The 72,089-nt window shown below is 46.4% G+C and overlaps 1 protein-coding gene and 1 pseudogene across 1 annotated transcript; both read right to left on the bottom strand.

Annotated features, from left to right (window-relative positions):
* Nucleotides 1-29,575: 29,575 nt before the first annotated feature.
* Nucleotides 29,576-31,775, bottom strand: LOC109765484 (uncharacterized; annotated as a pseudogene).
* LOC109765485 (uncharacterized) lies at nucleotides 31,557-34,371 on the bottom strand. The gene is made up of 6 exons (XM_020324268.4): nucleotides 34,002-34,371; nucleotides 33,677-33,775; nucleotides 33,546-33,587; nucleotides 33,279-33,408; nucleotides 32,549-32,653; nucleotides 31,557-31,988 (listed from the first exon to the last, which is right to left on the bottom strand). Exons 1-6 carry the CDS (start codon nucleotides 34,230-34,232, stop codon nucleotides 31,861-31,863), a joined length of 735 nt encoding a protein of 244 aa, XP_020179857.1. The 5' UTR covers nucleotides 34,233-34,371; the 3' UTR covers nucleotides 31,557-31,860.
* Nucleotides 34,372-72,089: the final 37,718 nt, after the last annotated feature.

The following is a 72,089-nucleotide window of genomic DNA, read 5'->3' as shown; positions in this document are numbered from 1 at the left end:
GCTTCTCTTCTCGCCCTCATTTGCGCAAGTTAGCCACCATATATGCTTTTGCCGCTGCAGCTCCACCTCTTTGCACCTCCTTGTCCTATAAGCTTAAATAGTCTTGATCTCGCGGGCGTGAGATTGCTGAGTCCCCGTGACTCACAGATACTTCCAAAACAGTTGCAGGTGCCGACGATGCCAGTGCAGATGATGGCGTCGATCTCAAGTGGGAGTTCGACGAGGAACGTGGTCGTTACTATGTGTCTTTTCCTGATGATCAGTAGTGGAGCCCAGTTGGAACGATCGGGGATCTAGCATTTGGGGTTGTCTTATTTTCATCTGGATTTTGACCGTAGTCGGTCTATATGATTGTATTTTGGATGATGTATGATGATATTTATGTATTGTGTGAAGTGGCGATTGTAAGCCAACTCTTTATCCCATTCTTGTTCATTACATGGGATTGTGTGAAGATGACCCTTCTTGCGACAAAACCACTATGCGGTTATGCCTCTAAGTCGTGCCTCGACACGTGGGAGATATAGCCGCATCATGGGCGTTACAGAGAGTAATCATCAACAATAACAAAGCCATATAGAGATGCATCATTTGTAAGTGCAGAATAATGATTAGGACCAAAGAGATCCATGTGAAGCAATTCAAATGGTTGAGTGGTAGTCATGATAGTCTTTTCTGGATGCTTGGCCTTGGTCATCTTTCCAGCTTCACAGGTGTCGGATCACGGGTTCCGGCAAAACCCTTAAGGTTCAAACTCTGGGGTGCGCGCGAAGTTCTTTCCCTACTGATCCACGCCCTAGCTTGCTAAGATCTCGCGGACGAACTCAACAAACTCACAACACAAGAGACATAAGATTTATACTGGTTCGGGCCACCGTTGTGGTGTAATACCCTACTCCAGTGTGGTGGTGGTGGATTGCCTCTTGGGCTGATGATGAACAGTACAAAGGGGGAGAACAACCTCCTGAGGTTGAGGTGTTCTTGTGCTTGGTGTGTGGCTAAGGATCAGCCAAAGATCAGATGCCCCCTATGGTGGTGGCTAGTTCTACTTATATAGGCCTTGGTCCTCTTCCCAAATATTGAGCGGGAAGGGAGCCAACAACGGCCAGTTTGAAAGGGGACAGCTAGTACAGCTTATCCTGACAAAAGCGGTCTTCGCCTGCAAAAGGCTCTGGTGGTGACGCCGCCTTGGGCTCCATGGTGACCTCCGTCTTGCCGTCCGGCTGGTCTTGGTCTCGTTGCACCGATATGGAAACCTTTGCTTGACGCCTCGGTACTCCGTGCCTGCGCTTGCTTCCTTAGCACCAAAGGGGAAATAAGGACACTGCGCGCGCTGGCGCCCGCCTGGTCTCGATCGTCATGGCTCACATCACGAGAAGCTCGCGAGGTTTGCCCTGCCTTGATCTCTCCGCTCCTCGCGAGCCTGCCTGGTGAGGCCGCTCCTGAGGAGGTCTTGTGTCGTCCGCCTCGCGAGGCTTGGCCCCTCGCGAGGGTCTTGAATGCCTTGTTGATGAAGATGGGTCGTACAGGCTGCTAGCACAGCCATGCCGTGGGCCGCAGGCAAGCAAGTTTGGGGACCCCCATTCCCAGAATGCCGACAGTAGGCCCCGGGCCCAAGGCGCGCTCGGGCTTGGCTTTGAGGTGAAGCCAAAGGTCAAGCACGGAGCCCCGCGAGCCCCAATAGCCTGCGGCCTTGGTCGACGCGTGGCGGTGATTGGACGGCTTCCCCACGCTGCCTTGGAATCCGCCTGGCTATGCAGCCCCCGCAACCTACATAGTTATTCTTCCATCGCCCGTGCCATACTTCCCCGATTCCTCTGCTTCCCCGAGACTCTGCTCCTCCTCCCAATCTGTCCTGCGCTCTGCCCGCTCCATCGCCATGGCGCCGAAACAAGCTGACAAGGGGAAGAAGCCTCTATCTTCTGCCGACGCGGCTTTGGCTATGGAGCCCGCGGTTGGCCGATCGCTGGTGCTCAATGATGAGGCCATGGGCAAGGTGCGCCCCATGCTCACCTCCAGTTTCAATGAGTGGGGAAAGACAGCGGCTTGGCCTGCGTCTCATGCTCGTATCGACCGGGCAGCCACCGAGGTCCCAATCTTCATCGATGCTCTTTGGGCTGGCCTGGTCCCCCCTTTCTCCGCCTTCTTCAACGCAGTGCTGGAACACTATTAGATCCACTTGTTGCATCTTGACCCCCAATCCGTGACCCTCCTTGCCGTCTTCGCCTTTGTGTGTGAGGCCATGGTGGGCATTGCCCCTTCCGTGGCCCTTCTTCGCCACTTCTTCTCGTTGCACCTGATTGATCCTCGGCAAAGCTCGGGGTGCGTGAGCTTCCAGGCTGTGGCTGCGACGGCAGGCACAGGGATCGACTTCGAGCTTCCTCCATCCACGACCGAGTTTCGGACACGGTGGGTGTTTGTCGATGCCGGGGTGCTCAACCCTCTGCTCCATTCTCCGTCAGCACCTGCCGTTCCCAACTCCGGTTGGAGCCACAAGAGGCTCGCGAGCTCCTGTCTTGTCCCCGTCTGGCTCAGGCTGAGGAGGTTGAAGGACCGTGGCGTGACTGTGCCTATGGTGGTGAAGGAGTTCATCAGGCACCGAGTTGCTCCGCTTCAGCGCCATTCTCACCCGATGTGAGCTTTGCTCAGCAGTCAGGACCACATGAGGCTTCAGGAGTCCGGGCTCCCTCTTGAGACGCAGCGAACAGTGCTCGAGGTCTTGACGGGTGTCTCTTCGCCGGACGACATGCCTGGGAAGAGTTGTCTGCTGTACCGCTGCACGAACAAGGTAGAATTTGCAGAGCACATGCCTTCCTTTGATGAGTGGGGGTTGCGCCCGGACGGCCTGGTGGGGCCCCACGAGAATCCCGTCAACGTGGTTCCCTTCTTCGTTGCTGGCGCCGAGCTCGCCCCGAATGTGGATGCAGGGGGGCGAGCACCGTCGGAGGCTGGCGGCCCGAGTGCTGAGGTGCAGATGTCGTCTGGGGCTCCTGGGGCGTCGTCCTCAGGAACTCATGATCCTTCCCCCAGGGTGTCGGTCGCTGAGACGATGCAGCACGCGGCTCCCGAGGCTGAAGCTCCGGAGGTCTCGGGAGGTCACGGTGAGGCGGCGCCCGACTGCTCTCCGCAGCCCGGCACCCCTGAAGCTGTCCCTTCGAGCGCTTTCCCAATCGCACCCCGTGTCGGCCGCCACGTCCAGCGCTTCGGCCGGCTTTACGTGGACTTCGAGGAGCTCCACAAAAGGAAATGATCCCCGAGCAGCAGCGGTATCTTCGGGCCGTTGAAGCGGAGGAAGTACATCATCGTCGACGAGTAAGTACTGTACCTTTGTGATTTCTTGAGTGCTGCTTTCCTTCCTGACGGTGGTCCTTCAGGGTCCCCTCCACCAAGGCCGTTGCATCTCCTGAGGAGCGGCCTCCTCTCTCCTCGACTCCCCCGCTGGCCTTGAGCACCCCGCACCCGCACGCCGCTCCCGGCGCGGGGTCGAATGAAGAGGCGCGCTCGCCTCCATGGCACCTTGAGCCCACGGCCTCGTCGCCCCTCCTTGGCGGCCTTGCTTGGAGCTTGGCGGGTGTGCCCAGAACCCCTCCTCTGGTTATGGACGGTGGCTGGTTGGCTTCGGCCTTTGGCTCCTCTTCAGGTAGCGGGCCCCTCGCGAGGCCCGGCTAGCACCTGAGGCAACGCCAGCCCCCAGCCCCCTGCTGAGAGGGGGTGCACTGCTCTAGGCCTCGCCCACAGCCCCCGTGGCAGAGGACGAGATGGGCCATGCGCTTGAGTTCGAGCACGGGCGGAGCGTTGTTCGTCATGAGCTCTTCCAGGAGGCGATGGGCGTGATGAACCGACTCGGTGAAGAACTTGCGGGTGTCGACGCGCGCCTTGAGGCCGAGGGTCTTCGGTGGGCGGAGGAGTCGCACAAGCTGAAGGTGGCTATCAACCTCGGTCGTCGTCAGCTTGATCTTGACAATGCGAAGGCCGAGGCGTCTCTTAAGGTCTCTCGTGAGGCTTGCTCTAGAGCTTTGGAGGAAGCTCGCGAGGCTGACCATCGTCGCGAGGCTGCGGAGAAGCGTGCGTGGAGCTCCAGGCCTGGAGCGCGTCTCTGGAGCAATAGGTGGAGGCGCGTCTCTGGAGCAATAGGTGGAGGCTGACCATCGTCGCGAGGCTCGCTTAGGGGGACGCCCGCCGAAGAAGAAGAGATCCGGAGGCGCGAGGAGGCGTTGGCACTGGAGGCCGTCGAGCGCAGCCTTGAGCTTGAGCGGCTGGAGACGAGGGAGCGTCAAGTCGCCCAAGCGAAAGATGCCGTTGGCGCGCACGAGGCCAAGGCTCAGGAGGAAGTCGATCGCCGGGTGGCCGAGGTTCGCGCGGGTCTTGAGGGTTGGCATGGTCTGAAGCTGCAGCTTGAGGAGACGGATGCTGCAAGTAGGGCCGTTGCCCTTAGGCCCAGGCTAGCTGAGGTAGAGAGACGCGAGGAGGCCACAGCGGCCGCCCTGGTCACGGCGCAGGCGGAGTTGGCCTTCGCCCGCGCTGAGCTGCTCTCTTTTCAGAAATGGGTTGACGACGCCGAGGCTGTTGCGCGGCAGAACAGGGAGGAAGTGCTTCAGTGGCGGACATTGGAGCGCGAGCATGCCCCCATGCTCCAGGTCCTCAGGAACAGGGCTAACACCGCGCTGGGCCACATCTGCAACGAGAATGCTCCTCATCCCCATACGGACAACTATGCGAGCCATTTTCGCTTCTTCTCCGACGTGGAGACGTGTCTAGAAGCTCAATCCGATAGAGCTCGCCAGCTCGTGGAAGAGAGGAGCCGGGGCCTACTCGGGAGCGCGTTCTCCCGCGTCTTCAGCCATCTTCGGAACACCTTCCCCGACTTCGACTTCGACGCTGCCATTGCCCCCATACCTATGGCCATCCGGAGAGACCTGGCGCGGTGGGTGGAGGACAACGTGGATGCGCTGGTGAGGGCCTTTGCTTCTGAGGACGACGCAGTGGTAGTCGCAGCAGACGAAGGAGACGTGGTTGATGGCGGTGATCCGGGGCTGATGAAGGTGGAGGGGACGCCAGCGATGGAGTCAGCGACACCAGCTGTGCATCTGAAGACGACCTGGAAGACGCAGCGAGCGACATATCTGGCTGATCCCACGTTTCCCTGTTGTTTACCCTGTAAAAACTTGGGCACGACCCCTAAAGATTGTAAGAGCATTTTGAGAGGGGAGCCCCTCATGTAAACAAATCGCAGTTTTTATTCTTCTATGTCAAGTTGGGTATGCGTCTTTGCGTGACCGTGAGTCCGATGGAGAGTCTTCGGTGTGGCAAGTTTTGCTGTTGCGGATTACCTTAGCTGAGGCGGGCCACGAACTGGATTGCAAGGCCGTGAGTTCCCGCGGAACTCCTGAAGAGTCTGTTGATCTGCCCAAGAGGGCCTCGCGAGGATCAAGTGCCGACTGGCGCGCGCGGTGTGTGTGCCGCGCCCAGCCCTGCTTGTGAGGGGCCCGCGAGGGGGAGGCAGCGAGCGTGAGCTTCAGAATAGGGCAAGAACCAGATAGCAAGAAATCGCTTGAACGAGAAAAGGCACCCCCCGCGCGCATCGATAAAAATTCAACTTCAGCTTAAATCCAAATCCAGAAGGCAAGGCTACAGAAAAGGGATCCAAAGCAAATCCCAGAATTGAATTTTTTTTTTAAGATTACTTCCGGATTTAGCCCGCGTCCGGCACCTAGTCTAGTCTTCTTGTCTTCGAGTCTTCTCACCAGCGCGGAGCTAAGTGCTGCCACTAGGACGTGGGAGGGAGCCCCCGAGGCCCGAGGGCGGCTCTCCGGAGACTCTGGGACGTGTACAGCCCCACTCATTATTACGTGAGGGTGTCACGGGCGGCGATCTTCATAGGCGTGAGCCTTATTTCATATCGCCAGACGAGGGCCCCGCCTTGCGCCTCCCTCGGCCACCGTTGGGGGTGACCGGAAATCAGGACGCCACCAAAGGGGCAAAGGGGACGCCAGCGGCGCCCTCGGCGACCACGGGTCCTCTGCCGGGGGTAGGCTTTTCAGCACCTCTCCAGCAAAGGGCCTACCTCCGGGGGGCGCCTTGCTCCGTGCGATGCGGGGAGGGATCTGGCTCCCGACCCCTCTCCTGCAGCCCCCAGCGCGATCCCCCTGGCGGAAGGGAGGCTACTACCCCTTGAGCACTGCGTTGGTTTTCCCTTGAAGAGGAATGGGTGATGCAGCAAAGTAGCGTAAGTATTTCCCTCAGTTTTTGAGAACCAAGGTATCAATCCAGTAGGAGGCCACGCACGAGTCCCTCGCACCTACACAAACAAATAAATCCTCGCAACCAACGTAATAAAGGGGTTGGCAATCCCTTCACGGTCACTTACGAGAGTGAGATCTGATAGATATGATAAGATAATATTTTTGGTATTTTTATGATAAAGATGCAAAGTAAAATAAAAGGCAATAAAATAGCTAAGTGTTGGAAGATTAATATGATGGAAGATAGACCCGGGGGCCATAGGTTTCACTAGTGGCTTCTCTCGAGAGCATAAGTATTACGGTGGGTGAACAAATTACTGTTGAGCAATTGACAGAATTGAGCATAGTTATGAGAATATCTAGGTATGATCATGTATATAGGCATCACGTCCGAGACAAGTAGACCGACTCCTGCCTGCATCTACTGCTATTACTCCACACATCGACCGCTATCCAGCATGCATCTAGAGTATTAAGTTCATAAGAACAGAGTAACGCTTTAAGTAAGATGACATGATGTAGAGGGATAAACTCACGCAATATGTTATAAACCCCATCTTGTTATCCTCGATGGCAACAATACAATACGTGCCTTGCTGCCCCTACTGTCACTGGGAAAGGACACCGCAAGATTGAACCCAAAGCTAAGCACTTCTCCCATTGCAAGAAAGATCAATCTAGGAGGCCAAACCAAACTGATAATTCGAAGATACTTGCAAAGATAACCAATCATACATAAAAGAATTCAGAGAAGATTCAAATATTGTTCATAGATAAACTTGATCATAAACCCACAATTCATCGGTCTCAACAAACACACCGCAAAAGAAGATTACATCGAATAGATCTCCACAAGAGAGGGGGAGAACATTGTGTTGAGATCCAAAAAGAGAGAAGAAGCCATCTAGCTAATAACTATGGACCCGAAGATCTGAGGTAAACTACTCACACATCATCGGAGAGGCTATGATGTTGATGTAGAAGCCCTCCGTGATCGATGCCCCCTCCGGCGGAGCTCCAAAAAAGGCCCCAAGATGGGATCTCACGGGTACAGAAGGTTGCGGCGGTGGAATTAGGTTTTTGGCTCCGTATCTGGTAGTTTGGGGGTACGTAGGTATATATAGGAGGAAGAAGTACGTCGGTGGAGCAACATGGGGCCCACGAGGGCGGAGGGCGCGCCCCCCTACCTCGTGCCCTCCTGGTTGATGTCTTGACGTAGGGTCCAAGTCCTCTGGATCACGTTCGTTCCGAAAATCACATTCCCGAAGGTTTCATTCCGTTTGGACTCCGTTTGATATTCTTTTTCTGCGAAACTCTGAAATAGGCAAAAAACAGCAATTCTGGGCTGGGCCTCCGGTTAATAGGTTAGTCCCAAAAATAATATAAAAGTGTATAATAAAGCCCATTAATGTCCAAAACAGAATATAATATTGCATGGAACAATAAAAAATTATAGATACGTTGGAGACGTATCAAGCACCCCCAAGCTTAATTCCTGCTCGTCCTCGAGTAGGTAAATGATAAAAATAGAATTTTTGATGTGGAATGCTACTTGGCATAATTTCAACGTAATTCTCCTAATTGTGGTATGAATATTCAGATCCGAAAGATTCAAGATAAAGGTTTAATATTGACATAAAAGTAATAATACTTCAAGCATACTAACTAAGCAATTATGTCCTCTCAAAATAACATGGCCAAAGAAAGTTCATCCCTACAAAATCATATAGTTTAGTCATGCTCCATTTTCGTCACACAAGAATGCTCTCATCATGCACAACCCCGATGACAAGCCAAGCAATTGTTTCATACTTTAGTCATCTCAATCTTTTTTCAACCTTCACGCAATACATGAGCGTGAGCCATGGATATAGCACTATGGGTGGAATAGAATATAATGATGGGGGTTATGTGGAGAAGACAAAAAAGGAGAAAGTCTCACATCAACGCGGCTAATCAATGAGCTATGGAGATGCCCATCGATTGATGTTAATGCAAGGAGTAGGGATTGCCATGCAACGGATGCACTAGAGCTATAAATGCATGAAAGCTCAACAAAAGAAACTAAGTGGGTGTGCATCCAACTTGCTTGCTCACGAAGACCTAGGGCATTTGAGGAAGCCCATTGTTGGAATATACAAGCCAAGTTCTATAATGAAAAATTCCCACTAGTATATGAAAGTGACAAAACAAGAGACTCTCTATCATGAAGATCATGGTGCTACTTTGAAGCACAAGTGTGGAAAAAGGGTAGTAGCATTGTCCCCCTTTTTTTGGGCCTTCTTTTTTTTATTTGGCCTTTCTCTCTTTTGGGGGGGGGGCAATGCTCTATGAATGATGATCATCACACTTCTATTTATTTACAACTCAATGATTACAACTCGATACTAGAACAAAGTATGACTCTATATGAATGCCTCCGGCGGTATACCGGGATAGCAATGAATCAAGAGTGACATGTATGAAAAATTATGAACGGTGGCTTTGCCACAAATATGATGTCAACTACATGATCATGCAAAGCAATATGACAATGATGAGCGTGTCATAATAAATGGAACGGTGGAAAGTTGCATGGCAATATATCTCGGAATGGCTATGGAAATGCCATAATAGGTAGGTATGGTGGATGTTTTGAGGAAGATATAAGGAGGTTTATGTGTGAAAGAGCGTATCATATCACGGGGTTTGGATGCACCGGCGAAGTTTGCACCAATTCTCAATGTGAGAAAGGGCAATGCACGGTACCGAAGAGGCTAGCAATGATGGAAGGGTAAGAGTGCGTATAATCGATGGACTCCACATTAGTCATAAAGAACTCACATACTTATTGCAAAAATCTACAAGTCATCAAAAACCAAGCACTACGCGCATGCTCCTAGGGGGATAGATTGGTAGGAAAAGACCATCGCTCGTCCCCGACCGCCACTCATAAGGAGGACAATCAAAGAACACCCCATGTTTCAAATTTGTTACATAACGTTTACCATACGTGCATGCTACGGGAATTGCAAACTTCAACACAAGTATTTCTCAAATTCACAACTACTCTACTAGCACAACTTTAATATCACTACCTCCATATCTCAAAACAATTATCAAGCATCAAACTTCTCTTAGCATTCAGCACACTCATAAGAAAGTTTTTTACTAGTCTTGAATACCTAACATATTAGGATTAATTTCCCAATTTAAGCAAATTACCATGATGTTTAAGACTCTCAAAATAATATAAGTGAAGCATGAGAGAATAATAGTTTCTATAAAACAAAACCATTGTCGTGCTCTAAAAGATATAAGTGAAGCACTAGAGCAAAAACTATATAGCTCAAAAGATATAAGTGAAGCGCATAGAGTTTTCTAATAAATTCTGAATCATGTGTGTCTCTCTCAAAAGGTGTGTACAGCAAAGATGATTGTGGTAAACTAAAAATCAAAGACTCAAATCATACATGACGCTCCAAGCAAAACACATATCATGTGGTGAATAAAAATATAGCTCCAAGTAAAGTTACCGATGGAAGTAGACGAAAGAGGGGATGCCTTCCGGGGCATCCCCAAGCTTTGGATTTTTGGTGTCCTTAGATTATCTTTGGGTGCCATGGGCATCCCCAAGCTTAGGCTCTTGCCACTCCTTGTTCCATAATCCATCAACTCTTTTACCCAAAACTTGAAAACTTCACAACACAAAACTTAACAGAAAATCTCGTGAGCTCCGTTAGCGAAAGAAAACAAAACACCACTTCAAGGTACTGTAATGAACTCATTATTTATTTATATTGGTGTTAAACCTACTGTATTCCAACTTCTCTATGGTTTATAAACTATTTTACTAGCCATAGATTCATCAAAATAAGCAAACAACACACGAAAAACAGAATCTGTCAAAAACAGAACAGTCTGTAGTAATCTGTAACTAACGCAAACTTCTGGAACTCCAAAAATTCAGCCAAAATAGGTCGACCTAGAAAATTTGTTTATTGATCAGCAGCAATTGGAATCAATATTTTATCACGTTCTGGTGATTTTTAACAATTATTTTTGTGAACAGAAAGTTTCTGAAATTTTCAGCAAGATGAAATAACTATCATCCAAGAAGATCCTATAGGTTTAACTTGGCACAAACACTAATTAAAACATAAAAACACATCTAACCAGAGGCTAGATCAAATATTTATTCCTAAACAGAAGCAAAAAAGCAAAAACTAAAAATAAAATTGGGTTGCCTCCCAACAAGCGCTATCGTTTAACCCCCCTAGCTAGGCATAAAAGCAAGGATAGATCTAGGTATTGCCGTCTTTGGTAGGCAATCCATAAGTGGCTCTCATAATAGATTCATAAGGTAATTTTATTTTCTTTCTAGGTAAGTGTTCCATGCCTTTCCTTAGCGGAAATTGGAATCTAATATTCCCTTCCTTCATATCAATAATTGCACCAATCGTTCTAAGGAAAGGTCTACCAAGAATAATAGGACATGAAGGATTGCAATCTATATCAAGAACAATAAAATCTACGGGCACATAATTCCTATTTGCAATAATAAGAACATCATTAATTCTTCCCATAGGTTTCTTAATGGTGGAATCCGCAAGGTGAAAGTTTAGAGAGCAATCATCAAAATCACGGAAACCTAGCAAATCATACAAAGTTTTTGGACTCGTGGAAACACTAGCGCCCAAATCACACAATGCATAGCATTCATGATCTTTAGTTTTAATTTTAATAGTAGGTTCCCACTCATCATAAAGTTTTCTAGGGATAGAAACTTCCAACTCAAGTTTTTCTTCATAAGATTACATCAAAGCATCAACGATATGTTTAGTAAAAGCTTTATGTTGACTATAAGCATGAGGAGAATTTAGCACGGATTGCAACAAGGAAATACAATCTATCAAAGAGAAATTATCATAAATAAATTCCTTGAAATCCAAAATAGTGGGTTCATTAATATCTAGAGTTTTGATCTCTTCAATCCCACTTTTACCAATTTTTGCATCAAGATCTAAAAACTCCGAATTTTTGGAACGCCTTCTAGGTAAAGGTGGATCATATTCAGTCCCATAATTATCAAGATTCATATTGCAAAACAAAGATTTAATAGGGGACACATCAATAACTTTTAGATCTTCATCTTTATTTTCATAGAAATTAGAAGAACACGCTTTCACAAAGCAATCTTTCTTAGCACGCATCCTAGCGGTTCTTTCTTTGCACTCATCAATGGAAATTCTCATGGCTTTGAGAGACTCATTGATATCATGCTTAGGGGGAATAGATCTAAGTTTCAAAGAATCAACATCAAGAGAAATTCTATCAACGTTCCTAGCCAATTCATCAACTTTAAGCAATTTTTCTTCAAGCAAAGCATTGAAATTTCTTTTGCGAATTCATAAACTCCTTAACACTAGTCTCAAATTCAGAAGGCATCTTATTAAAATTTCCATAAGAATTGTTGTAGGAATTACCATAATTATTAGAGGAATTACTAGGATACGGCCTAGGATTAAAGTTTCCTTTATATGCGTTGTTACCAAAATTATTCCTACCAACAAAATTCACATCCATAGATTCATTATTATTCTCAATCAAAGTAGACAAAGGCATATCATTAGGATCAGAAGAAACACTTTTATTAGCAAATAATTTCATAAGTTCATCCATCTTTCCACTCAAAACATTAATTTCTTCTATCGCATGCACTTTTTTATTAGTAGATCTTTCAGTGTGCCATTGAGAATAATTAACAGTAATATTATCTAGGAGTTTAGTAGCTTCTCCTAAAGTGATTTCCATAAAAGTGCCTCCCGCGGCCGAATCTAAAAGATTTCTAGAAGCAAAATTCAATCCGGCATAAAAAATTTGTATAATCATCCATAAATTCAAACCATGAGTAGGGCAATTATGTATCATTAATTTCATCCTCTCCCAAGCTTGTGCAACATGTTCATGATCAAGTTGCTTAAAATTCATAATATCGTTTCTAAGAGAGATGATCTTAGCGGGAGGAAAATACTTAGAGATAAAAGCATCTTTGCACTTATTCCAAGAATTAATACTATTTTTAGGCAAAGATGAAAACCAAGCTTTGGCATGATCTCTAAGCGAAAAAGGAAATAGCTTCAATTTAACAATATCATTATCCACATCTTTCTTCTTTTGCATATCACACAAATCAACAAAGCTATTTAGATGGGTAGCGGCATCTTCACTAGGAAGGCCGGCGAATTGATCTTTCATGACAAGATTCAGCAAAGCAGCATTGATTTCACAAGATTCAGTATCGGTAAGAGGAGCAATCGGAGTGCTAAGGAAATCATTGTTGTTGGTATTGGTAAAGTCACACAATTTGGTATTATCTTGAGCCATCATGACAAGCAAGCAATCCAACACACGAGCAAAGAAGAAGCAAGCGAAAAAAAAAGGCGAACGAAAAAGAGAGGGCAAATAAAACGGCAAGGGTGAAGTGGGGGAGAGGAAAACGAGAGGCAAATGGCAAGTAATGTAATGCGGGAGATAAGGGTTTGTGATGGGTACTTGGTATGTTGACTTTTGCGTAGACTCCCCGGCAACGGCGCCAGAAATCCTTCTTGCTACCTCTTGAGCACTGCGTTGGTTTTCCCTTGAAGAGGAAAGGGTGATGCAGCAAAGTAGCGTAAGTATTTCCCTCAGTTTTTGAGAACCAAGGTATCAATCCAGTAGGAGGCCACGCACGAGTCCCTCGCACCTACACAAACAAATAAATCCTCGCAACCAACGCAATAAAGGGGTTGGCAATCCCTTCACGGTCACTTACGAGAGTGAGATCTGATAGATATGATAAGATAATATTTTTGGTATTTTTATGATAAGGATGCAAAGTAAAATAAAAGGCAATAAAAATAGCTAAGTGTTGGAAGATTAATATCATGGAAAATAGACCCAGGGGCCATAGGTTTCACTAGTGGCTTCTCTCGAGAGCATAAGTATTACGGTGGGTGAACAAATTACTGTTGAGCAATTGACAGAATTGAGCATAGTTATGAGAATATCTAGGTATGATCATGTATATAGGCATCACGTCCGAGACAAGTAGACCGACTCCTGCCTGCATCTACTACTATTACTCCACACATCAACCGCTATCCAGCATGCATCTACTGTATTAAGTTCATAAGAACAGAGTAACGCTTTAAGTAAGATGACATGATGTAGAGGGATAAACTCATGCAATATGTTATAAACCCCATCTTGTTATCCTCGATGGCAACAACACAATACGTGCCTTGCTGCCCCTACTGTCACTGGGAAAGGACACCGCAAGATTGAACCCAAAGCTAAGCACTTCTCCCATTGAAAGAAAGATCAATCTAGTAGGCCAAACCAAACTGATAATTCGAAGAGACTTGCAAAGATAACCAATCATACATAAAAGAATTCATAGAAGATTCAAATATTGTTCATAGATAAACTTGATCATAAACCCACAATTCATCGGTCTCAACAAACACACCGCAAAAGAAGATTACATCGAATAGATCTCCACAAGAGAGGGGGAGAACATTGCCTTGAGATCCAAAAAGAGAGAAGAAGCCATCTAGCTAATAACTATGGACCCGAAGGTCTGAGGTAAACTACTCAAACATCATCAGAGAGGCTATGGTGTTGATGTACAAGCCCTCCGTGATCGATGCCCCCTCCGGTGGAGCTCCAGAAAAGGCCCCAAGATGGGATCTCACGGGTACAGAAGGTTGCGGCGGTGGAATTAGGTTTTTGGCTCCGTATCTGGTAGTTTGGGGGTACGTAGGTATATATAGGAGGAAGAAGTACGTCGATGGAGCAACATGGGGCCCACGAGGGTGGAGGGCACGCCCAGGGGGGTAGGCGCGCCCCCCTACCTCGTGCCCTCCTGGTTGATGTCTTGACCTAGGGTCCAAGTCCTCTGGATTACATTCGTTCCGAAAATCACGTTCCAAAAGGTTTCATTCCGTTTGGACTCCGTTTGATATTCTTTTTCTGCGAAACTCTGAAATAGGCAAAAAACAACAATTCTGGTCTGGGCCTCCGGTTAATAGGTTAGTCCCAAAAATAATATAAAAGTGTATAATAAAGCCCATTAATGTCCAAAACAGAATATAATATAGCATGGAACAATCAAAAATTATAGATACGTTGGAGACGTATCAGAGGCTGCTGAGCTGAGGCCGCCTGCCGCTGTGGTGACCTGATCCCCCTGCGACTCATGGTTAGCGTAAGCTTGCTCCTGAGGGATTACTGGTACCCTGTATCTGTTGTCGACGGCGCTGTTGGTGGGGCTCTTTAGCGGCTCCTGGAAGGCTTCAGCTCCTAACGCCTCCTCCTCCCATCCTGGCCCGAGAAACGAGCCAGGGTCGTCCTCCGGCGTGTACTCCTGGTCCATCATGCGGGGCACGTAGGCCTCTGAGGCCGCTGCCCCGAAGACCTCGCCGAAGTGCCCCACGCTCCATGTTGCTCGGCCGGTTACGCCGTCCTGAGGGTGGCAGGGCGGTGCTCCGATGGGGCCGTATGCGGCAACGCTCGTGCCCGCACCCATCTGGGGTGGTGCGGGCGCGGCATGGTGCCCTCCACCGTGGGCCATGTTGACGTTGATGAGGCCCCCGGGCGCACCCGGGAACACGTGGGCGCGGCGTAGCCCACCGTGGGACCCAGCCGCCGCATGAGGCGTGAGCTGATAGCAGAAGGGCGGCGCTCCCGTGGCCGCCGCGTCCAGTAGCTCGGCGACGCGTTCCAGCAGCGCTTCCCGGCCGCCCTCCATCAGTCGGCACCGCAGCAGCTCCCGCGCCACTGTGAGTGTGGCCCGCATGTTCGCCTGCTCCTGCCGGGTGTGTGGCGCCGTTGCCGCGGCATGGCTTGCTGCCCTTGCAGCGGCTCGCGCTTGTCGTGGAGTAAGGGTGGACGGCGCCTGGCCGCGCCGCCCGTGCCCAGCAGCGTTAGGTGGCGCCCGTGCCGCCTGGAGCGCGGGCTTGAGGTCTTCCTGGGCAGGCGGCGCCGCCCGGGCAGGCCAGGCTGCCCAGCGGTCGGCGTCGGCCCTTGGGTCGCCGAACATCAGAACCGCGGAGCGTCGGCGGATAGACTGGTGGGGAAGAGGCTCCGGCGCACCCCTACCTGGCGCGCCAAATGTCGGATCACGGGTTCCGACAAAACCCTTAAGGTTCGAACTCTGGGGTGCCCGCAAAGTTCTTTCCCTACCGATCCGCGCCCTAGCTTGCTAAGATCTCGCGGACGAACTCAACGAACTCACAACACAAGAGACACAACATTTATACTGGTTCGGGCCACCGTTGTGGTGTAATACCCTACTCCAGTGTGGTGGTGGTGGATTGCCTCTTGGGCTGATGATGAACAGTACAAAGGGGGAAGAACAGCCTCCTGAGGTTGAGGTGTTCTTGTGCTTGGTGTGTGGCTAAGGATCAGCCAAAGATCAGATGCCCCCTATGGTGGTGGCTAGTTCTACTTATATAGGCCCTGGTCCTCTTCCCAAATATTGAGCGGGAAGGGAGCCAACAACGGCCAATTTGAAAGGGGACAGCTAGTACAGCTTATCCTGACAAAAGCACTCTTCGCCTGCAAAAGGCTCTGGTGGTGACGCCGCCTTGGGCTCCATGGTGACCTCCGTCTTGCCGTCCGGCTGGTCTTGGTCTCGTTGCCGATATGGAAACCTTTGCTTGACGCCTCAGTACTCCACGCCTGCGCTTGCTTCCTTAGCACCAAAGGGGAAATAAGGACACTGCGCGCGCTGGCGCCCGCCTGGTCTCGATCGTCATGGCTCACGTCACGAGAACCTCGCGAGGTTTGCCCTGCCTTGATCTCTCTACTCCTCGAGAGCCTGCCTGGCGAGGCCGCTCCTGAGTAGGTCTTGTGTCGTCTGCCTCGCGAGGTTTGGCCCCTCGCGAGGGTCTTGAATGCCTTGTTGATGAAGATGGGCCATACAGGCCTGCTAGCACAGCCACGCCGTGGGCCGCAGGCAGCCAAGTCTGTGGACCCCCATTCCCAGAACGCCGACAACAGGCTCCGCACAAGTGATCCTTGAGGAATTTGACATTCTCAATGCCAATGGCATTCTTCTTCTTCGCGAGCGTGTGCAAGTTCCTCATCCCAGCATGACCAAGTCGTTGATGCCATAGCCAGCCTTCTGAAGCTTTTGCAAGTAGACATATAGCTGGTTGTGGTCCTGTAGAGAAATCAACAATATACTGATCTCCTCTCCTAAAGCCTTCGAAGACTGTGGAATTGTCAGCTTCCATGATCACAACACAACTGTACTTGCCAAAGATAACAACCATATCAAGATCACAAAGCATTGAGACAGACATGAGGTTGTATCCTAAGGACTCGACAAGCATGACTTTGTCCATGTGTCGATCCTTTGAGATCGCAACCTTACCTAGACCCAATACCTTGCTTTTTCCTTTGTCAGCGAAGATGATATGCTTTAGATGCAATGGAGATAAGGGAACATCCATCAATAGATTCTTGTCACCAGTCATGTGATTTGTACATCCACTATCAAGGACCCACTCATTGGCTTTGGGTTGATCATCCTGCAGATGAATTAGTGCAGCTTATGAACTCATATACTTCATTAGTGAAGAATATGACATCAATTTCATCAGATCAATTTCATCAATCAATAAAACAGATAAAGCAGTATGAGGACGTGAGAAATGAGGATTCATTTCTTCATGATTAGCCTGCGTCCTTTCAGGCAATTTTCAGGTCTCCAGCAAATTCTTCAAACGTTTGAGCACGTCTGGAGACCTGACCCTGCATAAGAGATTAGTTATTTTTCTTCACCACCCACATCTGAAGGGGTGGCAAAGAGTTCATCATTCTGCGAGCTCCATAAGAGAAAGGTGGCATAGACGCCAGTCCACTTTGTTTCACATAAGAGGAGTTAGGGTAAGCATATGAATAAGCAGAGAAATTCTTCGAGGACTTATGAACATAATGGTTTGAAGAATAATGCACATATTCATAGCTCTTAAATCTTCCCTGTGAAACAGAAGTGTTAGCACGATGATGTTCATATGAGGACCTCGATCCTTTTGAGGAACTTGATCCACGTGAGGAATTTGGTCCGTATGAGGACTTGGATCCATATGAAGAATTTGGTCCATATGAAGATTTTGATCTGGGGTTCCTATTCTTCACAGGTGGTGTCATGATGACATTCACCTGAAGATTTTCAAGGCACCTTTTGGGGACCCAGATTTTCTTCATAGGGGTACCGTTCCTGCCGTTAGTGCCAACATATCTAGCAAATACTTCACCATTCTGATTTTTGAATAGTTTATAGTTGGAGTCAAATGACTCATCAGAAGAAAGAGGAGATTCACATGTAAAGCCAGATAAAGTAGATGGATCTACTGGAGGTCCCTTTGTAGCAACTCATGAGGTTTTGGGATACTGCTCAGGCTTCCAGTAAGTCCCATCAGCGTTGAGTTTCCTCTCAAAGGCAATACCCTCTTTCCTAGGGTTCCTGTTGAGGATCTGCTTTTTAAGCACATCACAAAGAGCCTGATGCCCTTTGAGGCTTTTATACATGCCTGTCATGTATAATTCCTTCAGGCCTGCATCATCGGTGATACTAGCAATGTCCTCAGATGAGGAATTAGTTATAGCAGAGACAGGTGAAGAATTTGTAACATTGGAAGCATTTGAACATTCAGGTGAAGAATTAGCAGATTCTCGTTCAATGCACTTCAAACATGGAGGAACAAATTCTTCCTGAGCAGCGCTGATTTGTTGAGCAAGTAATGAATCGCGCTCCTTCTGAAGATCTTCATAACTCACCCTTAGCTTTTCAAGATCTTGCTTTCTTTGAAGAAATTTATAAGAAAGCTTCTCATGATCAGATAAGAGAGTGTTATGATGACCTTGAAGGTTGTCAAACTTGGACTGAAGTCTCTGAAGATTTTCAGTCAAGGTTTTAGTGCGATCCATTTCTTCACCCAACATATCATCACTTTTGTCTAGCATGTTTTGAACCTTTTCAAAAGCATTTTGTTGTTTCACAGCAATCTTAGCAAGTTTAGAGTAGCTAGGCTTGAGGTTTTCATCAGATTCATCCTCACTTGATTTAGAGGAGGGATATTTGAGTACCTTGGCACCCTTTGCCATGAAGCAATAGGTGGGAGCGTAGTCATCATCGCCTTCATCAGCCTTGTTGGTGAAGCCATTTTCTTTAGAATTGAAGATGGATTTGCTGACGAATGCAGTAGCGAGAGCTAGACTCGCCACACCAGATTCTGACTCCGCAGATGCCTCCTCTTCCTCATGTTCCTTAGATTCAGCTTTAGAGTCCATTTCCTTGCCAATGAATGCCCGAGCCTTCTTGGAGCTGCTCTTCTTGTGAGATGAAGACTTCCAGGATTTTGATGATGAAGACTTTGAAGATTTCTTCTTCTTCTTTGAATCATCAGAACTGTAATCCTTGTATTTCTTCTTCTTTGATTCCTTTTCCCACTGAGGACAGTCTTGAATGTAGAGACCAGGTTTCTTGCATTTGTGGCATAGTCTCTTCTTATAGTCACTGGATGAGGAATCATTACTCCTTGAGGATTTTCCAAAGTGACCACGTCTTGAGAACTTCTGAAATTTCTTCATGAGCAGTGCTAGCTCCTGGCTCAGTTCTTCAGGATCACCAAGGCTACTACCAGAATCTTCACCTTCAGATTTAGAGACAGCTTTGGCCTTCAGGGCACGTGATCTGCCATAGCTCAAACCATAGAGGTCTCTCTTTTCAGCAAGCTGGAACTCATGAGTGTTTAGCCTCTCGAGGATATCAGCGGGATCAAGTGACTTGTAATCTCCATGTTCTTGTATCATCAGTGCCAGAGTATCAAATGAGGAATCAAGTGATCTCAGCAATTTCTTCATGACCTCATGATCGGTGATGTCAGTGGCACCAAGTGCTTGAAGCTCATTTGAGATGTCAGTGAGGCGATCGAAGTTTTGCTGGACATTCTCATTGTCGAGTCTTTTGAAGCGGTTGAAGAGATTGCGAAGAACGTCAACTCGAGAGTCATGCTGTGTTGAGACTCCTTCATTGACCTTGGACAGCCTATCCCAGATAAGCTTAGCAGTTTCCAAAGCACTCACTCTTCCATACTGCCCTTTGCTCAGATGGCCACATATGATATTCTTCGCTTGAGAATCGAGTTGCTTGAATCTCTTCACATCAGCAGCATTCAGAGAAGGTGTGATTGAGGGAACACCATTTTCCACAACATACCAGAGCTCGTTATCAATTGCCTCAAGATGCATTCGCATCTTATTCTTCCAGTAGGGGTAGTCCGTTCCATCGAAGGTATGACACCCAGCAGAGACCTTGATCATACCTGCGGTCGACATAACTAAAACTCCAGGCGGTTAAACCAAAATCACACAGAACAAGGGAGTACCTTGCTCTGATACCAATTGAAAGTGCGTTATATCGACTAGAGGGGGGTGAATAGGCATTTTTTATGAATTCTTCACTGAGGAATTTCAGGGTGAGGAAATTCCTAAGCGAAGAACTACTTGCAGCGGAATAAGTACTTAGATGCTAACATAACAGAACAGAAGCATGGTCATCATGATGAAATGAAAACAAGCACATAGTACAGAAAGCGTAAACACAGGATAAAACAGGATGAAGACAAACAGGCTGAAGAAATTGAACTGAGGAAATTGAGAAAGTCTTCAGTCAAAGTCTTCAAACAGATATGAACAAGCACACAACACAGTAATGAGGAAATGAAAGAGTTGAGGAAATAGAACCAGTAGGCTTGGTGAAGACAATGATTTGGTAGACCAGTTCGAACTGTTGTGACAGTTGTACATCTGGTTGGAGCGGCTAGGTATTTAAACCTGAGGACACACAGTCCCGGACACACAGTCCTCACCGTATTCTCCTTGAGCTAAGGTCACACAGACCTCGCCCAATCACTCGTGGTAAGTCTTCAGGTGACTTCCAAACCTTCACAAACTCGGTCACTCGGAGATCCACAATTTCCTCTTGGATGCTCTAGACCATGACGCCTAACCGTCTGGAAGATGCACAGTCTTCAAAGGTAACAAGCGTCGAATCCATGCAGGATCAATCTCTTCAATGATGCTCAATCACTTTGGGTTTGTAGGTGTTTGGGTTTGGGTTTTCCTCACTTGATGATTTTCGCTCAAAGTCCTCGGAGGATGGGATGCTCCCAAATGACAAGTGTCAGTTTCTCTCGGAGCAGCCAACCAGCTAGTGGTTGTAGGGGGGCGGCTATTTATAGCCTAGGGAGCAGCCCGACCTGATAAGACATAAATGCCCTTTAATGATATGACCGTTAGATGGGTAGATATTTTGGGACAGCTGGCGCATAGCACAGCAACGGTCGGAAATTTGACTATCATATTCCTCAGGGCTATCATGTTCCTAACTTGTAGGCAATCCGCACTGGTGAATTCCTAACTCCTCAGTCGGAACAAATTCCTCAGAGACCAGAAGAACTTAGTCTCTGTCACTGAAGAAATTTGACTGAACTGTATGAGATTTCCAATGGCTTCACTCGAAGGGATTGGTAGGTGTAGGATTTTGAGTTGAGCATCACATGGAAATTTTTCCTTAGTATTTCCTCGACCCCCTTTAATAGTACGGTGTTTCCTATGACTCAAGAAAGAGAAAATGAAACTACGAAAACAAAAGTCTTCACGCTTCATGTTCCTCGAATGAATACCAAGTCTTCAAGGTCACACCAATTTCTTCACTTTCAAAGTCTTCAGAAATCCAAAGTCTTCAGTCGAAGAACTTCATTTTTAGGGGTCGACTTTCTCTGTAAATATCAAACTCCTCATAGACTTATAGACCTGTGTACACTCACAAACGCATCAGTCCCTTGACCTATAAGTCTTCAATACACCAAAATCACTAAGGGGCACTAGATGCACTTACAAGCATAACTCATATTGGCATCTTGGCCACAAGAATAGCAAGCATCAAGTTCATCAAAAAGGGATATTTCAAACGAATCAACGGGATCATAGCAATTATCATGGCATTCATCCTTCGGTAAGAACGAAGGGACTTAAATAATGTATGAGTTGGAGAGTTACTCTCATTAGAAGGTGGGCACGGGTAGCTAATCCGATCTTCCTCCTTTTGTTCTTCGCTCTCCTCATCATCTTTTTCATCCAATGAGCTCACAGTTTCATCAATTTCTTCTTCCATAGACTCCTGCAAAATATTAGTCTCTTCTCGGATAGCGGAGACTTTCGCAATAAATTCATCAATATCATAATTGTATTTATAATTCTCAAAGCAATATTTAAGGATAGCTAAATTTTCAGGTCTATAAACTGAATCATCAAACTCTTCAAACTCTTTAAACAAAGTTTCAATTTCACATGCACCCTTAAAAGCAACAAATTCTTCTATTCGTTCCACATCATAGTAATCATATATACCATTAGCATAAGAAGCTAAGGTTTCATTATCATTAAATTTGCATGAAAAGGGAAGGTGTGGAGCCTTCATCCTAGAGCAACAAGTATAATCATATCTCAAGCATAGTTGCCGAGCATACCAATGCAACATATGAATTTGATACCATAATAGTTTCCCTTTTTGAGTCAAGAGATAATCCCTAAAGTATTCACGTTGATCCAATGTGTCTCCCATTATATAATTGAATGGGGTTTTCTCAGGATTATTAAAGTAGTGCATAATATCTTTCACATAATGAGCATCGAGTGTTTTAGGAGGTTCCCCATCTCCATGAGTAGCAAGTAAACCTAATTTTTTTGGTATTTCATGTTCCATATCCATAACTAAAGATAGAGAACAACTTAGAACAGCAAATAAAATCCACTTGGTGATAAAGCAAACAAGCACACACGAGAATATTCACCCCACGCTATTGTTCCCCGGCAACTGCGCCAGAAAAAGGTCTGGATAACCCACAAGTATAGGGGATCAATTGTAGCCTCTTTCGATAAGTAAGAGTGCCGAACCCAACGAGGAGCTAAAGGTAGAAAAAATCTTCCCTCAAGTTCCATCGACCACCAATACAACTCTATGCACGCTTAACGTTCGCTTTACCTAGAACAACCATGAAACCAGAAGTACTTTGTAGGTGTTGTTGGATAGGTTTGCAAGATAATAAAGAGCACGTAAATAAAAAGTAGGGGCTGTTTAGATAAAGACACAACTAAGTTAGTTTTAGTAGAGAGCTTTTTGTCACGAGAAAGTTATTTGTCCCTAGGAAATTGATAACTAGACCGGTAATCATTATTGCAATTTTATTTGAGGGAGAGGCATAAGCTAACATACTTTCTCTTCTTGGATCATATGCACTTATGATTGGAACTCTAGCAAGCATCCGCAACTACTAAAGATCATTAAGGTAAAACCCAACCATAGCATCATAAGGCATCAAGTCCTCTTTACTCCCATACGCAAACAACCTACTTACTCGGGTATGTGCTTCTGTCACTCATGCCACCCACCATAAGGAAATCATGAACATATTGCAAACCCTACAACGGGGATCCCTCACGCTTGCGCAACACGGAGGGCACCATAGGACAACACCAATAATAAAACATGCAACTCAAACCAATCACGATCATCAATTAACCCATAGGACAAAACGGATCTACTCAAACATCATAGGATAGCCATACATCATTGGGAAATAATATATAGCGTTGAGCACCATGTTTAAGTAGAGATTACAGCGGGTAAAAGAGGGGTTACACCGCTGCATAGAGGGGGAGAGAGTTGTTGATGGCGGCGGTGAAGTTGTTGGTGTAGATTGCGGTGACGATGATGGCCCCAGCGGCGTTCTGGCGCCACCGGGAGAGAGGGGGAGAGAGCCCCCCTTCTTCTTCTTCCTTGACCTCCCCCCTAGATGGGAGAAGGGTTTCCCCTCTGGTCCTTGGCTTCCATGGCGGCGGAGGGGCGAGAGCCCCTCCGAGATTGGATCTCTCTCTCTCTCTCTCTGTTTCCTTCTGTTTCTGCGCTCCCTGATTCTGCCTTTTCACCGTTTCTTAAATTCCCGGAGATCCGTAACTCCGATTGGGCTGAAATTTGGACACGATTTTTATCCGGATATTGGCTTTCTTGCGGCGAAAGAAGGGCACCAACCGCCTTACGGAGTGGCCACAAGGGCCCAGGGCGCGCCCTACCCCATGGGGCGCGCCCCTCACCCTCATGGGCCCCTCGGGCATCGTCTCGCGTTGATTCCACTTCCCAAAATTCACATATATTAAGTTTTTATCCCGTTTGGACTCCGTTTGATATGGATTTTCTGCGAAACAAAAAACATGCAACAAACAGGAACTGGCACTGGGCACTGGATCAATATGTTAGTCCCAAAAATAGTATAAAAAGTTGCCAAAAGTATGTAAAAGTTGTAGAATATTGGCATGGAACAATCAAAAATTATAGATACGACGAAGACGTATCAGGTCAGAAGATTAATAATGCAAAATCATCTATCTTTTTCAGCAAAGGATTCCCACAGATAATAAGAGAAGGGGTGAAGAACAAACTCCAGGTCCAGAACGAGTCTCTCAGCGATCGGTATTTGGGGATGCCAACCGATGTTGGTCACTCAAAAAATGGCACTTTTAAGTATTTGAGGAACAGAGTTTGGGAGAAGGTAAAAGGATGGATGGGGAAACTTTTGTCTGCAGGCGGCAAGGAGATACTCATAAAATCAGTTGCTCAAGCAATCCCTGTGTATTCCATGTCATGTTTCAAGCTCCCGAGAGGTCTGTGTGATAATGTCTCATCCATTATACGCCAGTTCTGGTGGGGAAGCAAGAGAGGGAGAAGAAAACCAGCTTGGGTTGCATGGGATATCATGACTAGGCCTAAGCATATGGGGGGGTCTTGGCTTTCGAGACCTAGAGCTGTTTAATTTGGCCCTTTTGGCGAGGCAATCATGGAGATTGATGACTGAACCAGATTCATTAAGCGCAAGAATTTTAAAGGCTGTTTATTTTCCTAATTGCTCACTTCTTGTTGCTAAACTAGGTTTCCACCCCTCGCAAATATGGAGAGCCATTTTAGAAGGAAGGGATATTATGACGCAAGGAATTATCCGACGGATTGGGGATGGAGAAACCACTCACATATGGGACCATAACTGGATTCTGAGAGGAAGTTACAAAAGGCTAATCACGTCACTCGTGCAGAACCCTCCTCAAATGGTGTCAGATCTCATAGATCCTACCACGGCGAAATGGAGGGATGAAAGGATCGAGAAGAGGTGTCTGGAGGGGGGTGAATAGACTCTTAACAAGAAAAAATTGCAGTTTTTATTTTCTTCAAGTTAAGGTGGAGTTTTAGCACAAGATTAAACATTCACAATACATATCGAGCAAGCATGACAAGAGTATATGAGCAGCGGAAAGTAAATCATTCAATTTGCAAGAATGTAAAGGGATGGGATTGGAGTGTGCAAACGCAATTGGAGACACGGAGAGTTTTGGCGTGGTTCCGATAGGTGGTGCTATCGTACATCCATGTTGGTGGAGACTTCAACCCACGAAGGGTAATGAAGTAGGCGATCTCCTTGCCCATACAAACTCCTTGGTTCAACTCCACAATCTTGACGAAGGCTCCCAAGTAACACCTAACCAATCTAGGAGACACCACTCTCCAAAAGGTAATAGATGGTGTGTTGATGATGAACTCCTTGCTTTTGTGCTTCAAATGATAGTCTCCCCAACACTCAACTCTCTCTCACAGATTTGGATTTGGTGGAAAGATGATTTGAGTGGAAAGCAAGTTGGAGAAGACTAGAGATCAAGATTTATGTGGTTGGAATGGAATATCTTGACCTCAACACATGAGTAGGTGGTTCTCCCTCAGAAAATGTATGATGGAAGTGTAGGCATGTTCTGATGGCTCTCCTCACGAGTGAAGAGTGGGTGGAGGGGTATATATAGCCTCCACACAAAATCTAACCGTTACACACAAATCACCAAACTCGGTGGGACCGAATCAGAAAACTCGGTCGGACCGATTCAGTTCATAATGTGACCGTTAGGCATTTCGGTGGGACCGATATGATCAACTCGGTGGGACCGATGTGCTAGGGTTAGGGTAAAACCTCATCTCGGTGAGACCGATTACACAAACTTGGTGGGACCGATTTTGGTAATAGGCTAACCAGAGAGTTGGTCAGGCAAACTCGGTGGGACCAATTACACAACTCGGTAAGACCGAACTTAATGCAACATGATTCAGAGAGTTTGCAAGCCCATCTCGGTGAGACCGGGATCCCATCGGTGAGACCGAATTGATTAGGGTTTGTGGCCGTGGCTATGTCAACTGAACTCGGTGGCGCCGGATAGAAAGTTTCGGTGGGGTCGAGTTTGACTTTTTGTTTTGGGACATATGTGGATATGAGAAAGTGGTTGAGGGTTTTGGAGCATATCACTAAGCACTTTGAGCAAGCAAGCCATTAAGCAGGACCTCATTCCCTTTTAATAGTATTGGCTTTCCTATGGACTCAATGTGATCTTGGATCACTAAAAGTAAAATGTAGAGTCTTGAGCTTTGGAGCCTGAGCCAATCTTTTGTCCTTAGCATTTTGAAGGGGTTCCATATCCTCTTGTCCACGCCACTCCATCTGTTGAACTTGTCTGAAATATACTAGATGAAAACATTAGTCCAACAAGAGATATGTTGACATTAATTACCAAAACCACCCAGGGAGCACTTGTGCTTTCAAGGGAGGAGCCGGTCCGATCTGTGTTCACACATTTTGATGTTGAGTCAATCCTCAAAATTCCATTATGCACGAGAAGGATCGCGGATTTTTGGGCCTGGTATGAGAAGCCGTGAGGCTCTTTTTCAGTCCGCTCCGCATATCGCATGGTACTTCGGACTAAGTACAACAGGGAGAGCTGGTTGGAGGATCGCGAGGGTACATCACACATTGAGGCTGAAAGCAACGAGTGGAAATCGCTTTGGAAAGTGCAAGTTCCGTCGAAACTAAGAGTCTTTCTCTCGCAACTGGCGAGGCATTCTATACCGTCTGGTGCGGTACTCCATCGTCGGAATATGGCCATGACCTCTTCGTGTAACTTGTGCAGTGCTCATGATACGTGGAGACACGTGTTGATAGACTGCCCAGTGTCGCATAGTACTTGGGCATTGTCTTCCGATGAAGTTCTAGACCAAATGAGTACTCACCACGAGGAGAGCGCAAAGACATGGATCATTGCTATGAACAGAGAGTTATCTTCAGAAGAATTTGTCAGGTTAGCGGTTACTCTATGGGCCATATGGAGCGCGCGCAGGAAGGCCATTCACGAGGATATTTTCAAAAATCCACACACAATTCATGGGCACATCACATCCTATATGAGGGAGCTCCAAATCCCGACGAAGAAAGATGATAAAAACAACATGGTGAGGCAGCGGAATTCTGGTTGGCTGCCACCTCCTGAGTCTCATGCAAAATTGAATGTCGATGCTACTGTTAGAACTGGACGATGTGGAGCTGTTGGAGTGGTGTGTCGAAACCAGCAAGGGACTTTCTTGGTGCCTCAGCGATAGTCTTCAACAACATCGATGATCCTGCTACATTGGAGGCTCTCGCTTTAAGGGAAGGGCTGGCTCTGTCAGCGGATCTGAATTTGCAACAAATTCATCTAGCCTCGGACAGTGAAGGTGTGGTCCAAGATGTCTGGCGTGGAAGTGCTGCAGGTTATGGGGCGATCATTCAAGAGATCAAACTGAGTTTATCGTCTTTTATTTCATGTAATATAGTCCACGAATTTAGGAGCTCAAATGTTGAGGCTCACAATTTAGCGAAGCATGCTTTGAGGTTAGGACCGGGTCGCCATGTTTGGTTAGGCCATACTAATGATATTTATTTCATCCCTGTAAACATTATGGCCCCTTGTGCGGACTCGAACGGGAGGACGTGTTCCATGCCCTTTGCAGGTGTCCCTTGGCGGTGGACTTGTGGCGATCCATGGTGAGGGATTGGTGTATCCCGAAGGTGGAGGAGATCAGGAACTCTGGGCCGGATTGGCTCTTCAACTTGCTAGACCCCCTAGACGAGGCGACGAGGATGATAGTCGTCATGATCATGTGGAGGAACTGGCAGGTCAGGAACGAGATCACTCATGCTAAGAAGCCACCCCCAGCTGAAGCATCACGCCGTTTCCTACATGGGTATATCAACTCATTACTCTTCATCCAACAACACCCACATGCGGACATGATCAAGGGCAAGATGACGGTCCTCCCTCCCCAGTCTACCATGCGCCCCCAAAAGGAAGCAAAGGAGGAGAGGGCATGGTCTGCACCAAGGCCGGGCTTCACAAAGCTGAATACTGATGGCAGGTACGTGACGGCGTCAGGAGCAGCCGGAGGAGGGATGATCCTGCGGGACAACCGGAGAGAGATTATCTTTTCTGCATGCAGAGAACTACGCACATGCAATACTGCGCTTGGGGCTGAACTGGCGGCGTGTAAGGAGGGCCTGGAGCCGGCCCTCCACCGGACTGAGCTACCGGTAGAGGTGGAGCTAGATTGTGTAGAGGCCGTGGCAATGATCACAGCCCGAACGGAGGACCGGTCAGTCTATCGCGGCCTCGTCCAAGAGATCAAAGAACTAGCTGCCGGTGCTGAAAGAGAGGTTTCTTTTATTTCTTGTTTACGTTCACAGAATAAATGTAGCCATGAACTTGTCTCTTATGGGCGTAGGACCCCAAGGACCGTTGTGTGGTTCCTCTCGGGGATCGAGTAGGTTGTACGTTTGGCCGAGGCTGAGAAGCCACCCTAAGTAATGAGAAATCCTTTTTCCCCCGTAAAAAAAATAAAGCTTCGCGAAGTTGTCTAAACAAACTGTTTCTGCGCTGCGTGCGTATCACTGTAGATCAACTTTTGTTCAGTTTTTTCTAAAAAAAAACTATTGTTCAGTTTAGTGGAACCGGATCCTCTGACTTGCATAAGAGATGTCACGGAGCTACAGTGACCTCTTGTATAAAATGAAGAAGGCAAGTCAGGGGCGATACTACTGTTTGCGAATCACTGTAGATCAACTATTGTTCACAGATCGCCGACGGCGGCACTGCACTACTAATCCGGACCAGCGACAATGGGTGAAGCTGCCATGTGGCGCCCGGCGACCACACGACTACCGACGTGCAAGAAAATCCTACCGTCAGTCTCCCATTGATTTGTACTATGTTACGGATCCAAAAATCTGGATTGGGATGCAGCAGTTCCTTGATTTAGATGAATTAGTCAGATATGTACTGCAAATTAGGGATGATGCATTGATTATATCATTTACATTTAATTTATTGTCAATTGTGTAGTTATGAAGAGGAAAATTATATATTCGTTTGAACCAATTATATGCTCATTTGCTCTCTCTTTTTTGCGGATGAGCTCATTTGCTCTTGTTGGCAGTCAAAAGCCAAATTTAAACTAGTACAAATATATTAAAAAATTGCTCCACTGACCGTATAATTTATCAGAAACATTCAATACATTTGTCACGTTATTTTCCTTTTGCCGTGACTCGGTCCCCCCTATGTTCAAATCATGGTTCCGCCCGTGTGCACATCACTTTATTAGGGCCAGGCAGCTGCAGTCCACAGTCCAGGTGACTGAAAAAGGATGCCTCGCAGGCTAACTATCTGCCTGAGTATTCTAGCCAGGCTAGCGCTACATTTTCCTGGACTCCGATCAAACAAACACCAGGCAGCTCCCACGGACCCTCCACGGCAGGCATCACACAGCATGAATGTGATCAAAATTGGCCTTTATTCCCCAAAAGGAATGCTCAAGAGAATATTATTAAATTTAAAAAAAATGTGTTTGAGTGTTTGAATAATGATTCAAACTTTTTAGAATCACCGAGTACACGCACACACGCACATGTGGAGACTAGAGCCATAGGCGAAGCATCAAGTTTGAGTTATACCATTACCGATGTTTTGAGTTAAACAATGTTGATGTGAACTTTGTCTCCCCCCAATTTTATTTTATTTGAAACAATGAGCCTCCTTGTCGATTTTCATTTATTACATGAAAATAAATTGTAGAAAGGGCAAAAATAAAAAGAAAGCCAAGGAACATATGAGGCAGACAACAACCTCTGTCAAGCCTAAGTACAAGATGATGTGTCGGCTCGGACTCTCAAAGGGGCTCATAAGGATAAGGTGTGCGTACGTGCGTGACAGGGGTGGGTGTATGTGCATGTGTATGAGCATCCGCGTCTGTACTGTGATAATAAAAAGGCCTAAGCACAACCCAAAAGTTTATATTTGCTCTTTCATACGTTTCTCCCAGCATTTCCGTGATCTTCAGAACTGTCTCCTGCCGAATGAATATATATTATTGCACCAACCAATGGCTGGTTCACGGTCTCCACTATTTCGTTAAATCTCTAAAATAAATGCGAGCGCTTCTTATTCACTGGAATAGAGATAGTAACAGCCTAATACTTTTCTCTTCTCTGCAGTCTTGTGTCAAACGGTTATCGTGGTCTTCAAATGTCAGCCACCCATGTTATATCACTATTGTGCCATAAACTCATGAAACAGAGTGGTGGTCAGCACAATTGATTAATCTCTCGCCAGATCCCTTTCAATCTTGTCAAGGTAGCCGAGCATCGCTTGGAGACCCTTCTCGTCTGCAAATGTCGATCACAAAAACAAAACAAAATGTAAACTAGCAAAACTCAGTCAATAACCTTGTCTTGCACCTTTCTGAACGTTCGGCCATGAACCCAAATGCTGTCTTCCAAATTTACAGGCTAGGCGTGGCGTGCTTACCGAATCTGGGGACCGTGTGTCCGGCCGGGTGGCGTATGACAAGTGGATCCACGAACGAGTCCGCCAGCTCCTCGCCGTGGGCCTTCACGAAGTCACCGTCACCTGCGCGCAAGGAACTGCAGCTTCAGCCATTGCAGTTGCTCACTACACTTCTGCTGACAATTGCTAAGACGATAAGATGGCAGTTACCAATGAAGTGAAGCGAAGTGCAGTTGATCTTGTTGGCGTACGCCTTGGCAGCCAATGCCGGGGATTGGATCTTCGCACCGGATATGATCATAACGTACTTCACCCTAGGAACCATGTTCAAGGCCAACCCCTGCCATAGAACACAAGAACAAAATGCTCAGGTCGATTTAGCCGCAGTCGATCCAAAGAAGTAGCATGAACTGCAGGAGACGACGAGGACGATTAACAACTCACTTATTGCTGGAGACCAACAAGCGCGGCCGACAGGAGGGCGCCCTGAATATGATGATCACAATAGTACTACTCATCAGTTCATCGGAGTAGTATGAGTATGACGATTGATGTCTGAAACGAAGCTCGAAGCTAATGGAACCCAAGTTGAAGTAGTTTACCACCTGAGAGAAACCAAACAGTCCGTCGAACGGCCCTTGTCTCACCATCAGCTCCTCGATGCCGGCCAAGCACTCGCCGAAGTTCTTGTACTTCAAAAAATCCTGTCCCGAGATCGATCGATCGATCCCAGGTGTGAAGTGATCTTGCCTGTCAGTCTAACTGGAAAGTCAACTGCGCACTACCTGGTCTGTCGGAGGCCCGCCGGACTGACCTCGCCGGCGAAGTGGCACCACTCGTAGTAGGGCGGGTCGAAGACGCCGCGCACCGGGGAGTCGCCCTCGGCGGGGAAGGGCGCGTCGGCGAAGGCGAGGTCCAGGCGGGACGTGACGCCGGCGGGCCACCTGCCTCCGCATGATCTCCCCGCTGGTGCGGAACCCGTGCAGGCACAGGAACCGCGGCGCCGGCCGCCTCGCCGCTCCGTCGCCTAGTTCCAAGGCCCCTACGCCGTGGCGCTGGCAGCCGGCCACGGGAGGCTTTCGAGCCGTTGGGAGGCGACCGCGCGAGAGCGACGGGGCGGAGGCCTGCGTGTGACGCCGGGCGTTGCTCGCCGAATTGAAGACGATGTGACAACGGAGGTGAGCTGCCGCGGCCATCTCTCTCGGGTTTGGGTCGCTGCTGTGCTGCGCCACTCTGATTTGTACTTGGTGTTGCTTCCGCCGCGCTATTGCTTCTGTATGGTTCTGCCAATCGGGTGATTCCATGCTTCAATTTTTGTTTGGCTCGGAAAGAACATGAGACGAGATGGTCTTGCTGAGTGTTGGCCGAGGCCGTCTGTTCTTTATTTCTGTACAGTATTTGTAAAAAAAAATTGGAACATGCAGTTTTTTTTTTGAACATGTATTACCGAAAATCCTGAAATAAATTCAAAAAATGCGAGCACCATGATTTGAACCTGGTGGGCTGAGGATACCGTTGTCCTCCTAACCATCCAACCATATGTTGGTCACACAATGTTCTCTCTTCCTTAGCTTAACAAATTCTACATGTATTTTACACGGATCTTGTACTTCCGTTTTTTTTCCTCGTGTTATTTGTTGTACTATAGAGATACAGTATCAACACGAGAAAATATACTAGGTCCATAGGATGTGAAGGAGTAGTGGCAAAGAGCTAGACGATAGCTATCATTATTGAATAATAATCACACACACTTGCAACAACACAAAACTAAGGAGGTCACAGCTGTATGATTTGCCTATATGCGTATTTGATGTGTATTCAGGCACTAATCCTTGAGGTGCTATCAGATGCACACTTCTTTTTCGTCAACATCAGCGGCTGCTTCGGCCTCGGCCTTGACGGATGGAAGTTCAGATATCTCCTTTTCCATCTTGTCAAGGAAACGGGACATGACTTCCAAACTCGTCTCATCTGCATACAACAACAAGCGTGATTTTACGTTAGAAAGTTTAGGGCGTTCATATCGATGCATAGTAGTGAACCAAGAAACTGATAGGTCGCTTGAACCCCAAGAGCTATTTGAAGTTCTTCCATCCAGAAATATGTTTAGCATGTACACAGTGGCGGAGCTAGGTACAAACTGCTGGTGGGGGCAGGGGGCAAGGCTAACGCATGAGTGTTTGAGGGTGCAAAATGCTAAAAAAGTTATCATCTAGGCACTCCCCCCAAAAAAATTCTTCACTGCTTGGTCCAAAGCTGGTGGGGTGGGGGGGGGGGGGGGGCATCATAGCTCCGCCGGTGCATGTACAGATATCGAACCCTGAATCAGATCAACAGAGCAATACTGAAGTTTATTTTGCAGCTTAAGTTTGTGATCCTGTGGCCTCCAATCACAAATCTCTCATGTTTACAGTTTACCTACTAATCTCTTCCGGACTTCTAAATATCAACATTAGCACTACAACTGGATCGATATTACTGCCTAAACTTATGCCGTTCAGAGGACTTCGTAGATGGAAATATGAGCTTACCAACAAGCCTTGGGACTGTGTGGCCCTTTGGGTGCCGTATAATGAATGGATCCACAAATGACTCTATGAGCTGCTCACCATGGGGTTTAAGAAAGTCATTGTCGCCTGCAAATCAAATAAACCGGTGTGTTAATGCTCCCATGTTACTTGCTCACTACTCAGTTGACCTACGAAGGCTTCAAATCTTCCAAAATGAACACTCAACATGGAATGATATGAGAATTTGACTATCGACTAAGTAACCATGGGAATAATATACCCCTAGAAATGGTGTCATCAGATGATATGTCAAAGCTTGACCTCACACAATATATATCGTTCAGAGTGTAAACTATGTCATGGATGATCCTATGGTATGTCCTTCCTCTGTAAATTATCCCCTAATAATATGCTGTTTACCATCATTAGAATACATCGAGCTCTTGGAAGTTTTTCATGAGTACTATCGTTAGAGTACATGAAGCCTTTGGAAGTTTTTTTATAAGTATGATACAAAAGAAGCACACAGTTGGTGAGAGTACTTTAAGTACATTTCCTAATCACATAATAAACACTAGAACATAACTGCACATGAAGTAGGCATGCCGGCTGGAAAATAAATATGATAAGGAGACAGCCATACGCACACACCGCCTAGGAAGCAACTGAGAGAACATACGCTAGCCAACAACCAACCACAACCAGCATGGCAACTGTAAAGGACTAATCTGTGAAGAACATATTGAAGTACCGAGGAAGTGAAGCGAGGGGATTTTGATCATGTTGGCGTACGCCTTATCGGCTATTGCGGGTGAGCGGAACTTGGCCCCGCCTATGATTATGAGATATTTGATCTTAGGAACTCTAGTCAAGGCCAATCCCTGCCAACAAAACACAAAACGGTGAGGTAAAGAACGTTGCAGCTCTATCAGCAATTCGGCACATCTTAGGAAGAACTACTAGTGGAACAGTCGAACTGGAGTTGATGTGGTAAGGTTATCAGAATCTGTCAGCTTACTTGTTCTTGGAGCCCCGGAAGTGCGCCAGATAGAATCGAACCCTGGTATTACCATGACAATTTGCAATCGTTAATTGACAATATAGTGACAGCAAATATGTTTAGGGAAGAGGTGATCCCAGTCCTGTTACCTGGGAGAAACCCATCAGCCCATCAAAGGGCCCTTCTTTAATCATCAGCTCCTCGATGTAAGCCAGGCATTTGTCGAAATTCCTGTACTCCGTGAATCCCTGTTTTCAAAGAGAGAAAAAACTCCATGAATACAACGTGGGTAAAAAATAAACTCAGATCCGCAGGCCGACATTCTGGGGAGGAGTTAGTACAAAAGCTAACAAAAAGGTGGCACTGGCTCCACCAAAGTTGGACGCAGGAGATTGGCAGAATTAGATCAGGCAATGGGGATATGGGCGGGATGGTGCGACCGTGGGAGGAAGGGAAGGTGGAGGCGGGGCGGACCTTGTCGAACTGGAACCACTCGTAGTAGGGCGGGTCGAAGATGCCGTCGACGTCGGACTTGCCCTCGGCGGGGAAGGGCGCGTCGGCGAAGACGAGGTCGAGGCTTGCCGTGACCTCGGCGGGCCACTTGCCCACCACCTGCTTCCGCATGATCTCGCCGCTGGTCCGGAAGCCGTGCAGGCACAGGAACCGCGGCCGCCTGGCCCCGACCCCGCCGGCGAGGCTGCCCATCCGCGTCTGCCTGGCGTCTGGACCGTCTGCGTGCACGCGCCGGCTGGTGTTTTTTTTCTTTTTGTTGGAGGCCGGTGCTCGGGGAGGGGCGCTGGTGGCCGTCCGTGCCGTGCCCGACGGTTTTATTCTGTTGGGTGGGAGCGTGGACCCCGTGGAGGCTGGAGCCTGGACGGGAAGGCAAGCTGCGGTGGGGCCCGCTGCGCTTCGCCTTGCCGCCGGTGTCGTGGGGTGTGGTTGGCGGAGCGAGTGGTGCGCGCGCGCCGCACGTCTGCACGACGCGGGCGAGCCGTGAGCCGTGAGCCGAGTGTCTGCGTCGGTACGTGGACGGTGACGTTCTGGGCGTAGGGCCCGCGGGCCGGCGAGGCCTTCGTGTCGCACGTGGACAGGATGGCAGGGGTCTGCGCCTAGAGAGACACATCATGCATTCCGCGTGATTCCAGAAACTTTAACCTCGATAGTTAAAAAACTTGAAACGGAAGCACAAGTGGCGCAGGGGCTCGGCGAACCTGTCTACTTTTTTCTCGAATAAGCATGAGTGTGCGTATCATCTATTAAGAGAAGAAGGGGAAAAGAACCCCAAAATAGTTTACAGGGCACGGCTACATGACACCCACGTCAACTCCACCTAACTCTACCCGGCACACTATGTGACTACTCGCCCTGCGCCCATCTTAGAGCTGCCTCGATGCCCTGGTGCATATCGTCATCGCCGCGGAGCAGTCCCGCGTCTTTTCATAGCACGTATTCGCTAGCAATTTTCCTCAACAAGTCTCCAAGACATGGAGTCCTGCCATTGAACACAACTTCGTTCCGGTGCTTCCACACCTCCCAGAGGACTAGCAAGCAAGTCGCGCGCCTCGGCCTTGCTCGCTTCTTGGTCATCCTGTCCAGCCCGCTGCGCACGTACCAGTCCGATAGCGTCTCTTCCTGGCGAGGCTCAGCATGCCCCATGCCCAGCGCGGGCAGGACTCGAGTCCACACTTGTCGGACGAAAATGCAGTGCAGAAGCAGGTGGTTTATCGTTTCATCATGTTGATCGCACAACGGGCATGCGTCCTGGTGCTGTAATCCCCGCCTCGCCAGTCGGTCCGAGGTCCAGCACCTCTCCTTAGTGGCTAGCCAGGAAAAGAACCTGCATCTGAGCGGCGCTCGCGAGTCCCAGGAGAGCGAAGCCGTGGGTGAAACCTGGAGCCCCCAAAACTTGGCCTGGTAGGCCGATCTGGCCGAGAATTGCCCCTCCTTGCTCAGGCCCAGGTAATAGCGTCGCTGTCGTGCTCATTCAGGCGGGTGGCCGCGACCGCGGGCCATAGGGACAAGAATTGCTCCAAGGTGGTGTGGTCAATGGCTGGCCCGAGGTCACGCGCCCAAGCATCTGAGCCTATGGCTTCGTAGACGGTTCTAGATTTCTTCACACGCGCCGGGATGCGGTCATAGAGACGTGGCGCAAGCTCTTGGATGCGGGATCCCATAAGGCATCGATCCTCCCAAAACAAAGTGTTCTTGCCATCGCCAAGGTGCACGCGCGCTGCCGTCTGGAAGAGAAGTCTTGACTCCTTGGGCACGGGAATGGCAAATTCCGCCCACGGCCTGGAGGTGTCCGTCTTTTGTAACCAGATCCACTTTGTCTGCAAAGCTACGTTCATCCAACGCAAGTCCAGCACGCCAAGACCGCCTGCCCACTTTGGACGGCAGACGACGTCCCAGGCGACTGCACATGCGCCTCCTCCTGCCTCCGCCTTGCCGCTCCACAGAAAACTCCGACAGATTTTGGTCATTGCTGCGAGCGTTTTGGGTGGCAGCCCCAGAGCTAACATTGAATGGATGGGCATCGCTGTGAGAACTGATTGGATGAGAAGGAGTCTGCTGCTCTTTGGCAGAGTCGTTGCCTTCCAGTGTGGCAGCATCGCGGCGAGCTAGTCCACGAGTCCACGAAATTGCACTGCCGTTTGCTTCCTTATGGTGAGGGGGAGGCCAAGGTATTTGCACGGGAACTCTGCCGTCGAGCAACCAAGCATATCGCGGACGAGTTGCATTTCCTCCTAGGAGCACCGGATGGGAAAGCCTGCCGTCTTGGCAAGGTTCACATGCAGCCCCGAAGCGTGCCCGAACATGTCGAGGATCGACGAGCACACTGAGAGCTCCTGAGATTTTGGCTTGAGAAAAACCATGACATCATCGACGAACATGGAGAGTCTTTGTTTGAGGCCCGAGCGTGCCAGTGGGGCCAGCAAACCCGTATCAGTGGCTCTCGCAAACAGCCGGTGGAGTGGCTCCATGCATAAGATGAAGAGCATAGGAGAGATCGGCCCCCCTTGTCTGAGCCCGCGGCAGTTAAAGATGGCATCGCCTGGCCTCCCATTGACCAAGATTCTAGTGGACAAAGTGGAAAGCATGCCACAGATCCAAGTGATGCATCTCCGCCTAAAACCCATCTGTCTCATCACCTCAAGCAGGAAAGGCCATTGAATTGAGTCGAAGGCCTTGGATATGTCAAGCTTCAACATGACAGAAGGGTCACGCAGCGCGTGGAGGCGCCGGGCTGTGCACTGAACGAGCATGAAATTATCATGTAAGGACCTCCCTGCTACGAATGCACTCTGATGATTACCCACGAGGGACGGCAGTTCGCCAGCAAGCCTGACAGCCAGAGCTTTGTCGAAGATCTTGAGCGCCCCGTGAACAAGACTGACGGGCCTAAAATCCGTGATTTGAACCGCTCCTGCTTTCTTCGGCAAGAGGACGACGATGGCCTTGTTGATCGCCGGTAGGCCGCGCATGTCACCTCTATAGAACTGGCCCATCGCCCGCATCATATCGTCCTTAATAATGCTCCAGTAAGAGGCATAAAAACGTCCCGTGAATCCATCCGGCCCAGGGGATTTGTCCATTGGCATGTTCTTGACGATGTGCTCAATCTCCTCGATTGTGAATGGGGCTTCGAGGTGAGCCAGGTTCTTCCATGGAAGATCGCGGGCGTCAAGCTGGAGCGAGTAGTCACGCTCGGGAGCGGTTCCGAGCAGCGCTGAGTAGAACTCGTCTACCGCATTTGCGATCTCCTCCTGATTCGTGAACGTCTGCCCGTTGTGTTGCAAGGAGAGGATGTCATTCTTACGTTGGCGATGACAGGCCTGACGATGGAAGTATGCGGTGTTGGCCTCGCCATCTCTGAGCTGCAACAACCTCGATCTTTGCCTTGCTATTGTCCTCTGCAACGACGCCAGCCCGAGTAGCTTCCGCTTGAGTAGTCTGCACAAGGCGTGCTCGTCCAGGGAGAGAGCCCTGGAGTCCATGGCCTCATCAAGCCGAGCAATGACCTCTAGGGCAATGAGGTTCTTCATCCTGACATTTCCAATCCACCGATCGCTCCAACGTTGCAGTGCTTTGGCTGTGGCTCGCAATTTGTTATCCAAGGTCAGGAAGGCATTATCGTGCAGGGGGACCGACTGCCAAGCCGTCTCCACCGTCTCGTGGAACCCATCGGCCTCGGTGAACCTGTCTACACATGCACCAGATGAATGGTACGCTCTGACAAAAAAAACCGATTTTTCCTTTTTCTTTCTTTTTTAGGGGAAAATCTTCTTTTTCTTAACAAACGTGATCGAGTGTTCTATCCCACGTGTGAAGTTTCGTGAAGAAATGACATTTTTAACACAGTACAGACGCAAGCGTTTATATATACGTGTATACACTCACCCCTATGTACATACACACGCACACCCTACCTCTATAAGCACCTCCGAAAGACCGAGCCGGCATATCAGACAAAAAGGAAAAATTGATGCTCTAAAAAAGGTTTTAGAGGTCTGATTTTGTTTTTGCCGCGCAATACGTCACGGATGTCATTTACTAAGCTCCGTACGAATTGAGACCTAGGAGAGCCCCAAAGTTTTTACTTGAAGTGGACTCCACCTTTAAGGGTCTGGTCAGGACGTGGGTCCCGGATGACAGTATCGAAACCGACATTTAATTAAAAAAATTCAAAAAGAATACCCTTCAGATTTTTCTTGTGAATTTCCAAAAATATTCACCATTTTTAAATTAATTACGAATTTTAAAAATGTTCTTAAATTTAAACTACTTCACGAATATAAAAAATATTCCTAAATTCCAAAAGATGCTCATGAGCTTTATAATTATTTACAATTCTTAGAATATTCATGATTTTTTTAAAATCGCATATTTATAAAATGTTTGTAACTTGCAAAATATTCACAATTATGGTGAAATAATTATGGTTATGAAAACGTGTTCAAGAATTGAAATCATGTTCCCAAATCTTAAAAATATTCATAATTTGGATGAAATATTTATGATTTTGAAAAATGTTCAAGAATAAAAATTATGTTCTCAAATTTATAAAAATATTCATAAATTCGAAAATATTCGTGAATGAAAAAAATTAAATGAAAACAAATATGAAAGCAATCAGGAGAAATAAACACATGAAAAACAGTAGATAAAAAAGAGAAGACAAAACCTAACGAGACGTTTCCAAAACCGGAAGGACCGGCCTACATGACCAACCTAATAGTGCACGCTAAGATTTGAGTTTACTCGATAACCTCCACGCTATGCGTGAAATGTGAATTGCTATAATAACCCTTGAAAGGAAAATAGAATTAATTCTAAGACCGAAGGACGGTGCGACAAAGCGTGAGTTACCCTCTAGTGGTATGTACTCTCTCCGTTCCTAAATATAAGTCTTTCTAGAGATTTCACTAAAGACTACATACAGAGCAAAATGAGTGAATCTACACTCTAAAGTGTGTCTATATACATTCGAATATAGTCCGCAATGAAATCTCTAAAAAGACTTACATTTAGGAATGGAGGGAGTATGTTACAAAATAAAAACGAGTTTGGTTAATATTTTTTAGATTTAACAATCCAGCCATGTGTGTGTGAACCCATGTTTATCAGCGTTTTCATGCAGAAGATAGGCAACGAAACGTATCAGCATGAAAATCCAACACTAATGAAAACTAAAAATAGACATGACGATGTGTGCTTCCGTCATCTTTGGGTGCCTTCTCTTAGGGCATGGCCAACGCTCCAACTTGAAGTGCTGCCCCATAAGAAAAGCTGCTGATGTGGAGGAGAGAAGGAAAAAGACTAATGCTTGTAGAGATGAACGACCTGCAGAGGAGGTAGGTGCTTCGTCCAAAAAGTGAAGGAAAACAAGAGAGATGAACCGGTAGCGGAAGATATAGTGCATGTGTAGAGGGGAAAGTAAGGGAGGTATGACGCATGTGTGGTCCGGTCAAGCTATGCCTGCGTTGGACAGGAAAATTTTGTACGATGGTCTCAACCTAAGTGGCACATGGGGCACCTACATTGCCTTCATAGTCCATGCCCTTAGCGAGGCGCATCGTCTGAAGATGACAATAAAATATATTATACAATAGAATATGTTTTAGTACTCCCTCTAATAGTTACCTTTGTATGCCCCCATGATTATGTAGTTTTTTCGATAAAGGACATTTCATTGAATAGATATATCGAGGTGATACAATCGCATCGAAAGAAAGCCCGGCCTCTGCATAGCTAGATGCACACAGCCAAAAAATTCCAGAATACCCTAAAAGCAAAAATAATTTGATACAATGCCAATCAAAAAAAAAACATGTCCAGCCTAATGAGTGGCAGATCCTATCCGTAGGTCACACCGCCATCCATGGGGGTAGAAAACCTCCCTGGCCGTATGCTCCAGCCATGTAGACGCCATCATAAAAAGGTCTATGTCCTCCGGCCTCTGCAGGATAGACCAAGTACGGAGCCATCGTGTACACACATGAATAACCTGCATAGAGATGAGACACATTTGTTATTAAAAACCACATCATTCCTGGTAAGCCACAGTGCCCAGCATAAGGCCGCCGCTCCCACAAGAATATGTGCAGAAAATTGTTTATCAATACCCCGGAACCAGTTGCCGAACATGTTCCGTGCACTACATGGTGGGTATAGATTCGAAGCTATTTGAACTATGGCCCAAACTGCCCGAGCGAACTTACACTCAAAAAATAAGTGTTTAATAGACTCGTCATGTTGGCAAAAGACACATGTCTTGGAACCATGCCAGTTTCGTCGTGCCAGATTGTCTCTAGTTAGGATGACTCCTCTGTTAAGAAACCAGAGGAAAATCTTCACTCTTAGAGGGATTTTGAGCTTCCACAATTTCCTGTTATCAACTGGAACATCACAATGAACCATTGCATCATACATGGATTTTACTGAAAATTCGCCATTCAGATGCAAGTTCCATCGAAAAATGTCTGGCTCACCTGACAGTTGAATGTCCTCCAGGCGAGTGAGTAATTCATTCCATGCTGCCAGGCGAGGGCCAAAAAGGTCCCTACGAAAAGAAATATCAGGGTTTTCTTGTCCTAAAACTTGTTTGATTGTGACGAATTTATGTCTAACAATCCTATACAAGCTCGGATATTGCACCATTAGTGGGTTATTCCCTAGCCAGATATCTTTCCAGAATCGAACCTGAGAACCATCCCTAACTGAGAAGGTCCCAAATTGGAAAAAGAATTCCTTGGCCTTCATCACACCACTCCAGAAATGCGAATCTCCAGAAATTATGTAGTAATTTCAAATTTAATTGGAACATTTTTTATTAAGAGAATCGGTTTAGTACTCCCTTCGATCATTTTTACTCTGTGCCTAAAAGCAGGCCCGCATACCAATACGTGTGTCGCTGCATGCTTTGTAACATAATGGCCCCAGCGCATCTGCGCTTGGATTAGAAACTCCATGTCCTGTATAATGGGCATAAGGCTGCAGACAATAGAAGGGTGTGCGTGCAGGACATGGAGTTTGTGAGCTTGAGCTCACATGAGCTTGAGTGAACAGTAAATTTTAAAAAAATAGAAAAAACTGAAATTGTTATGTGTTTTATACACGCGTGCAAATTTTCACGATGAAATCACATTCGTGGAGGTATGGGAAAAATTGATGCTCCGAAAAGTGTGTTTCTAAATCACTTGGTGTTTAGATTTGAGGATCAGCGTTGAAGATGCCCTAACACATCTTTGTGATAAGGAGGCAGACGAGTCTAGACGTTGATGCCTTTGGCTCAGTTATATTCCCCCTTTTCTTGCTGATACTCTTCGGCATGATTGTAATTCACAGTAATCGTAAAGCACATTGATCTGCACGCCGGGGGGGGGGGGGGGGGGTGCGCGCTTTCGTGTCTCTCAGTGTGGTCACCACTGGGTGTTTCCGAGCAGCGAGGGGAGAAACATGTAAACAAAATTTCACTTAAAACAGAATTACAAAAATAACAAGGATGAACCAATGCATTGAATAAAGAATACTCTCTCTGTTTTAATGTGTTTGTTTACTCATTTTATTTTAGTCTATTGGAGAGTCCATACCGAAATATCCAAAATGTCTTATGCGACATCTTTGTTTTCCTAGTCTTGTTAATGCAAGTCGATGTCGCGCAGGTAAGTTAGCTTAAATTGCTGACTCGTTATGTGGCCCTCTCTGCCTGCGCTTATGTGTAGTTGTGTTAGGTTAATTTGGTGGATGGCCGTTGGCGTTTGGAACGTGATGTTTGTCTCTGAGACCTACTTAATTTACTCCCTGCCGGCCCTGATGTGCACGTGACCATCACCCAGCTAACCATCTGTTGGTAACTTCATCTCTCGTGTGTTTTAATGCTGGTAACCCTCCGAAAATGATCGTTAGCTGCTACCCGATCGTAGGCAGTCAAGATTGGACACGAGAATCCGACAACTGGTGCAACAGAAGCAACAGTAGGTGCGAGTCTTTTTCTTTCTTTTTTTTGCGAGGAACAGTAGGTGCGAGTCTACCTGCAACAGAAATGAGGGAACACGAATCCCTCCTAGTCCTAGGCATCCCGTTGCGCAGATGCTATGTCTCGCCTATTGTGAGGGACACATAGCACTCGCCTTTGGCGATGCGACATGGGTCATTCCTCAATAGAGAACAACTCACCAGTTTCGTGCGGTTTTTCGGAACCTTGAGCCTGGTTTTGAAAATGTCCGGTCTGATTTTTAGCCTATTTTAATGGTTTATATGTTTATTTTTAATTTTTATGTTGACTTTCTTTTCCTCTTTCTAAATACGCAATCGTAAATTTTTAAATACAAGATGAAAATTTCTTTAATACACCTGAACTTTTCTTAAATAAAAGTTAAAAATTTCTTGAATACACTTAAAAAATTTCAAATAAAAGTTGAACATTTCTTGAATACACTTAAAAAATTTCAAATAAAAGTTGAACATTTCTTGAATACACTTGGTTTTTTTAATAAAAGTTGAACATTCTCTAATTACATGTTTGGATATCTTTTAAATAGAGGTTGAATTTTATAGTACACAGTGAACAATTTTAGAATATATGAAAGATATTTTTAAAATGGAATATGTTCATTTATATGTCATGAACATTTTTTCATAAATCGAACGAATAAATATTTTACATTTGATGAATATTTTCTTAAATTTCCATGAACAATTTTAAACATGTGAACATTTTTTAAATGGCATGACTATTTTTAAAAAATGGTACAAACATTTTTAAAATTTTAATAATACTTTTTAAAACTTTTGCACCATCTATTTTTTGTATCCTAAGTCTATTCAAATACTAAGCTCCCTAGATTTGGAGCCATACATCAGGAGTTGTGGGAGCTGCTAGGGCAACTGTCTGTAAGAGTGTTACATTCGAGAATGTTTTTAACATTTGTGAGCATTTTTTTTATTTTGTTAACTTTATTTTTACTCAGATACTAAGCTCCCTAGATTTGGAGCTTCCAGGGTTGCTTGGGCGGGCATGGGGGGGGAGGGGGGGCTCTTTAAGGGTGTTATAAATTCATGAATATTTAAAAATTTCACTAATATTTTTTTAAAAATTGAACATACGTAAATTAGCTAAATTTATTTCAGTTCCCAATATTTAAAAATCCGTCAATATTTTTTAAATCCGCAGTTTTTATTAAATCCATAGTTTTGAAATTTGCAATAATATACACATCCTTGAAAACCTTTTGATTTAATGACTTTTTCAAATAAAAGAGACAGTTGTTCTTTTAGGACATACACGTATATGAGTGTTACGATTTACGAGCACATGCTCACATCAGGATTTTTCCTCAGTTGAACATGAAAAAGCTCCACACCGAAACTAACAGCGCCAGAAAGAGCTTTGCGAGATTGTCCAAAAAAAGGAGAAGAAAGAACTATAAAAGTATAAAGCAGAAATACCCAGAACTAGCGTAGCATAGTAGGTCGGCCCAAGCGGGAACGGTTGCGCGCGCGCGCGCACACACACACACCCTTCTATTTCCTACAGCCTTATGTCCATTATACAGAACATGGAGTTTCTAATCCGAGCACAAATGCACTCTTGTGAATAGTAAAACAAAAAAGTAAATAAATTCAAGATATCTGGTATTGTTTGGCAATAGAAATTGCTGGATGTTGTACATGCGTGCCAATTTTCGTGAAGAAAACACAATCAAAATCAATGCTCCAAAAAGACTCCTTTTGAAAGCATTTTGTAACACTTGTTTATTTCATTTTCCGAGGGCATTATGAATGTTTTTACTTCACAAAAAAATTGCACGACTGTCGAAGATCCAACAATTTTTGTTTTTGTTTTACTTCTTTTATTGTATTGTTCATGGCAGGTGCATTTGAGCTCTATAGCACTTTCATCATTATACATTTCTTCCGTTTCCTGAGAAACCCCGTATTATGTTTTTCGGAGGGAACAAAAGCCCATTCGACTGTTGGCAACCTATATCTAGCACACTCCCACTCCATCCTAGCTAACAACCGGCCCAGACCGGCCTCGTCCAAACTAGTGTACATACTTGGGCGCCATAATCCATCTTGCTACTTACTTGCAAAAAAAAAATCCATCTTGCTTCCTTCGTGAGTTCTTTTCATTTTTTAGGGAAGCTATCTTGGCAAGCTGGGATCATGGTTCGACGACTTTTGTAGGAATTACAATTCTGACTCGTGCTCACAGTGGCGGAGTTTAGTTAGGGTCAGACAATTTAAACTTTTTTTTGAAGATAAAAGGAGGCGCGGGGCCGCCCTTATATTTCAAAACAGGCTGTAGCCTGGGTAACATAACATGAGGCTAGTGAGGTGCACCATGGTGCAACTTCACGAAAAAAGAGGAAAGAGGGTACAAGGGGGGGGGGGGGGGTAGAGATTGGAACACAAGGGGAAGGACTAAGGACTATCCAGCTTGTAAATTGCTCCAAAACATGAGATCATTCTTGTCCTGCTGCTTTGTGGCTCTGTAGCACCAGAGGCATAGTAGATCCGCAGCGTAGAACCTTATGTAGGAGTCCGTCCACGAGCGTGAATTGAAGATACGATCATTTCGCGCATGCCAAGCACATGCAGCAAAGGCTACATTCCATTTGCGGTTGATCTCTAGCTAAGAGGCAGCTTGTTGAACAAAGGCTATGATGTTGGTCGATCTACATGCCAAAGGGGCCAAGAGCAACCGATGACAGAGGACCGATGCCGCCCGGCAACGCAGCACTATGTGATGTATTGATTCTGAAGCGGGGCAGAGATCACAATCTGCACTCGGAGCGACGGCCACCCAGAGTTTTTGGCCAAATTATTTATGGTGTTGAGTCTGTCCCAAAAAGCCAGCCAGAGGAAGGTTTTGTGCTTCAGGGATCAGCACGTCCCAGACCCAATGATGAAAAACACAGCGGACTCCCCGAAAAGAGAGTAGCCGGTAAAAATATCATGCGCTGATTTGCTTGGCAAGCATGGAAGGAGTGCGCACATCCTGTCGTGTAGCATCAGGGGTTGCAGCCTCAAGCAGCTGGTGCATCAAGAGAAGCTCATGCTCAGCAGAGTGGGATAGGTTTGGATGTAGCTGCACAGACCCGGATTCATTAGAAAATTGCGATCGGAACGAGCAACAACGGTTCCTGGCAAAGGAGTATAGGATAGGGAACAGCAGGTATAGCCTGCCATCCTGAAGCAATTGGTCGTGCCAAAAGGATATGAGATCGCCGGAGCCCAAGGCGCATGTCGAGGAATTGAGAACCAAAGGGATATGATCCTTAAGGCCTCTCCACAGAGCTGTATCTCTGTTATTAGTACCAAACAGGATTGCCTTCTTGAGGTATTGCGAAGCAAACCATTGGTAGCATGGTATGTCAGAAGTTTGCAGAATCTTGGAAAGGAACTTGCACAACATTGCCTGATTGTGAATTTGCAGATTCCTCACACCTAGTCCACCATTCTCTCGGTCTAGCGTGACCTTGTCCCAAGCCACAAGGCACTGGCCACCTTTAACCTTATTTTTGCCTTGCCATAGGAAAGCACGCAGGAGGCTGTCGAGCAGGCCGATGGGCTCTTTAGGCCAAGGGAAGCATGACATGAAATAACCAGGTATGCTGGCGAGCACCGAGTTGACAAGAGTGAGCCTTCCTCCCAAAGTTAAGAACATAGCCAACCAACCCGATAGTCTGTGGTCTACCTTATGTGTAACAGGCAGCAGCAACCCGTGCGTGATCTTGTTCAGAGACAGAGGCAGCCCGAGGTATGTGCAAGGAAAGGAGGACAGGGGCAGCCAAAAAGCGCGGCAATCTCAACAGCCGCAGTTGCATCCATAGAAATTGGCACTAGCGTGCTCTTATGAAAATTGATGGTCAGACCTGAGAAAGCCGAGAAAGCTGTGAGAATGTTCTTGATCACTGTGGCCTGCTCAAAATTCCCCTTGAAAATGATCAGTGTATCGTCCGCATACTGCAGCACTGGAAAGAAACTGCCAGAGCCCAACGGGTGCTGCAGGGACCCCTCCTGGAAATGTAAGCAACAAAGTCTTTGCAACACGTCTGCTATCAGAATAAAGAGGTATGGGGACAAAGAATCGCCCTGTCGAAAGCCCCTTTTGGAAAGTATGGGAGGCCCTAACTCACCGTTGATCATGACTCTCGAGCAACCAGTAGAAAGTAAGTTAGAAACCCACTGTCTCCAGAGCTGAGGAAAACCGCGTGCATCCAAGACTTGGTGGAGGCAGTCCCAGCTAACACTATCAAAAGCCTTGTGAAAATCTAGTTTCAAAGCAATGACTGGCAACTTCCTCTTGTGAGCACACTGGACTAATTCAGCAGCCAGAGCAAAATTCTCAATGATGGAGCGCCCCTTCAAAAAGCCGGACTGCAGAGAATGTATTAAGACAGGAATCTGTTGTTGCAATCTATTGGTCATGACCTTGGAAGCAAGCTTGGGTGTGCTGTGAACCAAGGAAATGGGCCTGTAATCCTTCATCTCCAAAGGGGTGTCCTTTTTGGGCAGTAAGGTGATGAAGGCAGTGTTGATGTCGTCGAGATTAACACTGTTGCTATGTAGATCACTGAAGAATCTGAGCAGATCATCCTTTAACAGAGTCTTGAAGGCTTTATAGAATTCATTGGTAAAACTGTCTGGGCCCGGGCTTCTGTTGTTTGGAGCCTTGTTTATAGCCTCAACAATCTCAGCCCATGAGAAAGGCTCGATCAGTCCAGAGAGATCCAGAGGCGTGTATAGAGAGCTGAGATCAATGATAGGCATGGAAGGAGCTGGCTGCCCTAAAATCTCAGCAAAGTAACCACTGGCAATGCCAAGTTTTTGACTGTTTTGGTGGTGCTCAACTCCATTGTGGACAATCACTTTCACCTTGTTGGGACGGGCTTGACAATTGGCTGCTGCATGGAAGAACTTGCAGTTTTCATCACCAGATACACACCACCTCACATTTTCCCTGCGGCGCCAAAGTGTTGTCTGCCACAAGATTAACTGTTCTGCCTTGGCTGAAGCTGCCTCTCTCAGAACAATTTCCAGGATATATAGGTGTCGTCTCTCTTCCACAACATTGAGGTAGCAGACGACATGCTTATTACTGTCAATCAGCACCTGGAGGCTAGACTTGCGTTTACTCCGCTGCCGGAGAGCGTCCCGCAGCCGCCTCATTTTGAAGTTGATGAGGGAGGCGGAAGAGAGATGTGCCTGAGCCCTCTATTCCAGCAGCTGGTAATGATCTCCCTGGGCTCGACCACAACCAATGATTCTCAATACAATTTAAACTATTCTTGGCTGAATTTGGCACAATACTCTAGATCAGCATTCTCAACTCTGTCCAAAGCTTGTTTAGGCCCCTCTACAAATGTTGTACGTTGAAGCTCCGGCACTGCATGCTCAACCTCTGCACACATATCTCTACTACTATTAAACAAGCAAACATATTCATCGCTAAACGCACCCAGCCTAATCTACACGTAACATCCCTGACCAATTACAGCCTCACGATCAGAATCACTTAATTTCATTAGCCGCCCAGATTACACTAACATCAGCCAAGAGTGCGTTTACCAATTTCACCCGGCGGACGACTACTCTGCCAAACCCACCTCCCGCGTCCGCGATCTCTGCCCCAAATTTCTCGATCTCTCTTCCCCCCTACCGCGCCACCCGCCCCCTTTCACGGTGTGCCGATGCGGCAAACAGAGGCATGGCTGCCCGTGCTCTTACCCATCTGCTCCAAGGCGATTTGCCCCCAAGGAGTACCAGCGGTTCCTCCACCCCTCGCCCGTCAATGCTGGAGACGCCGCCGGCTTTCCCATCGATCAAGGGGATGAGCACAACATGGCTGCAGACGATGGCGCAGTCGGCGCTGAGCCACTCGACGTCAGCCAAGAGAGAAGAGGACATGGAGAAGAAAAAGACGAAAGCGAATCCGACCCCGCGCGGAGGCGCAATGAGCTTTCAGGATGAGAGGGGCGGGGAGGATGGCCGGTCAGCATCGAACCTGCAGAAGCCGTTCCTGCACACGGGGAGCTGGTACAAGATGTCCCCCGCGGGCGGGGACGCCATGGACCGCCACAGCTCCTCCGCCTACGCGCTCCGCGATAGCTCCATCTCCGCCTTGCTCTGCACCTTCGTCATCGCACTCGGCCCCGTCCAATTCGGTTTCAACTGTGGTTCCTCGTCGCCATTGCGAGTGGCCAAATCACCGAGTTCATCGGCTCTAAAGGGGTGAGATTTGAATTCCCTTTGACCCCTGTCAGGTCCTATATTCCTTCAATTGTACTGTTAAATGTACGGAGTATTAGATTCTTGGATCTGCCCGTGCTGGATTCTCTGATGGAATTTGATTCAGTCATGCACTCACTCACTGATGATGCTCTCTTTTGTGTTGTTGGTCCTGCAGTCTCTCATGATTGTTGCAGTCCCGAACATCATTGTGTGGCTGGCAATATCATTTGCAAATGTAGGATTTCTTAATTTATCCCTGTTATTTTTAGGGATGCTTCCTTCTGAATTATTATGTGCAGGATTCTTTTGAATTGAACAAATGTCAGTTTAACTTCCTTCTCAATTGTTCTCTGCAGGATCCCGTATTTTTGTTCATGGGCCTATTGATTGCTGGAAGGATTTGGGGTTGGTGTGATTCCTACACGGTCTGTATCCCTATTCTCCTAACCTTGTAAACAAATTCACTCCAGAGTCCAAGCGTTAATTGATAGTTCGTTTGCTTTCTTACTGGTTCTTAAGTTCATAAAAGAATACAATGCCAGCTCCCAAGTCCCAACACATGGGAGAGTTGACCCGTATTTTAGCTTAACCAAATACCAAGTGTAAACAACAGTTGTATTTCCTATTCTGGGACATCAAGGGAATAGGTATGTTGTTGCTATGGCCTATGATATGATTATTTCCCCCTAGCCTAATCATAATCCAACAATATTTCTATCTGTTCGATCTTTCTACAGAAAAGAACAAAAACACCAAAATAATATCTAGATCAAAGGAACTTAATTAGCCTATAAGAAGAACTGAAAATGCCGACATTCTGTAATTTGAGAAATATCAAATATTACAGTGGTCGGGGTGCGGATAATTGTGGTTAGAAGTTAGAACAACGAGGTCCAGATCGAGTGCTTGATGCTACGCTTCCCCATGTGAGATTTATCTGTTTTTCCTCTATAGATGATGCATATATTTGTAATCCTCCATAGACTTTGCTAAATGTTAGCATGTTTCATTTATGTTAGTTCTTCCTGTACTTGCTGAGGTGAAGGGATTATGATTTACAAAATGACACTTTTGCCGAGAATTTAGGAGAGAACCAGCTGGTATGAAGTTTTTAGCGTGCACTTCTCAAGAAAATATTAGTTAGTAAATGCGGTATGGTGTGATAGTTCCCCCTGCCAAGCAGCCTCTTCAGAAAAGAGAAAATATTCTATGATGACATGCAATGTGATTAGTTATGAATGGTAGAAGGTTCCTAAATTGACATGATAGCGTGTTGAAATTTTCTTTACTTGATCATGTTACTTATGGGCAATTGCTTAATTTAAACATATGTTCCTGGTTTCCTCACTTTTGCTGTGTGAAAATGTGAAGGAACCACTGGGGAACCGCCACTGGGGATGCGGGAGTCACATCTGTCACCACCAGGACGCGCTAGCCGCTGCTACCGCAGGGGACACGGGCGCACGTGGAAGCCGCTGCTGCCACGGGGACCATGGGCACAGGTGGAAGCCGTCGTTGCCTCAGGTCCTTCAATCGCTTGGCTGGCTTCGAGTGAGTATGTGAGTTTGAACCACTTCTAGATAGATACGTACATATGCTTCAATCTACTTTTAGGATGTTTTCTTTGGCAGCTGTGGTTGATTCGGGGGGGGGGGGCTCTGTTTGTCACGAGAGTCTACAGGAACATCAAATGCGTAAATTGCTTCTCCGATTATGTAGGCTATTAGCATACTAATCTGATGCTCTCAGGTTCTCAGGCAATACTCGAGTGTGTAACTCAATTCAACAGTTTAGTTCGATTATGTTAACGACTTTGTAGTGTGTGCAGAAATTCCTGTGCATTTTTCTTACCTCTAAACTCTTCTTCAGATTGATTTGGCTATTTTCCATCCATTATATGATAGATTGATGGTTCGCAGACCCATAACAACCCCTTGGAACGCCTCTCCTCTCTATATTTACATGCTTATAGACTTGTAGAAACACGGGCTGATTGTCTCTGTTTATCTTTATCTTTACATTATAAAATAAAACATAGCTGGGAAGAACAACGGGTCATTTTGCCATGAAGCATGAGAATGATAATACCACCTCAAGTGGGGATAACGCAAAAAAAAGAGTTGTGAATACTCAAACTAGAAAAATTTACTCTTCTGTCAGTTACACAAATGTAAAATTAAGATGAGTGTAGGTGGTCGTTTTTCATCTTAAGGGCCTTTACTGGTTGTATTCTTCACTCTTATGTCGGTTACGTATCTGCAAAATCAAGATGAGTTATATGTGGTCATTTGTATATCTTAAGGGCCTTTACTGGTTGCATTCTTCCTTTTTTCAATTCAAATGATCAGTGCAACCTCTTCTGTGTATTGCTAGGCTACAGTTTGGCTTTCTATTTACTGCTCCAGTTGGGTTCTATCTCAAACTACAAAAAACATGTGTATCATTCAAATGACGGTTGATGCAAGCTCATGCTTCTCAAAAGTTCAATTGAAGTTTTTGACTCTATTCTTAGTTATGTTTCCTTATCGATAGGAAATTTCATTACTAGGCATTTACCTATTATGCAGTTCTTCAATGAGAGCTGAATTTTCTCAAGCCGACAATGAGCATAGATCTGTTTTCCTTAGATGAAGCATTCTACATTAAATCGTAACTTCGTCAGTACAGGTTGCATGTAATTTTTTCATGGTTAGTTTCAGATTATCCCCTTTTCTGTGTGCATTTAGTAGATGCTTATATGAATCTATGCCATCTTCTCTCTTGCTAAAGTTTACATTGACTTCTGTTAAGTTTACATTAAACATTTTCAGTCATCTCTTTTAATGATGTACTTACTCAGAGCTTCTCTCTCCTGCTAGGTTAATTTAGGGACTTTTACTGGATCATATTCGTTTTGTACCCTTTCCTTTAGACATTCATCCAATTGAATTTCGCATCCATGGTGTTCAGTTATTCTCCTTTAACCTGTTTGGAGATTGCCTTTTATTTGTCTGTCATGTGATTCATTTATTTCAAAAATCTGGTTAAGCTCACGTTCAGCTCCTGTAATGATGTTTTGCATCATTGATCCATTCAAAAATATTTCCCCATTCTTGAATTGTTTGCAAATTCAAGAAATTTAGTTATATTGCAGAACTTGGAACCGAAAGAAGACCCAAACTCCGAGCACCACATTATCTAAAGGCCCTTCTATTTGAAATACACTTATGCACTTCTATATGTGACTGACATCTAGATGCACTTCTGAAGATCATTTGTATGTCTTGCATGTGGCATAATTGTATCTATGACCGACTTCATTTTTATACGTGCGTTGCACGTGCACGCTTACTAGTAACCGCAAGCAACCAAAGATTCTCATGTCCTATACTAGGATGCATCCAGTCACGAAGCAACGCGCGCGCCTACCTAATTGGTACTTGGCCGCCCATTTTCCGTACGATAACAATTGTCTAACCCCCTAAAAAAACAATTGTCTAACCCCCTAAAAAAACAATTGTCTGACTGGACGCGTCATATGTTTGTTTGCATTAGCCTGGTGGGACCTTCAGACCTGTACGTGCACGTCCTGCGGAGACCTGGACCGATCGACAGGTCATTCTCTCGGATTCCCAAATTGATCGGCGCGTGGCCTGGACGCCACCTAGCCGCACAGGCCTCACCTTCGCACTGCTCCATAAATTGATCAATACTAGATCATCTCGCGATCGCCCTGTTTGTTCCGGAAGAAAAGAAAAAGAAAGGAAAAAGATCAGCACGCGAGCGGCGGATCAACGCGGGAACGGAATGATTTTCCCGATCGAAATGATTGGCGGGAAACATTCGGAGAAGCGCGCGGTCCATCAGCATCTCCGATCGTATACGCTGCCCTGTCGTCGATCAGCGCGTTTCCTTTTGTCGCGTGGGACACCAGGACAACCATACCATACCACCAACCTACGTACTCGCGCCTCTCCGCCGGGTTGCACGGGCACCGATCGCTAGCTTGGTCCGTCGCGGATGGCATGCATCCTGTCATGCTGCATGCTGCACCTCGGCCCTGGCGGATGGCAACCCGCGGCCAACCGCGTCGGTTTTCATGCTTCAACACGGCATCGATCGGATCCCCCATGCCGTCTTTCTCTTTCTCTCTTTTTGCGTGGCTCCCCCCATGCCGTTTGATGGAATACCTACAGGACTGATACGATGTGACATCTGGTGTTCAACTTCTGATCGGGCACTAATGTCCAACTTCTTGACAGATTCGCTGTAAGGCAATTAGGCAAAGCAGCCCTGTCCATGCGTACACTTGGAAAAGAATGACCAAATCGGATTCCAAGTCCAGTGCAACCTCAGCTCACTCACTCTGCTTTCATCGTGCAACCTTGTGTCGTGTGGGCGACGTGGTTGTCATCCATGTTGGTCGTCGCCATGTCGGTTGTTGCGGCTATCGCAGGGCTATGGGGTGCTTGCTTTTCATCGCCGCCGGCGAGTCCTGTGTCTGCTCCTCTCATAACAGCCACGACTTTTTCTTTTATGGCGGTGATGGAAGGTCAGCTTGATCAGTGGAGCGGGTCATCCCGTTGATGTGTGCTTTGGTTGGTTGGCGTTTGTTGTATGTTCGACATGCTACTGACGAGGGTGGGCATTGCCGTGTGTGTTTCAGTCTTGGGAGTGGGCTTGACCCTTGTTGTTCTAGTTTTCGCTCATTTTTTCGTAATTAACTGGACAGTTCTCTTCTACTTAATTAATAGATGAGGCAATCTTTGCCTTCGTTTCAAAAAAAAAAACCCTCTACTCTCATGCTTCTAGTGCCGCCAATTTCCATATCCTAGGGCGTGTTTAGTTCGTATGGTCACACACCACAAGATAGACATGTTTAATTGAGTTAACCGTTGTTGATGTGCGGCCACGATTGTGACAAGATTTCTTTCATTTAAATTATACCTCACATGTCATTGACTCATAAAAATGTAGCACTTGTCGGCGTTCTGAAAACGGGGGTACCCAAACTTGCTTGCTTGCGGACCACGGCGTGGCTCCATCGGCGGCGTGGTACGACCCACCTTCAGCATCAACAACTGAAGACTTTCACGAGGGGCCAAGCCTCGCGAGGCGGACGACGCCAAGACCTCCAGAAGGAGCGGCCTCCTCAGGCTGGCTCCTGAGGAGCAGAGATTTCTATGCAAGCCTCACCTCGCGAGGTTCAGGTGACGTGAGCCATGAAGACCAAGGCCAGGCGGGCGCCGGCGGGCGCAGGACAGCAGTTTCCTCTTTGGTGCTAAGGAGGCAAGCGCAGGCGCGGAGTCCCGAGAAATCAGGCAAAAATTTCCATTTTCATGCAACAAGACCAAGACCGCCAGGACGGCAGAACGGAGGTCATCACCGAGCCCACTGCAGCGTCACGACCAGAGGCTTTTGCAGGTTAAGACTACTTTTGTCAGGATAAAATGTACTAGTTGTCTCCCTTCGAATTTGGCCGTTGTAGGATCTCTTCCCGCTTCGTTTGCGAAGAGGACCAAGGCCACTATAAGTAGAGCAGCACCAGCACCGTAGAGAGGGATCGGATCCATTCCATCCTCACACCCACCAGCTCACTCGAGCGCAAGAACACACCTCCTCCTGAGGTTGTTCTCCCACTGTACTAGTTCATCCTCAGCCCCTCGAGGCCAATCCACCACAAAGCAGGAGTAGGGTTTTACACGGCAAGGTGGTCCGAACCTGGGTAAACTGCCGAGTCCCATTTCCTTCATGTTCATCGAGTTAGGCCATGAGATTGGCGAGTAGGCAGACTGGGGAGGTTGAGTTCTTCGCACGCACCCCAGAGTTCGAATCTCTCAAGAGTCTGCGGAGCCCGAAATCCGACATTTGGCGCGCCAGGTAGGGGTGCGTCGGAGCCTCTCTTCCTCCAGCCGATTCGCCACCATTTTGCCGTCCCCATGGCTGACGCTCGTCGAGTTCGTGCTGAGCGCCGGGCCGCCTGCGTCGCCCAGACGGCGCCTGCTGGCGATGGTGCTCCCCGCCGTTCCCCGTCGCCCGCGGCCAACGCTGCCACCGGCCCCGCGGCCCACGAGCAGCAAGCTTCGTTGATGCAACCCTCCGTGCGGCGGGATGGGCGCACCGCCACTCCGTCGCTGACCCCGGCGGCTGCTTCGTCGTCTCATGCTCGTCGCGGGCCGGCGAACGCACAGGCCGCGTTGCTCATGGAACGCGAGCTCCTGCGCTATCGCCCCATCGACGACCACTACGAGGACTGGTTGGACTGCATCGCCGAGCTCGTCAGCGCCACCGGAGAGGCCCCTGCACCGTCCCGCTCGCTGCCTCCCCCGCCGCCTCTCGCGAGTGACGTGGCCCACGGCGTGCCTCCTCCACCTCCCAGGCAAGACGTCGCCCTCGAGCCAAGGCGCGGGGCTCCACGGCGCGACCCACCGCGCAAGGCACCGACGCGCGACGAAGAAAGCTGCCAGGTGGTGCAGCGGCCGCAAGGAGAGGCGCGTGCGCTCCTAGCACCGCCACGTCAAGACCGCGCGCCGCCTGCGGTGGTGGCGCGCGAGCGCCAAGATCAGGCTCCACCTCTACGGCGGGCTCCCGTGACCATAGCCGAATGCCGCGCGTTCGCTCCGGAGCCGCGCATCGTCGTCTGGCCAGGGAAGTTCAAGCCCGACGTGCCTGCACGCTACAACGGCACCCCCGACCCTGCCGAGTTCCTGCAGCTCTACGAGCTGAGCATCGAGGCGGCCAACGGCGACGAGAAGGTTATGGCGAACTGGTTTCACATGGCCCTCAAAGACGGCGCGCGCTCGTGGCTCCTGAACCTCCCCGCAGGATAGATCTCCTCCTAGGACTAGATGCGGGAGCGTTTCGTCGCCAACTTCCAGGGCAGTCGCGACCGCCCACCAGCTGCGGGCAACCTGCGACGTATCAAGCAGCAGCCAGGAGTGACCTTGCAAAAGTACATCCAGCGCTTCAACAGTGTTCACCTCAAGATCCCCAAGGTGTCGGATGAGGCCATAATCTCGGCGTTCACTGATGGCGTCCGCGACGTCAAGATGAAGGAGGAGCTCGCCATACACGAGGACCTGTGCACGGCTCTGAAGATGTTCAACATGGCAACCAAGTGTGCAAGAGCTGAGAAAGGTCGCCTCTCCCTCCTGGAACTTCCGGAGGCTGACCCAGAAGACAAGAAGACCAAGGCCAAGGACGTGAAGCGCAAGGCACCGGCCGTGGTCGCGGCCGAACCAGAGATGAAGCGCGCCTGCGACCACCTGGAGTCATCCAAGGGCAGCCGCCCGTTCTGCGTCTTCCGCAACGTACACAACCACAACACCAACGACTGCCAGGAGCTTAGGGCCATCCGCGACGGGCGCCTCGGTCGTCGCCCCGAGCGCAACGACCGAGGCTACAGCCGTGGAGGTGGCCGAGGCGGAGGACGCTGGGACGGCCGCAACCCTCGCCAGGACTGACGCGATCAGCCTCGTGAGGACCGCTGGCAGGGCCAGCCTCAGGAGGGTCCCTGGAGAGATTAGCCTCACGAGGACCGTCTTCAGGGCAACGCTGGCCTTCCTCCATTGCCGCCACCACCAAGAAGGAATGATGACCGCCACCAGGACGAGGGGGCTGGGGGCTTCCAAGAGCCTCGTGCCATCGCTTGCATCCTAGGCGGCGCTCAAGCCCCAGCCTCCCATCGCATCTTCAAGCAGTTCGTGCGTGAGGTGCACGCAGCCCTCCCCAAGCTCGAGGCAACACGTCCGCTCAGGTGGTCCAAGTACACCATCACCTTCAACTCTTTCGACCAGCTCAAGTGCGCAGCAATTGCCGGTGCCCTCCCGATGCTCTGCTCGCCTACCTGATACGTCTCCATCGTATCTACTTTTCCAAACACTTTTGCCCTTGTTTTGTCCTCTAACTTGTATGATTTGAATGGACCTAACCCGGACTAACGTTGTTTTCAGCAGAATTGCCATGGTGTTATTTTTGTGCAGAAACAAAAGTTCTCGGAATGAACTGAAACTTCACGGAGAATATTTTTGGAATTAATAAAAAATACTGGCGACCACACCCTGTCCACGAGGGTGGGGGCGCGCCTACCCCCCTAGGCGTGCCCCTGCCTCATGGGCCCCCTGGTGCTCCACCGACCTCAACTCCAACTCTATATATTCACCTTCGGGGAGAAAAAAATGAGAGAGAAGGATTCATCGCGTTTTACGATACGGAGCCGCCGCCAAGCTCTAATCTCTCTCGGGAGGGCTGATCTGGAGTCTGTTCGGGGCTTCGGAGAGGGGAATCCGTCGCCGTCGTCATCATCAACCTTCCTCCATCACCAATTTCATGATGCTCACCGCCGTGCGTGAGTAATTCCATCGTAGGCTTGCTGGACGGTGATGGGTTGGATGAGATTTATCATGTAATCGAGTTAGTTTTGTTAGGGTTTGATCCCTGGTATCCACTATGTTCTGAGATTGATGTTGCTATGACTTTGCTATGCTTAATGCTTGTCACTAGGGCCCGAGTGCCATGATTTCAGATCTGAACCTATTATGTTTTCATGAATATATGTGAGTTCTTGATCCTATCTTGCAAATCTATAGTTACCTATTATGTGTTATGATCCGTTAACCCTGAAGTGACAATAATAGGGATACTTAACGGCGATGACCGTAGTTTGAGGAGTTAATGTATTCACTAAGTGTTAATGGTTTGGTCTGGTACTCTATTAAAAGGAGGCCTTAATATCTCTTAGTTTCCAATAGGACCTGATACGTCTCCGTCGTAACTACTTTTCCAAACACTTTTGCCCTTGTTTTGGACTCTAACTTGCATGATTTGAATGGAACTAACCCGGACTGACGCTGTTTTCAGCAGAATTGCCATGGTGTTATCTTTGTGCAGAAACAAAAGTTCTCGGAATGACCTGAAACTTCACGGAGATTATTTTTGGAAATAATAAAAAATACTGGCGAAAGAATCAAGGCCAGGGGGCCCACACCCTTTCCACGAGGGTGGGAGGCGCGCCCCCTGCCTCGTGGGCCCCCTAGAGTTCCACCAACCTCAACTCCAACTCCATATATTCGTGTTCGGGGAGATAAAAATCAGAGAGAAGGATTCATCGCGTTTTACGATACGGAGCCGCCGCCAAGCCCTAAACTCTCTCGGGAGGGCTGATCTGGAATCCGTTCGGGGCTCCGGAGAGGGGAATCTGTTGCCATCGTCATCATCAACCATCCTCCATCACCAATTTCATGATGCTCATCGCCGTGCGTGAGTAATTCCATCGTAGGCTTGCTCGACGGTGATGGGTTGGATGAGATTTATCATGTAATCGAGTTAGTTTTGTTAGGGTTTGATCCCTAGTATCCACTATGTTCTGAGATTGATATTGCTATGATTTTGCTATGCTTAATGCTTGTCACTAGGGCCCGAGTGCCATGATTTCATATCTGAACCTATTATGTTTTCATGAATATATGTGAGTTCTTGATCCTATCTTGCAAGTCTATAGTCACCTACTATGTGTTATGATCCGGCAACCCCGAAGTGACAATAATCAGGACCACTCCCGGTGATGACCATAGTTTGAGGAGTTCATGTATTCACTATGTGTTAATGCTTTGGTCCGGTACTCTATTAAAAGGAGGCCTTAATATCCCGTAGTTTCCACTAGGACCCCGCTGCCACGGGAGGGTAGGACAAAAGATGTCATGCAAGTTCTTTTCCATAAGCACATATGACTATATTCGGAATACATGCCTACATTACATTGATGAATTGGAGCTAGTTCTGTGTCACCCTATGTTATGATTGTTACATGATGAACCACATCCGGCATAATTCTTCATCACCGATCCAATGCCTACGAGCTTTTCACATATTGTTCTTTGCTTATTTACTTTACCGTTGCTACTGTTGCAATCACTACAAAACCCAAAAATACTACTTTTGCTATTGTTACCGTTACTTCCATACTACTTTGCTACTAAATACTTTGCTGCAGATATTAAGTTATCCAGGTGTGGTTGAATTGACAACTCAACTGCTAATACTTGAGAATATTCTTTGGCTCCCCTTGTGTCGAATCAATAAATTTGGGTTGAATACTCTACCCTCGAAAACTGTTGCGACCCCCTATACTTGTGGGTTATAAGGACCCCGCTACCACGGGAGGGTAGGACAAAAGATGTCATGCAAGTTCTTTTCCATAAGCACGTATGACTATATTCGGAATACATGCCTACATTACATTGATGAACTGGAGCTAGTTTTGTGTCACCCTACGTTATAACTGTTGCATGAATAATCGCATCCGGCATAATTCTCCATCACCGATCCAATGCCTCCAAGCTGCAGCTCATCAGGCAATAGCCGCTGCATCTCAGTACGACCCCAGCTACAACTTTGGATATCTGCCAGGCCAGCCGTGGCCATAGACCAACTTAGGCCAAAAGGCTAAGCTTGGGGGAGTACGTATTTCTCACCGACATTACATTCATGTTCACACACTCATTTTAGTTGTCGGTGCTCATACTTTTTCATTGTAATATCCATGCTAGTTTATTTTCTTTTTCTAGTCTTCTTCTTGTGTGTTTGAAAAACCTTAAGAAAAAACCAAAAAATTAGTTGTAGCTTTTAGCTAGTTTACTTTCCATGCTTGTAGTAGTAATAATTAAAAGAAAACCCAAAAAGATTTCTCGTTCTTCTTTTGCTTGTTGGGAGCTTTCCCGTGTAAATAGTTTTATTTCTTTTCTTTGGGGGTCGATAGGAGAAGACCATAATGAAAATGTTGAAGTGGCTCTTATTTGCATTACTGATTGATTTAACCAAGAGCCCATGTTACCTTGTCTTCTCCTTTGTATCAGATGCTTGCAGATTCCAGCTTAGTCCAATGCACGAGCACTATTATTATTATTCACATCGTTCGGTCATGCAAGTGAAAGGCAATAATGACGATATATGATGGACTGGTTGAGATGAGAAAAGATGGTATGAACTCGACCTCTCTTGTTTTTGTAAATATGATTAGTTCATCGTTCCTGATTCAGCCTATTATGAATGAAACATGTTTGCAATGACAATTTGAGATTATAGTTGCTCATGCCATGCTTAATTTGCTAGGAGTTTATAATGGTTTACCTTGCGTGCCAACATGCTATTAAAATGGTTGTGATGTTGGTATGATAGGGTGGTATCCTCCTTTGAATGATTCGAGTGACTTGACTTGGCACATGTTCACGCATGTAGTTGAAACAAAATCAACATAGCCTTCACGATATTTATGTTCATGGCAGATTATATCCTACTCATGCTTGCACTCAATGTTTATTAATTTTAATGCATGTTCATGACTGTTGTCGCTCTCTAGTTGGTCGCTTCCCAGTCTTTTTCTGGCCTTCACTTGTACTAAGCGGGAATACTGCCTGTGCATCCACTTCCATAAACCCCAAAGTTATTCCATATGAGTCCACCATACCTTCCTATATGCGGTATCTACCTGCCGTTCCAAGTAAATATGTATGTGCCAAACTCTAAACCTTCAAATGAAATTATGTTTTGTATGCTCGAATAGCTCATGTATCAACTAGGGCTGTCTGTATCTTCCATGCTAGGCGGGTTATTCTCAAGAGGAGTGGACTCCGCTCCTCACTCACGAGAAAATGGCTGGTCACCGGGATGCCCAGTCCCATGCTCTAAGCAAATCAAATTGAAATAATTGCAAACAAAACTGCCCCTGGACTATTGTTAGTTGGAGGCACCCGTTATTTCGGGCAAGCCATGGATTGATGCTTGTTGGTGGAGGGGGAGTATAAACTTTACCATTCTGTTTGGGAACCGCCTATAATGTGTGTAGCATGGAAGATATCGAGATCTCTCGGTTGTTATGTTGACAATGAAAGTATGCCGCTCAAAATATTATTCATCTCTATTTCAAATCGAGCTCTGGCACCTCTACAAATCCTTGCTTCCCTCTGCGAAGGGCCTATCTATTTACTTTTATGTTGAGTCATCATCCTCTTATTAAAAAGCACCAGTTGGAGAGCACTGCTGTCATTTGCATCCATTACTATTAATTTATATTGAGTATGACTGGATCTCTTTTACCAAGAATTACAATGTTTAGTCAGTCCTTGATCTTCAGAGGTGCTCTGCATTTATGTTTTGCGGTCTCAGAAAGGGCTAGCGAGATACCATCTTGTTATATCGTATTATGATTGTTTTGAGAAAGTGTTGTCATCCGAGATTTATTATTATTGCTCGCTAGTTGATTATGCCATTGATATGAGTAAACATGAGACCTAAATGTTATTGTGAATATGGTTACTTCATAATCTTTGCTGAAAACTTGAATGCTGGCTTTACATATTTACAACAATAAGAGCAAACAGAGTTTGTAAAAGTTTTTCTTTATCACTTTCAGTTTGTCAACTGAATTGCTTGAGGACAAGCAAAGGTTTAAGCTTGGGGGAGTTGATACATCTCCATCGTATCTACTTTTCCAAACACTATTGCCCTTGTTTTGGACTCTAACTTGTATGATTTGAATGGAACTAACCCGGACTAACGCTGTTTTCAACAAAATTGCCATGGTGTTATTTTTGTGCAGAAATAAAAGTTCTCGGAAAAACCTGAAACTTCACGGAGAATATTTAAGAATCAAGGCCAGGGGGCCAACACCCTGTCCACGAGGGTGGGGGCGTTCCTACCCCCCTGGGCGCGCCCCCTGCCTCGTGGGCCCCCTGGTGCTCCACCGACCTCAACTCCAACTCTATATATTCACGTTCAAGGAGAAAACAATGAGAGAGAAGGATTCATCGCGTTTTACGATACGGAGCCGCCGCCAAGCCCTAATCTCTCTCGGGAGGGCTGATCTGGAGTCCGTTCGGGGCTCCGGAGAGGGGAATCCGTCGCCGTCGTCATCATCAACCTTCCTCCATCACCAATTTCATGATGCTCACCGCCGTGCGTAAGTAATTCCATCGTAGGCTTGCTGGACGGTGATGGGTTGGATGAGATTTATCATGTAATCGAGTTAGTTTTGTTAGGGTTTGATCCCTAGTATCCACTATGTTCTGAGATTGATGTTGCTATGACTTTGCTATGCTTAATGCTTGTCACTAGGGCCCGAGTGCCATGATTTCATATCTGAACCTATTATGTTTTCATGTATATATGTGAGTTCTTGATCCTATCTTGCAAGTCTATAGTTACATATTATGTGTTATGATCCGTTAACCCCGAAGTGACAATAATCGGGATACTTACCGGTGATGACCGTAGTTTGAGGAGTTCATGTATTCACTAAGTGTGAATGCTTTGGTCCGGTACTCTATTAAAAGGAGGCCTTAATATCCCTTAGTTTCCAATAGGACCCCGCCGCCACGGGAGGGTAGGACAAAAGATGTCATGCAAGTTCTTTTCCATAAGCACGTATGACTATATTCGGAATACATGCCTGTTGGGAATCGTAGCATAATTTAAAATTTTCCTACGTTCACCAAGATGCATCTATGGAGTCTACTAGCAATGAGGGGAAGGGAGTGCATCTACATACCCTTGTAGATCGCGAGCGGAAGCGTTCCAATGAACGTGGATGACGGAGTCGTACTCGCCGTGATCCAAATCACCGATGACCGAGTGCCGAACGGACGGCACCTCCGCGTTCAACACACGTACGGTGCAGCGACGTCTCCTCCTTCTTGATCCAGCAAGGGGGAAGGAGAGGTTGATGGAGATCCAGCAGCACGACGGCGTGGTGGTGGATGTAGCGGGTCTCCGCAGGGCTACGCCGAGCTTCTGCGAGAGAGAGAGAGGTGTTGCAGGGGAGGAGGGAGGCGCCCAAGGCTGTTGTGTCCTGCCCTCCCTCCCCCTTTATATAGGCCCCCTGGGGGGGCGCCGGCCCTGGAGATCAGATCCAGGGGGGGGGGGGGGGCGGCGGCCAAGTGGGGGGAAGGGGTGCCTTGCCCCCCAAGGCAAGGGGGAACTCCCCCTAGGGTTCCCAACCCCAGGCGCATGGGGGGAGGCCCAAGGGGGGGCGCCCCAGCCCACTAGGGGCTGGTTCCCTTCCACTTTCAGCCCACGGGGCCCTCCGGGACAGGTGGCCCCACCCGGTGGACCCCCGGGACCCTTCCGGTGGTCCCGGTACAATACCGATAACCCCCGAAACTTTCCCGGTGGCCGAAACTGGACTTCCTATATATAATTCTTCACCTCCGGACCATTCCGGAACCTCTCGTGACGTCCGGGATCTCATCCGGGACTCCGAACAACTTTCGGGTTTCCGCATACATATATCTCTACAACCCTAGCGTCACCGGACCTTAAGTGTGTAGACCCTACGGGTTCGGGAGACATGCAGACATGACCGAGACGCCTCTCCGGTCAATAACCAACAGCGGGATCTGGATACCCATGTTGGCTCCCACATGTTCCATGATGATCTCATCGGATGAACCACGGTGTCGAGGATTCAATCAATCCCGTATACAATTCCCTTTGTCAATCGGTATGTTACTTGCCCGAGATTCGATCGTCGGTATCCCAATACCTTGTTCAATCTCGTTACCGGCAAGTCTCTTTACTCGTACCGCAATGCATGATCCTGTGACTAACGCCTTAGTCACTTTGAGCTCATTATGATGATGCATTACCGAGTGGGCCCAGAGATACCTCTCCGTCATACGGAGTGACAAATCCCAGTCTCGATCCGTGCCAACCCAACAGACACTTTCGGAGATACCCGTAGTGCACCTTTATAGTCACCCAGTTACGTTGTGACGTTTGGCACACCCAAAGCACTCCTACGGTATCCGGGAGTTGCACGATCTCATGGTCTAAGGAAAAGATACTTGACATTGGAAAAGCTCTAGAAAACGAAACTACACGATCTTTTATGCTATGCTTAGGATTGGGTCTTGTCCATCACATCATTCTCCTAATGATGTGATCCCGTTACCAATGACATCCAATGTCCATAGTCAGGAAACCGTGACTATCTGTTGATCAACGAGCTAGTCAACTAGAGGCTTACTAGGGACAGGTTGTGGTCTATGTATTCACACATGTATCACGATTTCCGGACAATACAATTATAGCATGAATAATAGACAATTACCATGAACAAAGAAATATAATAATAACCATTTATTATTGCCTCTAGGGCATATTTCCAACAGTCTCCCACTTGCACTAGAGTCAATAATCTAGTTACATTGTGATGAATCGAACACCCATTGCGTCGTGGTGTTGATCATGTTTTGCCCTAGGGAGAGGTTTAGTCAACGGATCTGCTACATTCAGGTCCGTGTGTACTTTACAAATATCTATGTCTCCATTTTGAACACTTTCACGAATGGAGTTGAAGCGACGCTTGATATGCCTGGTCTTCCTGTGAAACCTGGGCTCCTTCGCAAGGGCAATAGCTCCAGTGTTGTCGCAGAAGAGAGTCATCGGGCCCGACGCATTGGGAATCACCCCTAGGTCGGTAATGAACTCCTTTATCCAGACTGCTTCCTGTGCTGCCTCCGAGGCTGCCATGTACTCCGCTTCACATGTAGATCCCGCCACGACGCTTTGCTTGCAACTGCACCAGCTTACTGCTCCTCTATTCAATATATACACGTATCCGGTCTGTGACTTCGAGTCATCCAGATCTGTGTCGAAGCTAGCGTCGACGTAACCCTTTACGACGAGCTCTTCATCACCTCCATAAATGAGAAACATATCCTTAGTCCTCTTTTGCTACCATTACCGTTACTTCCATACTACTTTGCTACTAAATACTTTGCTACAGATATTAAGTTATCCAGGTGTGGTTGAATTGACAACTCAGCTGCTAATACTTGCGAATATTCTTTGGCTCCCCTTGTGTCGAATCAATAAATTTGGGTTGAATACTCTACCCTCGAAAACTATTGCGATCCCCTATACTTGTGGGTTATCAAGACTATTTTCTGGCGCCGTTGCCGGGGAGCATAGCTCTATTCTAGCCACTTGGGATTTGTATCTGCTGGTCACTATGAGGAACTTGAAAGATGAGAAAACCAAAATTTATCCCTCAACTACGAGGGGAGGTAAGGAACTGCCATCTAGCTCTGCGCACTAGATTCACCTTCTGTTTTGAGTAAGCTTGCGACACCTAAACCTGCTTCTGCTATTAATTCTGATATGCCGCATGTTATTGATGATGCCACTTCTGATATGCATGATACTTATGATGAAACTACTTCTATGCTTGATAATACTGTGCCACTAGGTGAATCTCTTGATGAAAAACTTGCTAGGGCTAGAGAGAATGAAATTATTGAAACTGATAATATTGATGAAAATGATGATCAAAATTCTCCCCCTAGATATGAATTGCCTGTTGTGCCTGAGGGTTATGTTATGGATGAAGAAACTGCTAGAGACTTTCTTTTGCTTGCAATGATAGGAATGATTGTAAGAAATTATTAGCTAAGCTGAAAGAAAAATCTTTGAATGCTAGAATGAAATATGACCCTGCTTTTGCTACTTCACCTATCTGCATTACTGGTAAGGATTATGATTTCTCTGTCGACCCTGAGATAATTACTTTGGTTGAATCTGATCCTTTTTATGGCTATGAATCTGAAACTGTTGTGGCACGTCTTACTAAATTAAATGATATAGCCACCCTATTCAGTAATGATGAGAAAACTCGCTACTACTATATCCTTAAATTATTTCTGTTCTCATTAAAGGGTGATGCTAAAACATGGTTTAATTCTCTAGATCCTGGTTGTGTGCGTAGTCCCCAGGATATGATTTATTACTTCTCTGCAAAATATTTCCCCGCTCATAAGAAACAAGCTGCTTTAAGGGAAATATATAATTTTGTGCAAATTGAAGAAGAGAGTCTCCCACAAGCTTGGGGGAGGCTTCTCCAACTACTTAATGCTTTGCCTGATCATCCTCTCAAGAAAAATGAAATACTTGATATCTTTTATAATGGACTAACCGATGCTTCCAGAGACCACCTGGATAGTTGTGCTGGTTGTGTTTTCAGGGAAAGAACAGTTGATCAAGCTGAATTGCTATTGAATAATATGTTGACTAATGAAAATAATTGGACACTTCCTGCACCAACTCTGAAGAAAAGGGGTATTCTATTTCTCAGTCCTGAAGATATGCAAGAGGCAAAGAAATCCATGAAAGAAAACGGTATTAAAGCTGAAGATATTAAGAATTTACCTCCTATTGAAGAAATACATGGTCTTAATTTGCCACCTGTTGAAGAAATACGTGGTCTTGATAACCCGACACAGGTAGTAAAGGTAAATTCTCTCTATAGATTTGATGAAGGTGATATCCCTCGTTATAAGTCTGCTAGCCAATGCTTGGATGAGTTTGATAATTTTATTGTTAAACAAGAAAACTTTAATGCTTATGTTGGTAGACAATTGAAACACAATGCTTATATGATTGAACACTTGAGCGATTATATGTCTAGAGTTAAAGGTGAACTTAAACTCATTAGTAAATATGCTTCTATGGTTACCACTCAAGTAGAACAAGTGCTTAAAGCTCAAAATGATTTGCTCAGTGAATTAAATAATAAGAAGAATGATAATGCTGTTAGAGTTATGACTAGAGGGGGTAAAATGACTCAGGAACCTTTGTATCCTGAGGGCCACCCTAAGAGAATTGAGCAAGATTCTCAGAGAACTAATGTTGATGCACCTAGTCCTTCTAAGAAGAAGAAAAAGAAAAATGACAGGACTTTGCATGCTTCTAGTGAACCTGTTATTGACACACCTGAGAATCCCAATGATATTTCTATTTATGATGCTGACACACAATCTGGTGATGAACATGAACCTAGTGATAATGTTAATGATGATGTTCATGTTAGTGCTCAGCCTAGTAATGACAATGATGTAGAGATTGAACCTGCTGTTGATCTTGATAACCCACAATCAAAGAATCAACGTTATGATAAGAGAGACTTTGTTGCTAGGAAGCACGGTAAAGAAAGAGAACCATGGGCTCAAAAACCCATGCCCTTCCCTCCCAAACCATCCAAGAAAAAGGATGATGAGGATTTTTAGCGCTTTGCTGAAATGATTAGACCTATCTTTTTGCGTATGTGTTTTACTGATATGCTTAAAATGAATCCTTATGCTAAGTATATGAAGGATATTGTTACAAATAAGAGAAAGATACCGGAAGCTGAAATTTCCACCATGCTTGCTAATTATACCTTTAAGGGTGGAATACCAAAGAAACTGGGAGATCCAGGAGTACCAACTATACCATGCTCCATTACAAGAAACTATGTTAGAACTGCTTTATGTGATCTTGGAGCCGGTGTTAGTGTTATGCCTCTCTCTTTATATCGTAGACTTGATTTGAATAAGTTGACACCTACTGAAATATCTTTGCAAATGGCCGATAAATCAACTGCTATACCTGTCGGTATTTGTGAGGATGTGCCTGTTGTGGTTGCAAACGTTACTATTTTAACGAACTTTGTTATTCTTGATATTCCCGAGGACGATAGTATGTCGATTATCTTTGGTAGACCCTTTTTTAATACCGCAGGGGCTGTTATTGATTGCAACAAAGGCAATGTCACTTTTCATGTTAATGGTAATGAGCATACGGTACACTTTCCGAGGAAACAACCTCAAGTCTACAGTATCAATTCTATTGGAAAAATTTCAACTATTACTATTGGAGGTTTTGAATTTCCTCTTCCTACTGCCAAGAAGAGATATGATATTCTTATTGTTGGGGATGTGCATATCCCCATTGAGGTAACCTAGTGTTATTCGAAATTTCTCCGGTTCCATGTTATTCGAAAAGAGTTTGTTAACAAGACTTGATCAACCTTGTTAGTGGATTCCTTTTGATGAGCATGAGATGGATGAAGTTAGAAAGCACAACCTTCTGTACCCTCCTTTTACTTTCTGTTATTTACATTTAATAAAGCAAAAATAGTATATTATGTCTATTTTCTAAATTATCCGTGCAATAAAAAATACCCCGAAAATAAAAGTTCGCCAAATGCCCTGAAAATGAAATATGATTTTTTTCTGGAATATTTGAGAATACCTGGCACTGAGAACACATCAGGGGAGCAAGCACCTGGCCACGAGGGTCCAGGGCGCGCCCACCCCCTGGGTGCGCCCCCTGCCTCATGGGCCCCTGGTGGCCCCCTCCACTTATTCCAGCCACCACACACTCCTTCTTCCTCCCAAAAAAATCACCAACCAGCTGAAGCACGAGTTCTAGCTCATCTTGCTGCGATTTTTGATCTCCTTGCTCAAAGCTCCACTCACAAAACTGCTTTGGGGGATTGTTCTTCGGTTTGTGACTCCTCCAATGGTCCAATTAGTTTTTGTTCTAGTGCTTTATTCATTGCAAATTTTTGCTGCCTAGGTGACCCTGTTTTTGAGCTTGCATGTCAAATTTATTTGGTCCCAAGTAGTTCTAATGCATGATATAGTCTCTAGGCACTTGTGGGAGTAGTTGCTATCAATTTTGCTGAGTTTGGTTCACTTTTATTTTAAGTTACTTAAATTTTCAGAATTTTTTCAAAGGAAGAAATATGTTTAGGAAAATGTACCAAGGTGGTTCTTCAAGGAAGCATAAGTATTACGGTGGGTGAACAAATTACTGTCGAGCAATTGATAGAAAAGTGCATAATTATGAGAATATCTAGGCATGATCATGTATATAGGCATCACGTCCGCGACAAGTAGACCGAAACGATTCTGCATCTACTACTATTACTCCACACATCGACCGCTATCCAGCATGCATCTAGAGTATTAAGTTCATAAGAACAGAGTAACGCATTAGGCAAGATGACATGATGTAGAGGGATAAACTCAAGCAATATGATGTAAAGCCCATATTTTTATCCTCGATGGCAACAATACAATACGTGTCGTTTCCCTTTCTGTCACTGGGATCGAGCAACGCAAGATTGAACCCAAAGCTAAGCACTTCTCCCATTGCAAGAAAGATCAATCTAGTAGGCCAAACCAAACTGATAATTCGAAGAGATTTGCAAAGATAAAAAATCATACATAAAAGAATTCAGAGGAGATTCAAATATTGTTCATAGATAATCTTGATCATAAACCCACAATTCATCGGATCTCGACAAACACAACGCAAAAAGAGTTACATCGAATAGATCTCCAAGAAGATCGAGGAGAACTTTGTATTGAGATCCAAAGAGAGAGAAGAAGGCATCTAGCTAATAACTATGGACCCGAAGGTTTGTGGTAAACTACTCACACATCATCGGAGAGGCTATGGTGTTGATGTAGAAGCCCTCCATGATCGATTCCCCCTCCGGCGGAGTGCCGGAAAAGGCCCCAAGATGGGATCTCACGGGTACAGAAGGTTGCGGCGGTGGAAATAGGGTTTCGTGGTGCTCCTGGATGTTTTTGGGGTATATGGATATATATAGGAGGAAGAAGTAGGTCGGTGGAGCTGCGAGGAGCCCAGGAGGGTGGGGGCGCGCCCAGGGGGGCAGGCGCACCTCCCTGCCTCGTGGCCTCCTTGCTTCTTTCTTGACGTCCACTCCAAGTCCTCTGGATCACGTTTGTTCCAATAATCACTCTCCCGAAGGTTTCATTCCGTTTGGACTCCGTTTGATATTCCTATTCTGCGGAACACTGAAATAGGCAAAAAAAACAACAATTTGCACTGGGCCTTCGGTTAATAGGTTAGTCCCAAAAATAAAATAAAAGTGTATAATAAAGCCCATTAAACATCCAAAATAGATAATATAATAGCATGGAACAATCAAAAATTATAGATACGTTGGAGACGTATCAAGCATCCCCAAGCTTAATTCCTACCGTCCTCGAGTAGGTAAATGATAAAAACAGAATTTTTGATGTGGAATGCTACCCAACATAATTTTCAATGTAATTTTCTTTATTGTGGCATGAATGTTCAGATCCGAAAGTTTCAAGACAAAAGTTTAATATTGACATAAAAATAATAATACTTCAAGCATACTAACTAAGCAATTATGTCTTCTCAAAATAACATGGCCAAAGAAAGTTCATCCCTACAAAATCATATAGTTTGATCATGCTCCATTTCCGTCACACAAGAATGCTCTCATCATGCACAACCCCGATGACAAGCCAAGCAATTGTTTCATACTTTAGTAATCTCAAACTTTTTTCAACTTTCATGCAATACATGAGCGTGAGCCATGGATATAGCACTATGGGTGGAATAGAATATATTGATGGGGTTATGTGGAGAAGACAAAAAAGGAGAAAGCCTCACATTGACGCGGCTGATCAACGGGCTAGGGGGATGCCCATCAATTGATGTCAATGCAAGGAGTAGGGATTGCCATGCAACGGATGCACTAGAGCTATAAATGTATGAAAGCTCAACAAAAGAAACTAAGTGGGTGTGCATCCAACTTGCTTGCTCACGAAGACCTAGGGCATTTGAGGAAGCCCATTGTTGGAATATACAAGCCAAGTTCTATAATGAAAAATTCCCACTAGTATATGGAAGTGACAAAACAAGAGACTCTCTATCATAAAGATCATGGTGCTACTTTGAAGCACAAGTGTGGAAAAAAAAGGATAGTAGCATTGTCCCTTTTTATATCTCTTTTTTTGGGCCTTCTTTTTTTGGCCTTTCTCTTTTTTTGGGACAATGCTCTATTTATTTTGATCATCACACTTCTATTTATTTACAACTCAATGTTTACAACTCGATACTAGAACAAGATATGAATCTATATGAATGCCTTCGGCGGTGTACCGGGATGTGCAATGTATCAAGAGTGACATGTATGATAAATTATGCATGGTGGCTTTGCCACAAATACGATGTCAACTACATGATCATGCAAGGCAATATGACAATGATGAAGCATGTCATAATTGTTGGGGAACGTAGTAATTTCAAAAATTTCCTACGCACACGCAAGATCATGGTGATGCATAGCAACGAGAGGGGAGAGTGTTGTCCACGTACCCTCGTAGACCGAAAGCGGAAGCGTTAACACAACGCGGTTGATGTAGTCGTACGTCTTCACGATCCGACCGATCAAGTACCGAACGCACGACACCTCCGAGTTCAGCACACGTTCAGCTCGATGACGTCCCTCGAACTCCGATCCAGCCGAGTGTTGAGGGAGAGTTTCGTCAGCACGACGGCGTGGTGACAATGATGATGTTCTACCGACGCAGGGCTTCGCCTAAGCACCGCTACAATATTATCGAGGTGTAATATGGTGGAGGGGGGCACCGCACACGGCTAAGAGATCAATGATCAATTGTGTGTCCAGAGGTGCCCCCTGCCCCCGTATATAAAGGAGCAAGGGGGGGTTCGGCCGGCCAAAGGGGAGAGGCGCGCCAGGAGGAGTCCTACTCCTACCGGGAGTAGGACTCCCCCATTTTCCATGTTGGACTAGGAGAGAGAGGGGGAAGAGGTGGAGGGGAGGAAGGAAAGGGGGGGCGCCGCCCCCCTCTCCTTGTCCTATTCGGACTGGGGGGAGTGGCATGCGGCCCTGCCCTGGCCTCCTCTCCTCTCTTCCACCTAGGCCCACTAAGGCCCATTAAGTTACTGGGGGGTTCCGGTAACCTCCCGGTACTCCGGAAAAATCCCGATTTCACCCGGAACACTTCCGATATCCAAACATAGGCTTCCAATATATCAATCTTTATGTCTCGACCATTTCGAGACTCCTCGTCATGTCCGTGATCACATCCAGGACTCCGAACAACCTTCGGTACATCAAAACATATAAACTCATAATATAACTGTCATCGTAACGTTAAGCGTGCGGACCCTACGGGTTCGAGAACTATGTAGACGTGACTGAGACACCTCTCCAGTAAATAACCAATAGCGGAACCTGGATGCTCATATTGGCTCCCACATATTCTACGAAGATCTTTATCGGTCAGACCGCATAACAACATACGTTGTTCCCTTTGTCATCGGTATGTTACTTGCCCGAGATTCGATCGTCGGTATCTCGATACCTAGTTCAATCTCGTTACCGGCAAGTCTCTTTACTCGTTCCGTAATACATCATCCTGCAACTAACTCATTAGTTACAATGCTTGCAAGGCTTATAGTGATGTGTATTACTGAGTGGGCCCAGAGATACCTCTCCGACAATCGGAGTGACAAATCCTAATCTCGAAATATGCCAACCCAACAAGCACCTTTGGAGACACCTGTAGAGCACCTTTATAATCACCCAGTTACGTTGTGACATTTGGTAGCACACAAAGTGTTCCTCCGGTAAACGGGAGTTGCATAATCTCATAGTCATAGGAACATGTATAAGTCATGAAGAAAGAAATAGCAACATACTAAACGATCGAGTGCTAAGCTAACGGAATGGGTCAAGCCAATCACATCATTCTCCTAGTGATGTGATCCCGTTAATCAAATGACAACTCATGTCTATGGCTAGGAAACATAACCATCTTTGATCAACGAGCTAGTCAAGTAGAGGCTTACTAGTGACACTCTGTTTGTCTATGTATTCACACAAGTATTATGTTTCCGGTTAATACAATTCTAGAATGAATAATAAACATTTATCATGATATAAGGAAATAACTAACTTTATTATTGCCTCTAGGGCATATTTCCTTCAGTCTCCCACTTGCACTAGAGTCAATAATCTAGATTACACAGTAATGATTCTTACACCCATGGAGTCTTGGTGCTGATCATGTTTTGCTCGTGGAAGAGGCTTAGTCAACGGGTCTGCAACATTCAGATCCGTATGTATCTTGCAAATTTCTATGTCTCCCACCTGGACTAAATCCCGGATGGAATTGAAGCGTCTTTTGATGTGCTTGGTTCTCTTGTGAAATCTGGATT

Source organism: Aegilops tauschii, chromosome 2, assembly GCF_002575655.3.
Source record: "Aegilops tauschii subsp. strangulata cultivar AL8/78 chromosome 2, Aet v6.0, whole genome shotgun sequence".
In the NCBI taxonomy this organism is placed as follows: domain Eukaryota; kingdom Viridiplantae; phylum Streptophyta; class Magnoliopsida; order Poales; family Poaceae; genus Aegilops; species Aegilops tauschii.
Note: the sequence above shows the minus strand (reverse complement) of the source record. Positions and strands in the feature narration are given on the sequence as shown.

Bases quoted from the DNA above. Each gene is read 5' to 3' on its own strand.
- LOC109765485 (XM_020324268.4), bottom strand. From the start codon at position 34,232: ATGGGCAGCCTCGCCGGCGGGGTCGGGGCCAGGCGGCCGCGGTTCCTG. The intron at 33,409-33,545 runs GTAAGCTGACAG...TTTTGTTGGCAG, and splicing joins TTCCGGGGCTCCAAGAACAA to GGATTGGCCTTGACTAGAGT. The intron at 31,989-32,548 runs GTAAGCTCATAT...TGTTGTATGCAG, and splicing joins CACAGTCCCAAGGCTTGTTG to ATGAGACGAGTTTGGAAGTC.